General features: G+C 38.8%; 6 protein-coding genes, 1 long non-coding RNA gene and 1 pseudogene across 11 annotated transcripts; 3 read left to right on the forward strand and 5 right to left on the reverse strand.

The window, feature by feature from the left end:
• Nucleotides 1–143: 143 nt before the first annotated feature.
• Nucleotides 144–1,657, reverse strand: LOC133722530 (probable mannitol dehydrogenase). The gene is made up of 5 exons (XM_062149412.1): nt 1,557–1,657; nt 1,340–1,453; nt 679–1,208; nt 442–594; nt 144–349 (listed from the first exon to the last, which is right to left on the reverse strand). The coding sequence occupies exons 1-5, from the start codon at nt 1,646–1,648 to the stop codon at nt 144–146; spliced, it is 1,095 nt and encodes a 364-aa protein (XP_062005396.1). The 5' UTR covers nt 1,649–1,657.
• A 10,002-nt stretch (nt 1,658–11,659) lies between these two features.
• On the reverse strand, nt 11,660–11,986 carry LOC133722989 (fruit bromelain-like). Its single transcript, XM_062149826.1, has one exon. The coding sequence runs from the start codon at nt 11,984–11,986 to the stop codon at nt 11,660–11,662; it is 327 nt and encodes a 108-aa protein (XP_062005810.1).
• A 5,021-nt stretch (nt 11,987–17,007) lies between these two features.
• Nucleotides 17,008–17,805, reverse strand: LOC133722502 (cysteine protease ATG4-like). The gene has a single exon (XM_062149388.1). It carries the CDS (start codon nt 17,765–17,767, stop codon nt 17,024–17,026), a length of 744 nt encoding a protein of 247 aa, XP_062005372.1. The 5' UTR covers nt 17,768–17,805; the 3' UTR covers nt 17,008–17,023.
• Nucleotides 17,806–18,495: 690 nt separating this feature from the next.
• Nucleotides 18,496–23,797, forward strand: LOC133722990 (negative regulator of systemic acquired resistance SNI1-like; annotated as a pseudogene).
• Nucleotides 23,798–23,979: 182 nt separating this feature from the next.
• On the reverse strand, nt 23,980–25,475 carry LOC133721695 (uncharacterized). Its single transcript, XR_009852301.1, has 2 exons — nt 24,209–25,475; nt 23,980–24,117 (listed from the first exon to the last, which is right to left on the reverse strand). It is a non-coding gene; the product is annotated as an uncharacterized LOC133721695 (long non-coding RNA).
• Nucleotides 25,476–29,134: 3,659 nt separating this feature from the next.
• Nucleotides 29,135–34,421, reverse strand: LOC133722571 (uncharacterized). Of its 3 annotated transcripts, none has more exons than XM_062149452.1 (8): nt 34,212–34,421; nt 33,624–33,682; nt 31,995–32,053; nt 31,686–31,827; nt 30,965–31,461; nt 30,787–30,885; nt 29,812–29,904; nt 29,135–29,724 (listed from the first exon to the last, which is right to left on the reverse strand). In XM_062149452.1, exons 5-8 carry the CDS (start codon nt 31,136–31,138, stop codon nt 29,311–29,313), a joined length of 780 nt encoding a protein of 259 aa, XP_062005436.1. In that variant the 5' UTR covers nt 31,139–31,461; nt 31,686–31,827; nt 31,995–32,053; nt 33,624–33,682; nt 34,212–34,421; the 3' UTR covers nt 29,135–29,310. The 3 variants fall into 3 exon arrangements, with proteins under 3 accessions (XP_062005436.1, XP_062005435.1, XP_062005438.1); XM_062149451.1 differs by having other exon boundaries at nt 30,965–31,474; XM_062149454.1 differs by lacking the exon at nt 34,212–34,421 and adding an exon at nt 34,085–34,125 and having other exon boundaries at nt 30,965–31,827.
• Nucleotides 34,422–40,754: 6,333 nt separating this feature from the next.
• On the forward strand, nt 40,755–54,202 carry LOC133723707 (protein NRT1/ PTR FAMILY 5.13-like). Of its 3 annotated transcripts, XR_009853204.1 has the most exons (5): nt 40,755–40,800; nt 40,924–41,064; nt 41,219–41,439; nt 44,262–44,386; nt 44,495–45,050. XR_009853204.1 is itself a non-coding variant. In XM_062150586.1 (4 exons), the coding sequence occupies exons 2-4, from the start codon at nt 40,974–40,976 to the stop codon at nt 53,985–53,987; spliced, it is 1,599 nt and encodes a 532-aa protein (XP_062006570.1). In that variant the 5' UTR covers nt 40,755–40,800; nt 40,924–40,973; the 3' UTR covers nt 53,988–54,202. The 3 variants fall into 3 exon arrangements, 2 of the variants coding, with proteins under 2 accessions (XP_062006570.1, XP_062006571.1); XM_062150586.1 differs by lacking the exons at nt 44,262–44,386; nt 44,495–45,050 and adding an exon at nt 52,701–54,202; XM_062150587.1 differs by lacking the exons at nt 44,262–44,386; nt 44,495–45,050 and adding an exon at nt 52,701–54,202 and having other exon boundaries at nt 40,765–40,800; nt 40,921–41,064.
• A 48-nt stretch (nt 54,203–54,250) lies between these two features.
• On the forward strand, nt 54,251–57,705 carry LOC133722991 (uncharacterized). Its single transcript, XM_062149827.1, has 5 exons — nt 54,251–54,272; nt 54,429–54,830; nt 55,081–55,278; nt 57,490–57,607; nt 57,696–57,705. Exons 1-5 carry the CDS (start codon nt 54,251–54,253, stop codon nt 57,703–57,705), a joined length of 750 nt encoding a protein of 249 aa, XP_062005811.1.
• The last annotated feature ends 5,407 nt before the right edge of the window (nt 57,706–63,112 follow it).

Below are 63,112 nucleotides of genomic sequence, written 5' to 3' on the forward strand. Positions count from 1 at the left end.
TTCGAATCATCACATTACATTCTGCTTATAATGTGATGAAGATAAGAGAGTTTAAAAGAAGAAAAAGAATGAATGTAGCAAACAACAAATCAGTCTCTACTTCTGTTCTTGTTTCTTCAACGACACAGTCTGGGTTGTAGAATTTAAGAGCTAGCCTTTAGTGTGTTTCCAATGTCAATGACAAAACGGTATCTGACGTCTGCTTTGGCAAGGCGCTCCATGGCAGTGTTCAAGTAGTCAATTGGGATAACCTCGATGTCTGCTGTTATGTTGTGCTTAGCTGCAAAATCGATCATCTCTTGTGTCTCCTTCATACCTCCAATGCCGCTACCAGCTACCATCTTCCTTCCTGTTAATTCGAACATTACATTAAGCTCTGTTAATAATCCTACAATGCAAAATATAACAGGTAAAGCCAACTACTCGTCGTTACATGCTTACCCATGAGTAAAGGAAAAACCAGAAGCTCAAGAGGCTTTTCTGGTGCACCAACCATAACAAGCTTTCCATGAGACTTCAACAAACCAATCAAAGGCAAGAGAGGATGTTGTGCAGAAACTGTGTCAATGATCCCATCCATGGTACCATGGCAGCCTACAAATTAATCAATGAAACAAACATTAAGTAACAGTAACTTGTTCATTGAATAATCCACTTAAAAGTCGTAAAAGATGTAACTTGTTCGAATAATTACCTGCATTTGATCTTGGTCACGACTAACCAAAAACGAATCAGCACCTAGGTGTTTAACAGCTTCCTCCTTCTTATTAGGGGACGTACTGATCACTGTAACCTTCACTCCCATTGCCTTGGCAAACTTCACCGCAACGTGGCCTAAACCGCCTAGGCCAACCACACCCACATGCATGCCGGGCTTGTCAAGTCCAAAATATCTCAACGGGTTGTAGGTTGTGATTCCGGCACATAGGAGGGGAGCAGCACAATCAAGGGGTAGGTTGTTCGGGATACGGACTACGAAGTCCTCATCGGCCACCGTAATGTCAGAGTAACCGCCATAGGTGGTGGTTCCATCGTAGTACTTCATACCATACGTGAGTATTTGTTTGGGGCAGTAGTTCTCAAGGTGGTCGGTACAACTATCACAAGATCGGCAAGCTCCCACCATGCATCCAACACCGACTTTGTCTCCAACTTTGAATTTTTGTACATTGCTCCCTACTTCCGTCACTTCACTGACAATCTCATGCCTGCATTGCCGAATTGTGTTCATATTAGATTACTGAAGAGGTTCATAATTCAAGCATTAAGAAAATGGTAAACACCTTTACTAGTTATACTAGTAAGTAGTAAAGAGTGTGCAGGAAAAGGTCGAACGTACCCGGGAACCAGAGGATAGGTAGAGAAGCCCCATTCATTTTTGATCATGTGAAGGTCCGAATGGAAAATCCCACAGTACAACACTTTGAATGTCACGTCTTTCTCTCCGGTTTCCCTGCAATCAAATCTGTTGAACTTTAGAAATATAAAACAAACATGTACTATGGTTTAATCTGAAGAGGAAGAACAAAGAAGTGTTGAACTAGTTGACAATCTACCTTCTGGAGAAACTGAAGGGAGAGAGAACACCATATGAATCTCTTGCAGCCCATCCAAATGCCTTCTTGGGGTGTTCTTGCGCGTTAGACATCACTATCTTCTTTGTTGCAGATTCTTAACTGATGGTTTTGGTGTTGAAGCTTAATGCAGTTCGAGTAGTAAAATGTGAGCGACAGATTGATGTGAAGTATGAGGTTTGGGCTGGGGGTGACGTACTGGGTGAGGAAAATAGAATGTCGAGGAGATGATGACGTATTGGGTGAGCAAATAGAAAATCCAAGAGATTAGCAGTCACCAGAATGGTATGACCGTATGAGTTTGTTGAAATAAAATTTTGTTGTTGAATGCAACTGCTTTCATAAGAAGTATAATCTGGGTGTAGATGGGTCCTTCCTTGTCTTTTATGATCTTTGTTGGGCTATTTGTTGGATAGTACCATTTTGGGCTAGAGTGATATATGGAGGTTTTTTTTTTTCTTTCTTTTTTTGGGAGAATGATAATGAATGCTTATATTCATACCTCTCATTTTTTTTTTAATCAAGCCCACGAGGCGAAATAGTATATTCATCACAAGCCAGAATAGGCCATTACATACCCTGCCGTTGTCATTTAAGGACATAGACAGACAAGGAGGTAGTGGTAGTACCCACAATGGTACGTAGAAATAGACCCACTCATTATACATTTCAGACCGTAGAGGTAGCGGAGATCCTCCTTTGGTACTACGCCGGAGGCGCTAGAGATCTAGATTCCTAATACAAGAAAATTATTGTAAATAGACTAAAAAGCCATAAACATAGAGTTGGGCCAAGGGCCAAAGCCCTAGCCCAATTAAAGGCTCAGTAGGGTAGCCCAAAAAGAGAAGCCCAACAACACAAGGCCCAGCAGGATTTGGAACCGGCCCAAACTTCACCTTCTTCGCGTCCGTGCAGCGCCGGCTGCTTCCACCACGTGTCCGCCGTACCTTGCCGCTCCGACCACGGTCAACCAAGCCTCGTCGGCCCGACCCAGCATACCACTGTCACCACTCGACCTCGTCGCACACTCCACCAGCATCACAAGCCACCCGGATCCTCCAGATCCTCACCGCCGCTCAACCGATCAGAAACCGTGCCGCCGCAGAGCCCACGCCGGAGTCGATCCTATCACTGCACAACGCGACGCGAACACCCCGAAAGACTTCGTCTGGAAACCATCCTTCCCCGTCCAACACCTTGAGCCCGACTCCTCTTTCTGAACTTCCCGAGCAAATAGGATTCAACACCCGTCCGGCAGCGACCCAATAGTGGCGAGGCGAACCTGCACCGACCTCGAGCGCCGCCGGACGAGTAGAATTTCTCAAAACCCCGAAACTAGGGCACTCCGGGTTTCTTGGAGCTCTTCAGAGAGAAAAGTTTGCAAAATGGTTGCTTCCAGTTTTCTTGATTAATACGAGATATATTCATCCCTCTCATATGGTTATTTGGATCTCCTTTTATATTTCAACATTTTAAATTCCTATTTTGCCCTTCTAACAAATTGAAAAGAAAATTATGAATCTCTCTGTTGTCACCAAGGATTAAAATATATTTATCTACATATCTATCAGAACTTTGAAAAAGGGAGATATCGAAAATATTGCGGATATCCGGGAAAATATATTTTGTTTGAAAGAGTTAATTTATTTGAATTACCTATAAATACATATGAATGTCAACTTCATCTATATTCAAAAAGAGACTCTAGGTGGTTGAAAAGTCGCTCGCTGGTCTACAAAAGTGTAATAATCAGACCAAGATATATGACCAAGTGGCTCAAAACCACGGAGCGCGTTTTCAATAAGATTAAAACGCTCACTATATGGATTAAAACAATCCGAGCGGATGTGGTATAACCGTCTAAGTGACTACTTGATTGGGAAGGGATATATTAATAATGAAATATGCCCATGCGTGTTCATTAAAAGAACAAGTTCCGGATTTGCAATCGTAGCAGTTTTTGTCGATGACGTGAACCTAATTGGAACTCTAGATGAGTTCAATGAAACTACTAAATATTTGAAATCCAAATTTGAGATGAAAGATCTTGGGAAAACACGGTTTTGTCTCGGTTTAGAACTCGAGCACCGTAGTGATGGGATTTTGATCCATCAGTCTGCATATACTCAGAAAATTTTAAGGCGCTTTAATGAAGATAAAGCAAAGCCTGTGAGTACTCCCATGATTGGCCGAAGTCTTGAGCCCGGAAAAGATCCGTTTCGTCCAAAGGATAAGGACGAAGAGTTATTAGAGGCCGCGGTGCCTTATTTAAGTGCAATAGGTACATTATTGTACTTAGCTCAATGCATAAGACCGGACATCTCATTCGCAGTGAACTTGTTAGCTAGACATAGTTCTGCGCCAACACGCCGCCATTGGATTGGTGTAAAGACAATCTTTCGATACTTGAAAGGTACGATTGATATGAGCCTATTTTATCCCTACAGAGAGAAGAGGAATGATGGAAAATTGGGATCAGACCCCATGAGGCAAGTTGCTGCCGTCCATAGAGAAACCGCCGGCCATGTTGCCGCCACCGTCCATGGTGGCCGGCGCCCTCCTCCTTCCCTCCATCAAAACGACAAAGATGTTTTGATGGGTTTTGCTGATGCAGGGGTACCTCTTTGACCCTCACAAAGGTCACTCCCAAACGGGTTATGTCTTTACCATGCAAAGCACTGCGATATCTTGGAGGTCTACAAAACAAACCCTTATTGCTACTTCCTCAAATCATGCAGAGATTATTGTTCTACATGAAGCCGTGCGTGAATGTATATGGCTAAGATTTGTAATTAGACATATTCGAGGAAGTTGTGGTTTGAAGTCTACCACGGATGAACCTACATGCATTTATGAGGATAATGCAGCTTGTATTGAGCAAATGAAGTTAGGTTTCATCAAGGGCGACAACACCAAGCATATATCGCCAAAGTTCTTTTATAATCAGCACCAACAATCACTTCTAAAGATTGAAGTAAATCAAATCCTATCAGAGGATAATGTAGTGGACTTATTCACTAAGTCGTTACCTAAATCCACCTTCGAGAAACATGTGAAGAGTATCGGATTGAAAAAGTTATCCGAACTCCCATGATCGTAGCAATCAGGGGGAGATATCGACATCAGGGGGAGGTATGATGTCTACATGTTCGATCTCGAAGAGTGAAGGACGTGTTGTACTCTTTTTCTCCTCCTCGAGGTAGTTTTTGTCCCACAGGGTTTTTCACTCGAGCAAGGTTTTTAACGAGGCAACAGATGAAGCGTCACCACCAAGTTTGAGCGGCACAAGGGGGAGTGTTGAAGGAAATCGACATATGTGTGCCTATTCAAACTAGGATTAGTTTCATGTTTGTAATAGGAGAGAAAATTCTAGAATTCCTAGTCCTATTCGGATTAGTTTTCCTTGTATCATTAGAACATGTACTTTGTAATCCTTATATAATAGGAGCCCTATCTCAATAATAAAATACACAATTCTCTCATCAATCTCTCTCAAATCTCTCATTCTAAAACAATTAACTTAATATTGGTGCAAATTGGGCTTAGACTTCTATGTGATTGAGCTATAACTAAGCCCAATCTTTTTCTTTTTCTTTTTGATGAACTAAACAGCTCATCTTTTTTTTTTTTTTTTTTTTTGATTATTTAAACAGCTCATCTTTAGTAAGGTAGGTTACGTATACAATTGGTTCTAATGCACCGTCAGAACAAAATATCTATATACTTATATCAGCCCTAGCCGACCACCTAGCCCCAACTCGATCTCTTTCCTTACATCCACCACCTTCTCTATTCCAAAGCCAAACTTGAACGAAGAAAATCAACGTCACCATAATGATGGGTCACTGCCTTCTCCTCCTCCTCCTCTCCCATTTCATCGCTGCTGACCAACTCTGGCTCTCCGGTGGCTGGGGTCCCATCCGAAATCTCAACAAACCCTATCTGAAAGAGATCGCGGAGTTTGCAGTTTCTGAAATCAGCAAACAATCCCACAAGAAGTTGGTATTCCAGAGCGTTCTCAAGGGTGAGAGTCAAGTGGTACGAGGATTCAATTATCTTCTTGACATTGAGGTCAAGGATGAGTCGTCGCCCCATTCCCCTAGTACTGTCATATATAAATGTTCTGTCTTCAGTGGTATCTTAGACGAGGGGATGAAATTCAAGGGTTGTGAGGTCCTTTCTGGTTGGGTGGATGTCAATTTCTAGAATACTTCTGATATTTTTCGTTGTAATAATAAAGGGAATGTTCAAAGTTGAATATTTGATAGTCGACAACTCTCTATTTCTTAATTACTTCGTGTGATTCTATAATCCATTTGGTAGATATGTGCTTCATCTTTATTTATTTTTTATTTTTCTGCAAAATTCAATAATCAATATCCAGTTTTTTTTTTTTTTTTTAATCTTCTCTTGATTATTATTAGAATTTTTCCTTTCAATTGAAAAAATAAAATGAATAATAATTAAGAGCAAAGACCAATATAACCGTGCACATAACATGTATGTGGCCAAAGAAAATAACTTAGACTAATATTGATTAATTTTGTGAACTACAAGTGTGAGCTTGTGACATTAAACATTTTAAAACTACGAGAGTGATATTGAGTAAAACTTCAAATTAGACACCATTTATAATGTTTACCTTTATTTTCATACATATATAAAGTCAAAATATGAAATGGAAAGGAAGAAATATTTGTGAGTGATGAATTTTCTGATGTTGATTCAATGGTGTAAATGGGGGTATATATACAAGCCCTACACTACTACATTACACATCTTGTTCTCCAAGTGTACTTGTCCTCCAAGTTTCCTTCTTCTACAAGATCCTTCTCCTACAAGTTTACTTTATATGCAAGCAAACTTGTTCTACACAACATGACTCACAAGTCAACACTCCCCCTCAAGTTGGGGCATAAACGTCCCGAAGACCCAACTTGCCTAGTGAGTCATGGAACAACTTGCTAGATACAGCTTTGGTAAGTATATCCGCTAATTGCTCCTCGTTTGGAACAAAAGGAAAGGAGATTAATTAACTTTGCATCCAGCTTTTCCTTAATGAAGCGTCGATCAACTTCCACATGTTTCGTTCGGTCATGTTGTATAGGATTATGTGATGTCAATAGCTGCTTTGTTATCACAGTACAATTGCATTGCTGACTTAGGCTTAAAACCCAAATCTCGAAGTAAATTTTGTAGCCACAGAAGTTCACACACTCCATGTGCCATACCTATATATTCAGCTTCAGCACTTGACCTTGCAACAACCTTTTGCTTCTTACTTCTCCAAGTAACAAGGTTTCCTCCCACAAAGGTGAAGTACCCTGATGTAGATTTCCTGTCTGTGATAGAACCGGCCTAATCTGCATCTGTATATCCACTAACATCGAGGTGCTGATATTTAGAAAACATTAAACCTTTTCCTGGTGCTGACTTTAAGTACCTCAAGATTCTTACCACTGCCTCCATATGCCGTTCACTTGGATTATGCATAAACTGACTCACAACACTAATTGCATAAGCAACATCAGGTCTAGTGTGTGACCAATATATCAAGCGTCCCACTAACCTCTGGTATCTTGGTTTGTCAGTTGGAACCTGATCAGGATATTCTGCTAGTTTGCGATTTTGTTCGATTGGAGTGTCAATCGGAGAACAATCCAACATGCATGTCTCTGCCAAGAGATCCAACACATACTTTCGCTGACATAAGAAGATGCCATCTCTCCCCCTGGCTACCTCAATCCCCAAGAAGTACTTCAAATCTCCCAAATTCTTCATCTCAAACTCAGAAGCCAACTTCTTCTGAAGACTTCCAATTTCTACCAAGTCATCTCCTGTTATTACCATATCATCCACATATATAATAAGCACAGTTACCTTCCCCTTTTGGTGCTTTAAGAATAAGGTGTGGTTTGAATTGCTCTGCTTGTATCCAAAGCGTCTCATGGACTGAGTGAATCTGCCAAACCATGCCCGGGGTGACTGTTTAAGTCCATAAAGGGATTTCTTCAATCTGCAAACAACATCACCATGTGTATCTGATGCATACCCAGGAGGAAGACCCATGTATACTTCTTCAGTTAACTCCCCATGAAGGAAAGCATTTCTTACATCAAATTGATGAAGTGGCCAATTCAGATTAGCTGCAAGTGACAACAACACCCGAACAATATTCATCTTGGCTACCGGAGCAAAAGTCTCATCATAGTCAATCCCATATGTCTGAGTGAACCCCTTAGCCACCAACCTTGCCTTATACCTACTTACTGTGCCAGACATTATGCTTAACAGTAAAAATCGATCTACACCCAACAATCTTTTTACCACGAGGAAGTGGTACAAGTTCCCAGGTGTGATTCTTTTCTAACACCTCCATTTCTTCCTCCATTGCCTTGGCCCACTTTGGGTCTCCCAAAGCCTCCTGCACTTTGTTAGGAACAGATACAGAGGATATTTGATTCACAAATGATGCATAAGGTTTAGATAACCTATGGTGTGACACAAAGTTAGCTACTGGATATTTGGCTTTAGCAGTTATGGAAGGTTCATACTTTTTTGCTGGTTGACCACGGGTAGTTCTACTAGGTAACACATATGTATAAGATACAGATTCTACAGGGTTACTAGGTGAAGATACTGGACATACCTGAGATGGAGCTTCTTGACCAGAAAGTTCACCATCAGGAGGTGAAGTATCAGATGAGGGGGAAGCTGGAATAGATTCCTCTTCAGCTTCAGAATCGACTGGTCAAAAATTTCCTTTGACTGGTCGAGTACACTTCTGCCCATTTCGCCAGTTTCCTCGTTCGACTGGTCGATTTGACTAGTTGATTTCGGGATGTCAATACTCTCTTCTTCTGCGTCTTTATTCTTCTTTAACTCTCCACCAACAAACATCTCTTCAAAAAACTCATTCTCCCCCTGAAGAGAGGTGTTGTTGGGGAAGAAATAACACATATCTTCATAAGATGACACATCCATGGTGACATAGAACTTTCGTATAGGTGGGTGATAGCACTTATAGCCTTTCTGATGAGAACCATAACCTACAAAGACGCATTTGAGAGCTCGGGCATCCAACTTTGACCTCTGATTTTTGGGTATATGGACAAAGGCAACACAACCAAAGACACGAGCAGGAAGATTATGGAAGGAAGGAATAGAGACACGGGTTGATAGGACTTCAAAGGGAATGCGCCCCTGAAGAACACTGGAAGGAAGACAATTAATAAGATGTGAGGCAGTTTGAACCGCTTCACCCCAAAGAGACTTGGGCATATGAGCACCAAATAGCAATGCTCGTGTTATGTCTAGGAGATGACGATTTTTACGCTCAGACACACCATTTTTTTCAGGTGTTTGAGGACAAGTGGTTTGATGGATTATACCTTTTTCTTGGAAATATTCCTGAAAATCATGATTAACAAACTCCCCCCCATTATCAGAACGAAAAACTTTGATATGACCATTGAACTATGTTTGAATCAATTTTTGAAAGGCTTGAAAAGCATAAAACACAGCATCCTTAGACTTAAGCAATGCTACCCATGATAATCGAGTGCAATCATCAATAAACAAGACAAAATAACGCATTCCAGAAACAGTGGGTTCTCTGGAAGGTCCCCACACATCAGAGTGAATAATCTCAAAAGGCATAGAACTTTTATTAGAAAGACTCAATGGATAGTTGACTCTATGGCTTTACGTCAAAACACAAGTTTCACAATATAAGGACGACTCATCAATGCCAACAAATAAAGAGGGCATAGCTTTACGCATTACGCTGAATGACGGATGCCCTAAGCATCTATGCCATAACCAGACTTCATTAAGCTCTCTAGAAGTCAAAGTCAAAGCAACTGGGACATTCTTCCTTGGTCTTTCCTCAGCATAAGCTTGATCCAGATGAAACAGTCTCCCCCTCATATACCCCTTGCCAATGATTTCCCTGGTCAGAAGATCCTGAAACACCACATACATGGGAAAAAATGTCACAGAGCACAAGGAGTGAGTATTCAGTTGGGGAACTGAGATTAAGTGGTGAGACAAGTCTGGCACATACAATACATCATGCAATACTAAGGTAGGTGTGACTCTTATGGACCCAATACCTAGGACAGGAAAGGATTCACCATTGGCATTTGTAACATATGACACATTAGGGGTGGATAAGGTGATGAAATACTTCCTATCATAGGTCATATGATCTAAAGCACCAGAATCAATAATCCAAGTATCTGAACCTACAAAGTTAGAAATTTTTAAAGCCATACCAATCTTACCAGTACCTCTAACAACCATTGAGACTGAGGGAGGGCCATCACTGCCTGTGGTATGATCTTGCCCAGCGACTCCAAAGTACTCTGAACTCTGAACAAGATGAACAACTGCCTTTCCTCAACCTCGAGGTTCAGTTGGTTTGGGTTTGCTGAAGTATCCAGCAGGGTACCCAACCAACTTATAACAAGTCTCCTTGGTGTGTCCAGTCAGTTTGCAATGTTGACATACAGACCTGCTTGGAGAACAACCCTGAGTCATGGGATGTAATCTTGATTGTGGTGTACTGAAGCCAGGAGGTGGACCTTGAGCCCGTGGGGGCTTAGCTTGGATTGTCAGGCTGGAGATTTCAGAATGAACTGCCTTTGTGCTACCTTGCTGAGACTCATCCTTGCGGATGTAGGTAAAAGCCTTAGTGAGGGAAGGAGGCTCTTGCCGACGCAACAACTCTCCCTTGGCACTGTCATGTCTAGCATCTAATCCACTCAGAAACTGGTGCACACGCTTCAACTCCTTCTCCTTCCGGTACCAAGTAATATCCTCAGCATTCTTCAATTTGTTTGGTCGCCGTTGATCAATCTCGGCCCAAATGTTTTTCAGTTGGGTGTAGAACATTGAAACTGCTTGCCCATCCTGCTTCATCCTTGTTGCATTGCACAACAACTCATAGATCTGAGAAAAATCAGATTCATTCAGATAGAGATCATTGAGTGTCTTCCAAACTTCTGCAGCAGTATCACACCTAATGATCAATTGGATCACCTCATCAGTCATGGCCTTGTACAGAATTGACAGTACAAGTCCATCAGCATCTTCCCACTTGACATACTCTTCACTTTCCTCATTCGCCGGTGCTTTAATGGTACCGGTGACATGACCCATCTTATGGATTCCACGAAGGTGAGCGGAAATCATCTTCTTCCATGTCCTGTAATTCCCAGGTCCATTCAGTTTTGCTCCTCCGAATGAACCTGATGAAGAATCTGGGTTTTGAACGGAGACTTCAACTTTTTGAATACCGGAATTGCTAGTATTCCCTCCTTCTAGAAGTGGAGCATCAAGGCCAGCCATTGGAATACCGACGAAAAAACAATATGCAGCGGAATTGAGACAGAAGGTATGTTTGACAAGTCGAGAGGGATTAATCGACTAGTCAAGAAGCAGCAGTACTTCCTAAGTAAAGAGAAAAGAAATCTGATCCTTGAGTGTTGCCTATCGCGCAACCTTTCGGTAACTCCTTTTAATGCGACCAGATAAGGAGGGTTAAGATTTTGGTGGAGCAATGCTCACTTTTCAACCTTTCGGTTACCTTTCTCTTATTCGATCATTGGCCTAGACATCGCATTAATTGGATGGACCTAGTGGTGTTGGGCGAGTAAGCTCGACGTTACAAGGATAAAATTCACCTTCTAAAAGACAGAGAACAATCCTAACCTCCGAATTAGAGGAAGGAACAATCTTACCCCAGAGTGTGAGGAAAGAAGAATGAAGGAAAAACAAAGAGACAAAGTCCTCTCGGATCTTTGCTCTGATACCAAGTCAAAATATGAAATGGAAAGGAAGAAATATTTGTGAGTGATGAATTTTCTGATGTTGATTCAATGGTGTAAATGGGGGTATATATACAAGCCCTACACTACTACATTACACATCTTGTTCTCCAAGTTTCCTTCTTCTACAAGTTTACTTTATATGCAAGCAAACTTGTTCTACACAACATGACTCACAAGTCAACATATAATAGTAGGAAAAGGAAAAGTTCCCATTGGGTATTAATTGATCTAAATTAAGGAAGAAATTCCCAATTATTGGAAAATGTGTCCCATATTCTCATCGTCAATCAATTCTGGGATAAGAAGCTCTCGCATTGATGAAGTCATGAAACAATGACCTTCTGGCTTGCCAGTTCCTCTGATCTTTCTCATGTACCCTCCTTCGCCCCAATCCTGACCCCATGAGTTCTTCAGTTTCCAGTACTTTACGCTGTCATCAGTCTCCCCCATTCCAACAATGGTCATAGAGTGGTTTATCACCCCATTTCCACAGTTTTTACTGAATACTCCACCAGTGTAAAACTGAAAATCATCTGTCGTCTTAATATCGGCCGCTACCGGCTGCTGGCATATTGCCATCATCACTCATCAGCTCATACTCGTCATTCGGCGACACGCGAGCAAACCCAGTAATACTTGCTTTAAATTGTTTTGCCTTATCGAGATTGCATATTCCATCCTTAGCATCATGTGGGTAATTGTCGGCACTGGTGAGGCCTCCGTTCCGTTTTACGTAGTCAAATGCATCCGTTACGAGACCGCCTCTGCAGCCTAGGTTAGACCACTTATCACAATCAACGATTTGCTGCACGGATAGTTGAACTGAGCTATTTCTCTTTATGTATGCAATCCCTTCCACTGTTGCTGCGGTCGTAAATGCCCAGCATGCACCTTCGTGCATTCATGATAAAAATTAAAGGGAAGGAAAGTAAGAAGTCAATTTACAAACTGAAAATACTAGATGGAACAAATATTAGAAGGAACTTTACGTATATGAATTTATCCAAAGAAAATACGATTCATAGCACGGAGATTTGCTAACGCAGTGTAAACCTCTCCACTGAGGAAACTTCACTGCGTGGCTTTTAACGTAGCCAACACGAAAAGGCAATCCAATATGAAACACTAGAGTTTACAGAATACAAGTAGTGTTGTTCATAACAAACACTTTCACTTAGCAACACATGCTAACTTGTTTTACAACTGTTCTAACTCCTAATACAACATTCTAGATAATCTATCTTCAACCTTCCTTGCTCTCAAATGAATCACTGATCTTGAGAGTAAATATGAACGATTATGCAATGGAATACATGAAACAAGTAAAGAGGGTTTTTCAGAAACTGATTTGAACAAAACAAGTAGTTCAAAAGAGAACAATTTTATGCATAAAAAAAACCCACACCCTAACTTCAGTTTCGAAACCTTTTATAAGGGAGAAACACTCCCCCTCAATCGAATCTTGTCTTAATTATCAATTACGATAAATATAGGAAGGTTTAAAACTGTTTTTGAATATGCAATCGAATCTTTCCTAACCAAGATCAATCAATATCTCAAATTGATATGCATGTTAGAAAAACTCTTTAATGCAAATGAGAATATTGAATCAATCTAACCAATATGCATATCAATTTAAAATCATGCAAAATGATATGGAATGAATACCATATTAAACTCAAGATCAGTGAATCAATTCTGCTTGATCTTTTTGATCCGATTCTGTGATCTTCTTCTTTGTTTCCTTGAACCACCGGGAAGATAGGAGAATCATTCTCCAAGCCTATCTGCATCATTTGTTTTCCTTGTGACAATGGAAAATCATGTATTGAATGGTAATAGCAAAATATGCTTACACAAACCCTAAGAACTAGCTAGGCTGAAGCATAATGCATTAAAAATTCTAGATTTCTTCCCCATTTGGCCATTTGTTAACTTCTTTGATTTTCTTCAATTAAAAAGTCCATAGGACCTTAACCGTTGTGGGCTCATTGCCATATATAGAAGGATTCAATATCAACTGTCGTGCACACTACTTTTGATCCGAAAACATAAATTCTAAGAGTTCAAAGCCTTATTACTTGCTAGGTCCTAAATGCAATCGAATCCCACACCGCCTTATCGGGTTGTGAAGAGAGAGTTTAGCTTGGAACTTAAGTGCAAGAAAGAGATTTATGAATTGTCATTGATGACTGAAAATGAATAAAACCACACTACCTATATTAGTTGTTACTTGTTAGACCCCCAAATTAACCTCTATATATATATGTAGATAAAACTTACTACCCATACTTCTCTTCCTCTGCTTGAATTCCATTTTGAGGCTGTGGTATTATCATTTCAAATACTCATGCCATGCAATGATGAAATGATGGTTTGCTTGCAAGTGATAATATAATGGTCTAGATGAAATCTTGACGACTAAATTAGGAAGGATATATAAAGTTCAAAGCCAGTAAAGTTGAAAATTTCCAGTCAAAAACCTAGTTAATTTGAGCGAAAGAAACAGCATGAGATATTAAATAAACTAGTTTGATTCCCAGGGGGGCTCGGGTTTCGGTAATCACCACAGTACGGAGTTTGATTCCGGGGGGGCTCACATATCCATCCTCCGTCCAGTCCCTTGATTCATAGCATGCCTCATAGTCAAGATAATCCATGCCGACATGAGGATATGTGGAGGTCGAGTTTGAGTGGGTACTGGCATGGTGGGAGTGGGATCTGTGCCGCAGCTATAAATTTCCAGGAATTCTTCCGGGCTTAAGTCTGAGAACTTATTCAGACCTAAGGTATAGGTCTTGTTGCCGATCTTCTTGAAGTTCTCGACATATTCCCAGTTGGCTTTGAATATCTCAAAACGGTTTTGTTTGTGAACCTCGGTTGAGTACACCCTCTGATGTTGGACACTTGATGATCCATTGGTTGAAGATCTCGGCAACGTCGACGTCGTTTGCATGGGCCAATGACGATAAGAAGAGAATTATAATGATTGTTGTGGCAAGCTGGTTTCTGCTATCGACATAACCTGCCATCTCTTAAGGTGGTAAGCTGGTTTCTGATAAGTATGTCAGTTTAGTTGATGCGCGCAAAATGTACAAAGTGATGGTCATTTATAGGACAATGAGCATATGACGTAAAAAGATAACTTTTTCTTAAATATTTTGTTTCATGGGTGTCTGATTATCTCTTTAAAATCAACTCTATCTGTTAGGTTACGTATTTCTTGACAAATTGTTTCAAGGTACGCTGGCTATACTAACCCCAGCTATTAGTTTGGGTCTTAAATTGGGATATGGTTTGAAACAGATGACCCTATGTTTCCTAAAAATGATTGACGTGGAAGAGAAGAATTGTTTCTTACGTCTTTGGTTTTTATTTTCCTTCATGGGTTCTCATCATCGATTCAAAATCAACCCAAAATAAATTTTGAATCTGTTTTTGATCTCCTAAAAAGATGTGGATGACAAAACTCTTTATTAACCCTATCTATTTCTTGACAAATTGTTTCAAGACACGCTACGCTAGCTATACTAACTCCAACTATTAGTTTTTTGGGGTCTCAAATTGGGGTATGGTTTGAAAAAGATGACCTTATGTTTCCTAAAAATGATTGACGTAGAAGAGAAAAACTGTTTCTTATGTCTTTGATTTCTATTTTGCTTCATGGCCGGGTTTTCATTTTTTATTGAAAAGAACTTCATTAACTCATTAAAGGAGTACATTATCAAATCCAAAATCAACCCAAAAGAAGTTTTCAACGCGAGTAATAGAGCAATAAGGAAATCAACGACCATTAACACAATTCCAGATCCAGATCCAATAAGGAAAGTGTGAAAAACAATAGGAGGTATTGTTTAAAGAAATCAACGATCATTAACGCAAGTAATAGATCGAGCAGAGAGATTAGTGGAATTCAACCAAAAATTTGAAAAACTATCTTTTGTGCCACGATAGCATTTCCAAAGGTTACCATTGTTTTATTTTTATTTTTTTTACCAAAGGCTACCATGTCTTTCATCCCTAAACCCAAATGACGCCTTGAGGCTCTCTACTCCAAGATTGAAATTCCCTAAATTTAATGCAGAATTATATGTACGTAGTGTACCGAAATGACCATATTCTAATAATTGACATGTACGAGGGATCATCAAATTGTTATTTCTTAATTATTTTAGTCGAACACAATGCATCCAACATTGTTACACACACTGTACATCTTGAAAATCCTGAATGAATTGCTTGAAAATGAATTAAAGGTCGACGTTGATGCATAGAATTTACGAGTCAAGTGAATCAATACATTAAGCACTTGGCTAACCCAACCAAATCCCTCGACAGAGTTTTCCATCTGTACGTACTAGCTAGAAGGATAAGTGAGTGAGATCATCGTCAAAATAGTTTCATTAAGATGTTGAGCTAGAACTTGATTGAGATCTGTATTTAACTAGTACTTCTGTTATTGATGCAAAATAATAAGGGTTGCCATCGCTTTCTCTCTTTCTTTTGTGTCCGACCTAATTAGAGCATTACTCCAAATCACAAGAACTATATGTACCTTTTATCCAAAGTTTAATTAGTCCCAAAGTTTCTATGCCATCAAGAGTTTGCAAAGCTTTCTCAGCAACGATTTCGTATGAACAGCATCCCAGAATACATGCTTTGCTGGATCAGTGCATGTTTTTAATCCTCTGTATGATTCTCCAAACTCTATAGTTCCAGTCCCACAAAACCCTTTGAAGTTTCAGTTAGACATGCCAAAAAAAAATTTCAAGTTTTTCTCATATGCATGATTAATTATTAATCGACAGAAGTAACAAAGAAATTCACCAACCATACAATTGTGGGTTGTTCGTGGCACTTTCAACAATACCATGAGCATCAACAAACGCAATATTCATTCCAGATGTTTTGGTAATTTTCTATAATTTCTTTTGAATCTTGGAATTAAAAGTGAATGACACTTTATTATAAATTTCCACACATTTGGTCTCGCCCATTAGTGTTCTGACAAGTGGCATGCACCCCAATGGTGGAACTCCAACAACAGCCAATCTTTTGCCTCCTAGCCTATGCATTGCCTGCAAGAAAGTTGGGACAGAACATGATTGTTGTGCTACATTTATGTGACAAATTACAAGCAAATGTTTCAAACCAAAGCAACCTGAATTAATGAACCATGCAAGAGACCAAGTAATTTTGACACTGTTCCACAGTGAACTGCTTCGAGCGAGTTGGTTCCAAGTAGTAGTTTTGGATAATGTCATTTGTTCCCATACTCATGGCCGGCTGGGTGACCGTTGAATGAACAGGTTCACCTCCTAGGTAAACTGAGGAACCTAAGAATTATCTTTTGAGGATGAACAACATTACCTAGGTTTTATAAAGAAACAGAAATATCCAAGTTTGGCTGTTGGATGAATCTAGGAATTATTCAAAACAATACCTAATTTATTTTAGGATTAAATACTTGTTACTCCTCGTACTTTTCCCTGAAAAACAGTTTGGTCCATCGCCTTTTAAATTAAACTGAATAGTCCTTATTCTATCAAATTCTCATATAACAAGTCCAAAATGATCCGAAATGACTATTATGCCCCTCATTTCCTATTTTTATTATTATTTTAATTTTTTCTCTATTTTTTTAATTTTTCTCCCCTTTTTTTTATATTTTCTCTCTCCCTCCTTCTCTCTCTCCCCTGACCTCTCTCTCCCTCGACCACTCTTCTTCTTCTCTTCCTCTGCAACCACCGGAGAACACGAGCGGCACATAGCATAAGGGCCAACCCAGGAACCGGCAGCAAGGTTATAAGCCTTGCCAGCCTCAATCAGATTGTGGATGGAGAAAGCCGCAGCTTCGGAATCACCAAATTGACGCAAGATCTCAACATACTCTTGATCCAAGCCGCAAGACTTGTCGATAGGCAGCCTCCAAGACCTTCCCAACCTGTGGAAAAGCAATGCCTGAGCCACAAGCATCTGACTGCTCCGAATCATACACCCCCAATTCACATCGCTGCTAAAACACTTGGAATCCCCACCCTCAATCGAATCGAATCCTCTTCGATACGTCATCAAGATTCTCGACGAGAAATCGTGTTCGAATGCAAGTGGAGCGGACTCGGACTCATCGAACTTATAGCAAACGCCGAGAAGCCACACATGACTGGTGGAGGAGATAGCAGCAGTACGGCTGGATCCAACTACGCGCTCGTGAATTCGCCGCATCACAGCTGCAGTCCACGATCCATCCATCATGAATCGGCTTCGATCGGCTCGGCTGAGTTTGAGTTTGACCCGAGCGAAGGCCTTGAAATCCCATGAAATCCTCCCTGCAACCAAGAAATGGTCTCTCCCCCACATCGCCTTCCATTCGGGCCTCTTCGAAAGCCAACCATTGAGATCTCTAGTGACTCCGCCGCTGAAGATGCCGACGTAATCGTTGAATCCGCCGGAGCCGACCGTGTTTTGGAGAGCTGGAGAGTGAGGGCGGTGATGGAGCGGAGGGGGTCGGAGAGCTCAGATCGGGTGTGGACGGAGGCGTTCTGGAGCTTCTCGGCGGTGGAGGCGGGGGAGCCCGAGGAGAGGGCGGCGCTGGTGTTCTCCGGTGGTTGCAGAGGAAGAGAAGAAGAAGAGAGGTCGAGGGAGAGAGAGGTCAGGGGAGAGAGAAAATATAAAAAAAAAGGGGAGAAAAATTAAAAAAATAGAGAAAAAAATTAAAATAATAAAAAAAATAGGAAATGAGGGGCATAATAGTCATTTCGGATCATTTTGGACTTGTTATATGAGAATTTGATAGAATAAGGACTATTCAGTTTAATTTAAAAGGCGAGGGACCAAACTGTTTTTCAGGGAAAAGTACGAGGAGTAACAAGTATTTAATCCTTATTTTTATAAAGAAACAAAAGAATATAAATAGGGACAATCATGCGAAGTTAATGATAAATCCATTGTAGTCTAGTTGGTTCGGATATTCGGCTTTCACCCAAAATAAAACCCTTTTTCTCAATTACTTCTCTAAGCAGAACGACGTCGTACACTGCTTGGCTTATTGGCGGGAACAACACCCCCCCCCCCTCAATTCTTAGCTCTCAGTCCCAAATCAAATTTAGGGCTTCCAATTCCTTTTTTTTGGGATCCAAAAGATGGAGAAGCCTAGCAGTAAGAGAACCACCGCCGGAGCCCTAGAAGAGAACATCTTGGCCAAAGCCGACGACACTCACTACGCCAACGACTACCGTAAAGCCCTATTCCCCTTTTTTCGATTTCGTTGGCTTATTTTTACTGAATCTGATCTCCGAGGGTAAATTAAAATTACTAATTGAAATACTAGTGATTTCGTTGATGAAAGATGAAATTTTCAACTCAATTGTGTCTGGTACTCGGATTTCACTGTTGTTCTTTCTCATGGATCAAATGGTGTTTTATAAAGGCTGTGTATTTATTTGGTGATTGATGAAATTGGTGAACAGGAACTGCTTTCCTCGATGCCGTTCGTGTTTGTGCCGCTTCGCTTGTACCCGAAAATGGAACTCCACCTACCTAGTAGGCATTACCTTTTGTTAAATATTATTAGTAACTTTTTGGCTATATAGGAAATTGATAGTGTTTATGTCTTGATGGATTAATGTTTGGCAAGTTTTAAGCTTTTGAATGAGTTAGATAAGGTAATGAGTTTCTCCTCTGAAGCATTGATTTCCGATTCGTTGTAATTTGATGGTGTAGAGGTTTCTCGCAAAGGAATGGCTCTCTCTCTCTTTAGTGTTTCCCTCGGGTGCATTTGTCTGTTGTTGATGAAATGAAATCGTCCAGTAAAGGCATGTTAATCGTGGAGAATGAGGATACTAGAGGTTTTTCTGGTTCATTTCTGCCATATGTGTTTAACTGACTCATGTGCTGTCCTAATTGGTTCCAATCTTTGTTCTTGTTAGGCTTGGTTGCCATTTGTTTTCAGCTCTGAAAGTTCTAGTAGCGAGAGGGAAGCTGCTAATAATCCTGGGGGATCAGTTGACTCCTCTGTAAGTTAGATTCGATTTGGACCTGTAGTTTATCTTATTTTGAAGTTCATGGACCTGTAGTTTGCTCTCATTAACATTCTCTATTTCTCTGCAAATCTTTGTACTCACGGGTACTCATATGTATGTGCAGAATTTGCTTGGCTTGTTTACTTTGATGACAACTCTTCCATCTGTACTTTGTTAAAGTACTTTGTTGAGTAGTTTGAAACTGTCTTTTTCAAAAACCTTTTTGCATATGGAATAATTCATATTCAGTTATGGTTGCAAATGTATACCACATTTTTGCATTAGTGAGCATCTGGCATTAGTAACAATGTAATCCAAAAAGTGATTAATTTTTATCGGTTTAAAATTAACTTTTGGCATTAGATTTATCGGTTTGCTTAATATTTTTTTTTTCCTATCTATTTTCATTGGGAGCTCTAATTTCTTATAATTGATTCTGATAGCTTACCTATTGCCCTTCCACCTTCATGGGAGTGTCTCTGGGTAACTGCAGGGTTTCCAATGTTTGATAGAAGACCGTACTGATGCAACTGCTGAACCAAACTTCCAACCCTCAGAAACAAAGGTTAGTTCAATTGCACTGGGCTTGATCTTTTAGTTAGGAGAAGAGATAGAATAGGTATAGGGGAAGAGAAGAGAAGACAAGAGAGGAGAAGATAAGGGCAGGGAATATTCTGAAGTTAACTATCTCTTCTTTGGATTGTTAAATTGAAAGAGCAGGTATTTAATTGCAGACACTTTTGGAATAATAAACAGTCAAACACCGAGATATCAATATCTTGTTCTGTCCACATATTTCTATTCTGGAAGAAAATAAAAGTGGGCAAAAAGAGAAAATAAGGCTCTCACTTCTCTTTTCTCTATTTCTCCTTACATATAGTAATCCAAACAAGACAATTTTAATATTTTCTCCTGTTTTCCATGTTTCTCAACCCAAACTGCTGTTAGTGTCTATATACTTTGTTTATCACAAACTATTTTGAAACTAGTCTATGGATTGCCATGACATTATTATTTTGGTTGTACCGGCATTTTTGCATAAAGCTGCAAATGGATCTGCTTCCAATGATAGGATAATTGTAGAATATCCTTGTAGGCAGAAGTAGCAATAGAAATGATCTACTACAGAAGGCAGGGATTTCAGTTCTATTTTCCAAAAGTAGGACAATGTTGTAGGCAGAAATAAACCCTGTTGTAGCGAAACTAATTACAGTGATACAATTAAATGTACTTTTACCAATAAATGAATCCTGTCTCTGCATAATGTTGTAGACAAAAATATCAGTCAATGATTTAATCAGGTTCAATTCATGCCAGCACTTTAAATGTAGTTATGGTCTGAACATTTCTTTCATAACTCAGATTTTTCTATATGTTATTGTCCTTTCAAAGAAGCCTGTGCGACAGTTGAAGGTTTGTTAGGTTATTCACTGCAAAAGCATTATGTGTTCACTAGATTTCCATTCACTATCTAACAAAAGTTTCCTCCTCCTTTTGGTCTTTCTTAACCTTGTTTCATTACAGTCCTTAGGGAACATGTTGCTGTTTCAATACCTTGTTAACGCTCTTGAAGGAGATTTTCAACCTTGCAACTGTATCTATGCAGGTAAATTCATTTTTAATTTTATTTTTTAATTATGTCTAGATTTGTTGAAGGGTTAAGTTGCTCATTATTGGATGCAGAAACTGCAAACTGGGTCCTTCTGAGAGTCTTTGCTCAACATGCTTTTGGTATGTATTTCTCTCTTGACCCATGAATCCCGATGAATAGTGAAGAATCTTGTATTCTATCATCGATACAGTAGTTGTTAATAGAATATTTATATCATGATGCTTACTCAAACTTAAATTATCTTTTGAAGGTATCAAGAAAGATAAACTACAAAAACTTGATGAAGGATTGGTTGGCCATTATGTGTAAGCTGTATCAAACCAATGCTGGATTCACTGATGATCTGATAAGTTCAGAGAAGTTTATGGCACAACCAGCTGAAAATTTTGATACTGCTGCTACAATTGCTTTGCTTCAGATAGGAAAGAATACCTGTATAGCCATGCAGAAGTTTCTGATAATGGTAAGCCCCTCAGCAATGTCTTAATGGATAGTTCATAGTTGCGAATCAGTTTCACTGTCTACACTAATTTGGGATGTTCAGATTATGGAGCTTGACTTGTCGAAGAAGACAGCAGAAATGCAAGGGTCTACTACAAGAGCAGATGGTGTCAGGTACTTGTTTCTTTTTCTTGATATAATTAATTTTTCTGTTGCTTTTCTATGATCGTCATTCATTTGTTGAAAACCAATGTGCTATTGGGTTTGGTGCAGAACTCCTCTGCTGGAGATAGTTCTGGATGAGCTAACTTTCGATAAGGATATTCTTGACTCATTTCTTCAGGTTCATATATCTTTCCATTTTCCATTTATGGTTCGTTCTGTTTCTGTATTTGTGTATGCTCTGAAGCATATGGTCCAGTCAGTATGTTTGACTACAAACGGAACATGTTTGAAATCTCCCTTAAACTTTAATGGTGAGAGTTACAGATTTTATCACCTTAAATTTTGACTATTTATGATAAGTTGGACACTTTTTTTGCTGCCACTTTTTCATGAGGATGCACTGTAGGTTTTCAATGAACCTAAATGGAAGCTTGAGATAGTTGTGCAGTATTTGTGGAAATATGTTGGTAAGATGAGCTTTCAAAGTTATAGAAAACCAGTTATGTGTCCAAATCACCCAACGAAGGTCCTTCTGCTTGTATTGTCATGACATCCTTTATCTATGGTGTTACTTTCTTTGTTTTTGTATTCCTGAAGGACTTGTTATGTCATTATGGTTATTGAAATTGTTGAATTGCACTCTGTCCTGATTGAGTCCTGATTGATCATCATTTAACTAATCACACTCTGCATGTTGTAGCCTTCTGTTCGAACTCGTAGATCAAATGACCTACAGATGATGCATCATTCAATGGAGCATTGAAGTGCTTTTCAAATGTCACCAGCACAAAAACCACCATAAAAAAGATTAGGCCAGAACTAGCTCAGTTGCTTTTAGCACACGGCCTTCAGGTGAATGTTCTTGCTATCAACAGAATACTTTCTCAGAAATATCTATAAATTTGGCTTTCTAGGGTGTGATGTGTCATTTTTTTCATAACATTCTTGATTGTGTATTTATGTGTATGGTTATTGCAATCAACGGCTTTAAGAGGGTACCGTACAAATAAACTGCGTGTATTTGCAAATTTCTTAAGAAATTGCATGAGTCGTCTTTCTTGTTCAGTTGGATACTCACCATGACAATGATTTGAGTAGCATCTCACCTACTGTGCCTCTAGCCTCCTAGCTATGCATATACTCTGTTATGGTAACGAAGCATTTAAATAGACGTCTATCTAGTGCCTGTGTAGGTGCTTGTGTGTATTCTATGATAGAATATCCAAATGGATTTTACAATGAGGCTTGCAATGTTAAGTCGTTCAGTAGCATGTGTTGTACTTCAACCCTCATCAGATATTGATCAAATTTTTTCTGTTTTTTAATTAGGCTCATTTATCCTTACCGTGTACCTTTTATTATAATGTTAATGGTTCAGGAAAATGGAGATTTTGCCACTTGGAAAAGAAGCATTGTTTATGGCAGCTGCTATCATATCAGTTCAGTCATAGTATGCCAAAGGTAATTTGAGGGTGATTGATTTAGTATGAAATCCTACAGGTATGTATAGTGATAGTTAGGATGAACGGTATATGTTAATGTATACAAAATAAATGTGTTAATGTTCGCTTCTATTTTGCACTTAGAACTGTTGTTTTATAGCCTCTATACTGAATTGCATTAGAATGACTCAAAAGGATGGGTGAAGTAACTGCATATTGATAAATGAATATTAGGAAGGTCTGCTAATATGATGGATCTGATTATTGATAAGTCAATTTTTTTTTTTTTCAATGAATCTTACTCGAGTTGTGATGAAGTTGTATGCAAGGGCTCAATTCTTATTGTAGCTACAACAGCCATAATTACATCTGATAAACTTGTTTGAGCTGATGGCTGATCTTTGCTCTTGTCTGTTTTTTCCAGGTTGGGTGCATATAGCATCTTGTGATTCTGTGCATGCTTGAGAAGCTTAAGGGGTAGGCCACATGCGCAAGTCAAGCTTAGTGACTTTTGTTTTAGGATGTATATACGAGGGTTGTAGTGATATTCTTGCGTTTTAGGAAAGAATACGAGCGTTCAATGGCAGGAATTAAGATTATACCATAGATTGGCAGATGACTAATAGTCATTGTATTTTGTAAATTTGTAGTGATACCCTATCGCTTTAGCTTTCCTCAGGCAGCAGTTGCCTGAGAGTATTATAAGACAGGATGCTCATTCCAAATCCAAGATTTCTCTCTTTTCTTATTCTATTTTATGTTGTTAGAAGACTGAGATTTTATTTTCAACTAATTACTGCTGCCTTTAGCTAACACAAGAAAACATGATACTGAAAATTTCAGCATCTCCCATCTCAGGAAACATCATGATCCATATGATACACTTTCAAATGTCATCAATCATTGCTATTAATCTCGAATATCATAAATTACATTCCACACATTTGAACTCCGCTCTATTGCCAAGTTTCCGTTGAATCAAAGCAAAGCCAACCAAATCAGGGTTCTTCTACAACACCATTTGAGTTCCTGCCATAAGTGTTCACAAAATGAGCTTTCAAAGACTGGTGAAATGGATTCAATAGACAGAATAGAGAGAGCCAGGGGGTAAAGTACTCACTTTGGGATGGTGAGTCGATTTGCATTGCAACTGGTCCATCATACACCAACTGGTGAGTCTATGCCGTTCAATAACAGCTTATACAGTGATATCAAGTCCAATGTCCTTCTGTACCATTTCCTTGTAAAATTCCATTGCCACGTCGGCTTTTCCAGCAGCACAAAGTGCACGTCAGCACGTGTCATCATTCTGAAAACTACTGTGTGTGGTTCAAAACTGCATTTCTTCATCTTCTCATAGACTAACAAGGCTCTTCCAACTAACTTGGCCTTCCCATACATCTGGATAAGAATGGTCCAGGTCTTAACATCTTTCTCGCACCAGTTCCTTTCCATCCTCCACCAACTTCTCCACCAGCCCAAACTCTCTTGCAGAACCCTTCTTTCAGCTTCACCCAATCAAAGAACCTTAAAGCCAAATGTGGCACTTTAAAGCACCTCTTCAAAACTTTGTCAACAATCTCTGAATCTAACTGAAAACCCAACTCGTCTAACCGTTTCCTAGCCTCCATCGAAACCAAACCATTTTCCGCCCTGACAATCTTCGTAACCTCACGAACTACTGGGCTAACATCAGTTTCAGCTACGCTTTCGAATCTGGTTTCCTCCACAACAGCTATATCTTCCTTTTCTCCCAGTGCATTCACCTTAGCATTCTCTTCCCCAACCTCACCAACCCCAAGATGGGTTTCCTTGGAAATAAAAAAAACCCAGATGGGGTTTTATCCAGAGTGACATGTTCAGCCCCTAAAATCTCAGTTATTTCACTGAACAGCGATCCAAACGAGCTGGGTTCTTGTTGTTGTTGTTTCAAGTGGGGTTTGTTGGGCTTAGATGGCTTAGCGAGCGTGGCAAAGTTATCAATCTTATGAAATTTTGAGAATCGGAAATGAAGGGTTTTAGAGGTTGAGCTCCAACACAAGGACCGTAATTTGGTGGATAAGCCTCGCATGCCTATTGCTTTACAATTCTCTAATAAGAAATGAAATACCCAACACAAATCAACTTACATAAGGAAGGGAGTGATCGGGGAATATCAGCCGACATTGAAAGGGCCGATATCTCCGGTTCTGAGGGAGGTGGCGAGCTCGTCAGCAACAGTCAAGCAAGAGGGGATCCAGCCGGTGAGAGCCAACCAGACCATCTCGGCCATCCAAAGAGTGATGTTCCATGGCATTGCTATCTCTCTCTCTTCTCTTTGGTCTCTTTCCTTTCCTCTCAAAAGTCCAATTTGCGAGGGTTTTTGTTGGGTTGCGCATCAATAATTTAATAGTAAACCTCAAGTTTGGTTCTTTTTTGGCTCTACAAGCAACGAAGCTCGTGGCCTAATTAATGAGGCGTCTTACTTCTAATCAGACGATTGTGGGTTCGAATCGTGCCGAGCGTGTTTTATTCTTGTTTGGTTTTTAATATTATGAGTCAGAAATTTGGATTTGCTTCAAGAAGTTTGATTGTTCTTGAAGGAAATTAAGTACCCCTTGGATCACAAGACTTTATTTTGTACATGCCACTTTCTTGATCCAGCTTAGGCTTCTTAGCTGCATGCATATCAGCGTTGTCTATAGAAACTACTCCATGGTGCTTTGATGTCCATATATACTTTTTTGGCTTATAACCTCCCAATGCTTCAACCAGCATATTCAATTCCTCAAGAGTGTGGCGGAGAAGAACATATCTATGAGTCATTTCACATGAACAAAGACGCTTTGCATGTTTGAGACATGAAAATAGGTCAGGAGAGCACTTGCAGCTGGCAGCTGCTAAGTGTAAGTCATAGAAGCAAGAAATTCTCTCTCAGTGTTCGAATCAAAGTCTCTTTCCATCTTTTGCGACTTCAAACAAATTGGAAGAAGATCTAGTCTTTCCTCCACCATCCGGACTCGTGTTTGTGAAACTCATAGTCATACAAAACATGATTCAAAATCTTCTTTTTTCAATGAAAAAGAAAAGGGAAACCAAACCAGAGAAAAAAAAAAATTATATTTTCTATTTCAAAATTTAAATCAGAATTGCACAGATAGTTTAGGGTTTTTTCTAAACCAAAAGAAAAAACATACAGGTCTTGAGGTGGCAGCACTCCCCTAACAATATAATCCTACTTACCTTCTACTATATTGAATGAGACCTGCACGTACCTAATTATACTTAGGAGATTGTCCTGCAAATTTGATGGCCCAAATGCCATGTATGGTCAGGATCCTTGGTAGTTAAGGACATAGGATTTTGCTTTCTTTGTATAAAGAAGGTTGAAAAAGAACAAGTACGTTTTGCTAGTTAGCTAGCTAATGCATGCATTTATATAATAACCTGACTGTGTAATTCAATCCTGAATCGCATGGTCAACCTATCTCTTCCAATTAGGTGAGCATTGTCTTCGGCGTGGAAGCTTTCCATCTCAACTACTCAACTCATGCTGACGGTGCCATTCATGCTTCCTCACACACTCATGTAAAATCTCTTGAATTTGGCATATACCAAGCATTGGTTCACTGTTTATTTTAAATTATTTTACAACTCTGCCAACCCTAAACCCTAAACCCTAGTTGTAACTTTGTGATTTTTGTGCTGGCACAATTGAGGGGAACAAACACAATATAAAAACAAGAAAATAAAGGAGTTATATCTCTATCTTTGTATCAAAAGAAGGTTGAAAAAGAACAAGTACGTTTTGCTGGTTAGCTAGCTAATGTATGCATTTATATAATAACCTTGACTGTGTAGTTCAATGCTGATGCATGATCAACCTATCTCTTCCAATTCGGTGAGCATTGTCTTCGGCGTGGAAGCAACTACTCAACTCATGCTGACGGTGCTAGGGCTGGGCACCTAAAACCGAAAGCCCGATACCGTACCGAAACCGGCCCGAAAAGTGCCGGGACGGGCCGGGATTAAAATCAAAATTTTACTGTTTGGGCCCGTCCCGTACCGTCCCGAGAGAAACGGGCCCGGGATCGGGACTAGCCCAATAAATCCCGTTAGATCCCGTCCCGTACCGAATTATTAAATAAATAAAATCTTCCATTATTTATTCAATGTGGCTTAGTGTAATTGGTCCATGTAGTCAAGTCTAAGGTTTAACATGTACTCCACCACACTTGATCACAATTTGTTTCAGCCCATTCTACACACCTAAACCCGATCTCCCCATTCTCTCTCATTCAGCCATTTTCTAGTTCTCTCCATAGAAACCATAATCCCCAGTTCTCTATTTCTCCATAGAAAGTTAGAAACCATAACCCCTTCTCCAATATTTCCACTCACACAAATTACACAGACCCTTGTAACCAAAAAAAATTACACAGACCCTCAAAAAAATCCAAAATATCAAAACAAAAACTAAGCCAAATCTAATCCCCCATTGAAGAAGAAGAAGAAGAAGAAGAAGAAGAAGCTGCTCAAGCTCTCATCTCGCCATGGCCAACATGATAATGGCCTCCTCGCCGCGTCCAAATCTCCATCCCCAAGCTCACCAAAACCCACCTCCTCCAATCCCTCAAATCCCTCTCCTTAATCTCTACCACCTCCCTCTCCGTTGCCCGGTTGTCCCTTGCCGCTGAGACCGAGAAGGCGGCGCTCTACGGCTTCGACCTGACCCTGCCGATCCAGGCCATCCAGTTCCTGCTCCTCATGGTGGCCCTCGACAAGATCTACTACTCGCCGCTCGGCAAGTTCATGGGCGTTTGGTCTTTTTTCTTCTTCAGTTTTAGGCTTTTAGATTTTAATGTTGTTCATACTTCATAATGTGCTTGATTTATTGAATAAGATCAGTTGGGGGATTGGACTATTGCTTGTTCTCTTTGAAATGGTCATTTGATTGCAGAGTTGAAGTAATGGAAAAGAAGAAATGCAAACTAGGAAATTTCAGGAACCTATCTTCTTCTTCTCCTTTTTTTTTTTTCCTCTCTCTTTCGGGTTTGTCCCGGATTGGGCCCGGTCCCGACCCGGTACCGATCGGGTTCGGGCCTGTCGGGATCACTTCTCAAAATAGCCTTAACCGTCCCGGCCCGTCCCGACTAATAATTCCGGGCCTGGAATCGGGATTAGCTAGATTTCGGCCCATCCCGCCCGTGCCCAGCCCTAGACGGTGCCATTCATGCTTTCCTCACACACTCATGTAAAATCTCTTGAATTTGGCATATACTAAGCATTAGTTCATTGTCTTTTCAAAAAAAAAAAAGAAAAAAAAAAAAAGCATTAGTTCATTGTTTATTTTAAATTATTTTACAACTCTGCCATTCACTCTCTCTCTCTTCCTCTCCTTGGAGCGAAACAGCGGCAGCAGCCTCTGTTTTGTTTCGTTTCTTCTCTTCCACCGAGTCACCGACTACCACCGCTTCTGAAGAATAAATCAAATGGTGCTTTCCTCGATGCCGTTCGTGCCGCTTCGCTTGATAGTGTTTATGCCTTGATGGATTAATGTTTGGTGTCGACTTTGTTGGACAGGATCTTCGCCACACTACAGGAGAAAACCCCTTTAGTGACAAACCTATTTTGTCTCTCATTCAAACAAATTTGTCACCCATTGGTATGGGTGACAAAATCATTTTGTCTCTAATTTTGTCTCTAATAGTGGGTGACAGATTCTTATTAGTGACAAAAGCTAAATTTTGTCACCCAAAAATAAAGGAGACAAAATATTTTTCGTCTCCTATACGCCTATATTTTGTCACCTAAAACATTTCACAATTGGGCAGAAATTCAATAAATGGCGGGTAATTTGAATAAGATGGCGGGATTGTTGGGAATGGGTGACAAACTGTTCGGAATGAGTGACAAACTTACCCATACTTTGAATATTTTGAAATTAATTAAATTTTTATTTTCATATTTAATTGATTATATATTATTGGTGACAATATGTCACCTTGACACCCATTCTTGGCGACATAATATCTAATTCTCAATTTTATATAACAAATTCCAGCACTGAATAAAACTAAATAAAAATATATTTAATTGCATTGAATAAATGAAAGATAGTATAACTGAGAAAGTGAAGTTTTGCGTTTCTACACTTCTACATAGACAATAGCTAGCAAAATCAAGTTTTCTAGTTTAATAATATAAAACTAAAGTTCCATCGGAAAACATTAAGGTCCTAAGCTAGTCTGCACCCTCATCTTCATCCCCACAGATATTCACCTCATCATCATCCCCATTATCATAATCATCATCATCATCACTGGAATGATGAATAGTATACCCTTCAACAATAGCAAGTTGCTCTTCTATGTGATTGATATGCCTCAAAAGCTTTTCCACCGTGGCTGTCAGCTCAATCACATTTTGTTCTGTCACGGAAGCATTTGCAGATTTATCACTCTCAGAATAATGGACAGGTTCCTTCCGTGGACCATAGCCCAGACCGCGAATGCCTCTACCCTTTGCAACCCCAACGCCATTTGCCAAGATATCCAACTGCATAGAGACGGGAACTTCTATTTCATCAAGTGAGGCAGTCTCAAGGACTTCAGCTAACTTCTCCTTTGTTTGATTCAATTCTGCTAACATTTTCTTCTACATAATTGAAGAAGAAAAAATTAACTAATTAAAAAGTGATAAAAATAAGATTACCAATTGAAAATATCTATAACAAAAGCTAACCCCAGTTTGTTCAGCTGCTTTGTTGATCCATTGACCGTCATGATGTTGATGCATAGTGCTCCAATTCTCAACAAATGACACATTTTTACCTTTCTGTTTGTGCTCAAAATAAAAAGTTATATGATCAGTATGCATATAGCACATGTTATAAATATTCAATTATAATTCAATACCTCAAACCTGCAGATTTATGCCAATAAAGACCATAAACACATGAGCAGATTAATAATTAAACACACTGCAGGAGCAAGGGCACATTCCAACCAAAACATCAAAATAAGGACCAAGGACATGCCCCTTCTTTTTACTGATAGTTCATGTTACAATATATTTTCAATAGGCAGTAGTAACCTCCTTAACTCTAACCATTTGGTTCAGTTGAAGTGCACCTCGCTGGATGCAATATCTAAAACTAGCCTTTCGTAATTCTAGAGAAGTGACAACTTCAATGTTCAGGTTGAACCTTTAAGCTGTCTCATTTGAAACATATAGAAGAATCAATGACTCTGAAACCTATAGAAAAAGCAATACTAATTATTTGATCAAACAATATATAATACTTATGAACACATAGCAGGTTCACAGCCCAGTTTAAAACTCATAATTCTGCTTCTCAATATACGAGCAGTGATAAATGTACAGAGATACCCCATTTATTTAACACACTAAATTAAACTATAAGAATCGAGTCTGACATGAGGTGAAAGAAAAGTCAAATAAACAAAGAAGAACAGGGGAAGAAATTACTTAATTACCAATAAATTTGAAAGAAAAACTGCACAATCTGCAATCAATCAGTTCAGAATTCAGAGTTGCCTACATGTATGTGTTTATCCTAGTTTCTATTATTCTCAAAGAATAAATCAACATCCACACATAAAGTTAAACCAAGAGCTGAACCATCAACAAGCAAGACACCACCAAGTCTAGTTACCAACAGATTTATTCTAATAAAGACTATAAATAATTCATTACCTTAAGTGCAGCTTCCATATGTTTTTGGTAAGGCCGTGAACCTCCACAATGATTATACTCTTTCTGATTTCGATTTGCAGCATTAACTTGACTTCGTTTCTGCAATAACAGGACATTAATATGCAGTTAATATAATAAAAGAACTTTAAACAATATCAATAAAGATGAATTCATATACCACATAGGTTTCATCTATGAACAGCTCGTCACAAAGCCACTCCCATTCATCTATTGATCTTTCACCAAAGAGTTTTTCTCCGGGTGGGTGTGCTCGAGCATATTCTAAATCATGAGCATACTTTTTAAAATGTCCATGCAACTTGGATCTCCAAGATCCAAATGCCTTGGCCATCTTCTTCTCCACAAATATCCTCAGCTCCAAGTCAGTCCAATCAAACTCGAAATTAGTCTACAATAAAGTGAAAAAGAAGTTACTAAATTAGACAAGAACTAAACAGAAAAGATATATTATATAACTCACTGTCAGAACCTCTTTGATTTCATTCTTGGCATCCTTAGGTACTTTTCTCCACCATTTGAATTTGAGTGGAGTTAATTTGCGTGTGAATGACCCAATCTCGTTAACAAACATAGCATTGGCTATGTCCAGACTGCACTGGTCAATTCTTTGGTTAAAAGCCATGCAAAATTCATCTGTTTTTGTTCATTTAAAATCTGAAATATGCAGCTGTCAAAAATAGGGGGGAAAACAGTAATTAAGGTTCCCAACCAAAAAAAGAAAGCTAGCTACTTTATCTGATGAGGATGCTGATTGCTTAATCACACAATAACCAGCATATAATAAAGGTTGAGGGTCGAACTGGAATTTTAACACAAGCCTATATCCACGAAATGTTCCACCCTTATTAGATTTCAAATATCCTAAAGTTAACACTTACCTGCAGACCGGCTCTCCCTAGTTTGAGTGAGCAATGACTGTTGTATGGTTGGTTGAGGTTGAGGGCATGATAGAGGACGCGTTGGTGGCTGGTATGCACGCTTATTGTTTTCCTTGGTATTGTTTAGAGTTGCTTTAAACATCTTGAGCATAAACATTTAAGAAGAGAACATGTCAAATATTAACACACACACTGACAGAGTATCATAAGAATTTAAATAAAAGCATAATGCATAGTTTAATGACAAAATAAAAAATAAAAAAGGAGAGAGGAAGATATTAATAGACTACGTGGAACTTTAGAGCATACCTCGACACCTTTTGTGTAATACTAAAGCAATTTTTGGATTGAAGTGAGCTCAACAAAACCTAAAAACAAATCAAGACAAACGCAAAATAAAATTTCAGCTTATCAAGGCCAAAAGATATGGTCCGTAGAAAATTAGTAAAGATATAAGTGAGCTGTGATTAAAGGTTGTTAACGCTTTCTCACACAACAAAAATAGATCAGATGCCAAAAGAAATGTGAACATAGTACGTTCACTTGGGGCTAAGCAGCAGCAAACCAATCATACACTTAAAATAAGTTAGAGGTATAAAAGAACTAACTTTGAACAATAAGATCAAAACACAACAACCCAAAAAAAAATGATTAAGAGAACAACTCATAATCTCAAAATCTTTGGCTACAAGTAAGTGACTATAAGTTTAGTCAAACGGAATGAAGCATAAATATGAAATGAAGCACTATAGATAGTTAAAGAGGCAAAAGCAATTACCTCCGTATCAATGTTAAATAGGAAAGGCAGTGATCAACATGACTTAATATAAAAGTCCAAAGATTTGAACGAATATCGGTTGGAGGAATTGAGAAACCGAGTATTTTGGAGCAATATCATACAGGAAGAAATATATGAAATTGAAATAGATGGAGACAGCGACGATGGGAAATAAAGAGAGTAATAAGAACTGATCTTGAAAGAAAGAGAACTATGTCGGTGTGGAAGTTCATGAGCAGTAGTTTAAATGAGTCTAATTGGTGCACTAATTGGATAGGAACAAAGAACAGCCCAAAGACTAGCTAGGTGACAGAAGGTAAATGAGATATGTTTGGTTATGAGAGAGAAACAAAGCTAGAGCTAAATGGGTTTCGATCATGATGACATTTACCTTGACAAAAGAATATAAAATGACCATTTACTAATGTACATATATTAATATAGTCCCAAAAGAAAAATTAAGGAAACTGGGCAATGAAACTAATTTAAGAAATAGAAATATAATCAAGTAATATAATACATTTTCAAAATTCGAGTCTTCACAATCTACCCTCCATAAATAAGTTCAAATGACAAAACAACAATCATTGAAAATGCCAATAAATGAAATAATCTTTTCATTTTCTTTTGACAGCAACCGAACAGAGTAGAATCTAGTTATAAGCAAGATGGTAGATACTGAAAATATTTTAGGAGGTGTGTAACAGAACATGGCATTAAAGGGGTTGAAGCTTGGCACACAAAAACAGATACATGGATAGGAGAAATGAAGAATGTGTCTAAGAAGAGATAGGGTAATGGGCCAAGTGCATAAAGATTGTGACTTTTAGATATAGATAAATCAATTATGTGGAAAAAATCAAGAGGAAGATGTTTTTGAGACAAAGATCGGGAAAAGGAGAAATGCTCATTTCCTTTACTAGTGAAAATTTGAAGAGATGAGATAGCAAATAGGATAGAGATCGAAAGGTCAGCATTACAAGTTCTTCTCAAGAAAAAGGACATTACAGGACTCTTCCTGATCATAGAGTAGCTTCTTTATAAACTACTAAGGACAATAACATTAATGAGCCTAAATGTAACATATTATAAACAGAAGCAAAGACAAAGGCCATGTCAAAATGTATATGACATAAATACATGTAAATTAGAAAACTTACTTGTTCTTCTCAATATTGATCAGTTGCATCACGATCTTTTCAGCACTTTCAACAATCACCTACAGAAGACAATGAATTTCAAAACAAAACTAAAGAGAAACAGAGAGTAAAAATGTTAACAAAATGTTAACTAATTGTTCCAGCAAATTACAGTCACTTCCCTATATTAACAATTAGTTCTTGAAGCCATCACTATCCACCACATCAAATCAAATATATTTAAACATGGGCTCATCTCTCTACATAAAACTCAACCACCCCCAACAATTCCATCAAGACGTGCATATGTTAAATAAACAAGACTGTCGATTCTAAATGGGTGAAAACAAAAACAAAAACCCAACTAATATAAAACCAAAATCGGAGAGATGATATCATCAAAAAATAACAACACTGAAAAATTGAAAAGTCTACAGCAATCAAGAATTCATATCTCAAACAATTATCCATTGTTTTCTTACCAGTATAAGAACCCATCGTCTCAACTGGTATATTGTAATCAAAACAAAATTACAATTGAAAATTGAGAATACCCATTGAAACAAATCAAATTATAAAAAGAAAAGAAGAGAAAAATTAAAACTTTACCTGATCGATCAAAAACCCAAGATGAAGGGGTTTGGTGCTGGTGATTTAGGATGATTTTGAGACTGGGCTGCTGGGGTAGAGAAATGAAAAGAAGAGATTAGAGAGAAGATGTTGTAGTAGTTTGAGGTTTGAGGAGATGAAGTAGTTGTTGATCGAAGGTGGAGTTCATGTTGCTAGCAGTTTGAGGTTCGAAGTCGTGCACATTTGGGAAACTAAGAATTTCGCGGTGGATAGGATGAAAAAAGGGGGAAAAAAAAGGTATTTATACATCATCCTCTTTTTCTTAATACTACGCCGTTTTGGAGATTTGAAGCCTCAATGTTTTTTCCTCTCAATTAAAATTTTGATTTCCCGCTGGCGGAATGAAGGCCAACTGCCTAAATTATAAAAAGAATAGGAGGCAAAATTATATTTTGTCTCTAATAAAAAGTTGAGACAAAAAGATTTTGTCTCCTCTCTCTATTATTTTGTCACGCAAACATTAATGCAAATTTAATTTAAGATGACAACTTATAGGTGACAAACTAAAAAATTGTATCACCCATAATAGTTATTAGTGACGCAAATGACTTGTGTCGCCTATACTTTTGTCTCTAAAGGGGTTTTCCCTTGTAGTGCCATCTGGAGTTTACTATGGCAATTGCCTTTGAATGAGTTAGATAAGGTAATGAGTTTCTCCTCTGAAGCGTTGATTTCCGATTCATTGTAATTTGATGGTGTAGAGGTTTCTCACAAAGGAATGGCTTTCTCTTTTAGTGTTTCCCTCGGGTGCATTTGTCTGTTGTTGATGAAATGAAATCGTCCAATAAAGGCATGTTAATCGTGGAAAATGAGGTACTAGAGGTTTTTCTGGTTCATTTCTGCCATATGTGTTTAGCTGACTCATGTGCTGTCCTAATTGGTTCCAATCTTTGTTCTTGTTAGGCTTGGTCGCCATTTGTTTTCAGCTTTGAAAGTACTAGTAGCGAGAGGGAAGCTGCTAATAACCCTGGGGGATTAGTTGACTCCTCTGTAAGTTAGATTCGATTTGGACCCGTAGTTTATCTTATTTTGAAGTTCATGGACCTGTAGTTTGCTCTCTATAACATTCTCTATTTCTCTGCAAATCTTTTTTTTTTTTTGAAGCAAAGGGACGACAAACTTTATTGATGAATTAACGTGTACAAATAGTAGAAAAAAGTCCATCAAGTCCTGGAGGGATCTCTGCAAATCTTTGTACTCACGGGTTCTCATATGGAATAATTCATATTCAGTTATGGTTGCAAATGTATGCCCACGTTTTCGCATTAGTGAGCATCTGGCATTAGTATCAATGTAATCCAAAAAGTGATTAATTTTTATTGGTTTAAAATTAATTTTTGGCTAATTGGTTTGCTTAATTTTTTATTTTTTCCTATCTATTTTCATTGGGAGCACTAATTTCTTATAATTGATTCTGATCGCTTACCTATTGCCATTCCACCTTCATTGAAGTGTCTCTTGTCAACTGCAGGGTTTCCAACGTTTGATACAAGACCTTGCTGATGCAACTGCTGAACCAAACTTCCAAGCCTCAGAAACAAAGGTTAGTTCAATTGCACTGGGCTTGATCTTTTAGTTAGTAGAAGAGATAGAATAGGTATAGGGGAGGGGAAGAGAAGAGAAGAGAAGAGAAGAGAAGATAAGATAAGATAAGGGCAGTTAACTATCTCTTGTTTGGATTGTTAAATTGAAAGAGCAGGTATTTAATTGCCGACACTTTTGGAGTAATAAACAGTCAAACACCGAGATATCAATATCTTGTTCTGTCTATTTTGGAAGAAAATAAGGGGGGTGTATTCAATTGAGAGTTTATAGGATTTTTTTAGACTTTCAAAAGTCTGTAGGTATTCGGATTTTAAAATGTCATTCTAAATCTGGATGTATTCAATTAAGATTTTAAAATATCCACTAAAATATAGTGGTATTCAAAACTTTAAAGATTCTTAAGGATTTCATTAAATGTTAGATTGTGAGGGATTTTAGGGGGCTAGGTATAAATATAAAATCCATTCAGAAATCTCCTCACCCAGCTGTAGATTTTGACGTTCGGTCTCGCTGGCTCAGTAGAAGACGTCTAGAGCCTCACCGGGTTTTCTCCTCGGTAGATAAGTTCTTCTTCAAATCGAAAAGCCGGGGAGTAAACATGGACCGAGAGTGGGGGCTCAAAGCCCGGTAGCAGCGGCGCAGCCTCCGCTCAAAAAGAAGCAATCGGCTGCCAAAAGCGATTCCGACGACTCGTCCTTGAGACCATCGATCTTGCCAAAGATCCATACTTCATGCGCAATCACCTTGAAAGGTATCAACCCCTTTCTCTTTCTCTTCTCTCTTCGTATTCGTATCTTAATCGTGCAATCTCATAGTTCTTGCTGGGGTTTTGTAGCTATGAGTGTAAACTTTGCTTGAGGTTGCACAACAATGAGGGTACCTACTTGGCCCATACATTAAATGGGGTCAGAGTAAACTCATAGGCTGATAATTATATCTTTGTTTTGATTACTTGCAGTGAAAATTTGTAGGCTGGGGTATAGAGTAACCAAGCAGTTCGATGGAGAGACAACGCAGAGTCTCTTCTCTTCCAGGTGTGTGTTCGTTGTGTTATTTTGGTTGTGTAGAGTGTATCTGAAAAAAAAACTTATTTGCTTCCACAAGTGAGTAAAACTATTGGTGCTCAATGTAGTGTCATTGCAACTGAATTGATGAATTTGGATTCATTTCAATATGAACTGAACAAAAATTCAATAGATTCAATTGACTAGAATATGAAGTCTGGAACAATGGAATATATTGCATTAGTAATAGATTAAATAAAAGAATTTTTATTTTGATATACCTACTTAAAGCCTACTAGTTGAATCAAGCTAGAATTTGCAATCTTTTAGGCCTCTAGTTTAATGGTTTATGCTATTGGTTGAGCTATCCTCTAATTTTGCTATTTGTTGTATATCAATATATGTGCAGTTGCAGCTATATCTCAAAGTTGAGCCACCAGAGACGAACAAACCTCAACCACCCCCAACAGCTAATGGCACAGGTGCTCCTGGAGTTCCTTCAAGGCCTCAACCCCCAGCAGCCAACAGAGAGCATTGCAACAAATGACAATTTGAGATGATATGACCTGTGTCAGCTAGCTATACCTTGAACTTTTTTTTTTTTTGAGAAGAGCTATACCTTGAACTTTAATTACTCCTTTCGGTGTAGAAGTTCAGAGTCCCATTTTTCATTTGTAAATGCCTGTGTTAAGATTTAAATTGAAAAGATATTGAAAAGTTGTAACATGTAACAATATTTGATATTTGTATGATTGCAATTTCATGTGAACATATTGCATTTGCATTATGCATGTATTGGTCTTGTTAACCCGTATCTTGATTTGATATGAACACAAATTTTCTCCCTTTTTATGGACTCTAATATTTCGTTGGTGGCTTGTCAATGATTAATGGTTGAACATGATGTGATATTTGGGAAAAAGGATTCAAGTACATATACTAGGCAGCAGTAACAAAACCAGAGGCAAAGAAACATTTGCATGTTCAATCTTCCTGCCCATGTAGTCTTGCAATATTTCAATGATCCCAAGATATATATATATATATATATATATATATATATATATATATATATATATATATATCCAATCCAGAGCGGAGCTCTGCTTTGAAATTAACGTGTGAAGTTCGAGTTTTCGGTCACTTTTAGGTTGCATATCCACATCTCGACCGTTCAGTTTTTAGGTACTACTGTATAGATCATCTCTGCAAATTTTCAGCCAAATTGATGATCATTAAGGTATTTAACTCGCTTAAACCAATGGACGGACTGAATCTGTCAATCTGAACCGTACTAGCTTTAAGGCAATTATCAATGCCTTAACGATCATCATTTTGGCTGAAAATTTGCAGAGACGATCTATACACTAGTACCTAAAAACTGAACGGTCGAGATGTGGATATGCGACCGAAAAGTGACCCAAAACTCGAACTTCACACGTAAATTTTCAAAGCGGAGCTCCGCTCTGGATAGGATCTGTATACATATATATATATATATATATATATATAGATAGCACTACATCATACATTCCATGAAACATTTGCTGGGCTCCTTGATTGTCCATTACCTGCTCTGCTCTTGATGGCATGTGTACACCCAGTTCAACTAATGCATTTGTCATCTTATGATTAGTGTTTTGAGATTAGTCACATCTAGACACTAAGAGCATGAAAGCACCCCATCTGTGTATGTGAGGGTAGTGAGTTAAAATCACCTAAACATAGGATTGGTTTACTTGCTTGGTTATCTAAACTCTGATCTTTATGCATCTAGGAACAATGAATTGAAACTTACCCGATAATAGGATTTGGTTTTTGCTCATTAATTCTAGACTTACCCGGTTGGAATTGATAAAATCAAAGGAGATTAGGCCTTAGTACTCTTACCCGGATGCTAAGACAGTAATTGGGTATTTGGGATTGCATCACTTGTAATTTGAGCATCAATGCATGTAAGGGAGGCTATGGTGGACAACCCAAGCGTTAACTCCCATCCATTTGATAACAACTTGTTTAGCTTAGCTTAGTTTATTTTACTTTCTCTAGTTGTTTCAATTTGATTCGAAACTATTCCCAACATCACATCAAATCAATATACACCATCTTGCACATACGCCCCATGAACATAGGTTCACTTGTGAGCATTTGTTTGTGATTGTATATAATTTGCATTTTCTTTCGAGTTTTCCTCTAGGTTTTCCCTAGCTAGAATGGGATTTACCAATACATTGGATACGATATCCCTTACTCTAAAATTTCACTACACTATAATTTGGCCTTTATACTTAAGGGTGACTTTAATGCTAACACCAATACAAGCTAAACTTATATACCCAAAGCTCATTGCAGTAAATCAGTCATACAATCAACCAACTGAAATGCACAAACAAGTCGAAGATTTTGACGGTAACGGAGGAGCTAGCGGTTTGAGATCTATCGGTCCTTTGACTGAAGGAGAGATGGAGAGATAAGGCTGAGGGAGGTTTAGACTCGGAAGTCAAAACCAACAAAAAATTCAGAAGTCTCCTTTCACATCACTTTCAGAAACAAAAACAAAACTTAAGTCGATTTTGTAAAACTTAACAATTAATTGGCGTCACTTTCAAAAACAGAATTTATATTACTTAAACAATTAATTAATTGGCGTCAGTTTCATAAAAAAAACTTCTTCTTTTTTGTATTATTTTTTTTTTTTTTGGGTCTGAGCCTTTGTAAAACAATTAATTAACGTCATCTTCAAAAACAAAACTTATGTCACCTTTTTATCATTTTTTTTTTTGGGTCTGAGTCTTTGTGTTACTTAACAGTTAATTGGCGTCACTTTTAAAAAACAAAACTTACGTCGTCTTTATATTACTTTTTTTTCGCGTCTGAGTCTTTGTATTACTTAACAATTAATTGGCGTCATTTAAAAAAAAAATACAAAATTTATGTCATCTTTGTATTACTTTTTTTTTATCTGAGTTTTTTTTTAATTAAATTAACAACTTATATATAGCAACTAACCTATTGTTAATCGAACTTACGGCCTCTCACTTATAAAATTGAGACTTATGATACTTGGCTTTTGGGTTTGAGTCTTTGTATTACTTTTTTTTTTAATATTGAGACTATGTATTATTTAACAGTTAGTGATAATTTCTGTTTATAAGTTCAGAGTTCAAATCGAACAAAAAAAAAAGAATTATATATAGGGTTTTTTCACCAACAGTGTTCGAATAGTTAGGTGATTTTCAAGATAATACCTGAACTTAAAGTTACCAATGTGATACATGGACTCATTTTTCTTATCAACATTGTAGCTCTATCCATTTGCTGTCACGGAGGCGTTAAAATGAACGTGCTACGCATATGATTTGATTTTCAAGGATAAAATTATCTTCTTACCAATTTAAAAAAAAAATTAAAAGAAAAACTGCTTTTGTTAATAAAATATAATTATTATTTAATAAATTTCTCTTTTTTTCATTTTCTGGAAGCCTCACTCGCCGGAGATCTGAAATCGGCGATGGAGTGTGCCGCCGATCCTTTCGTTGACATCAACTTCGTCAGTCACCAAAATCAAGGAGGACTGAGGTGTTGTTCTGAGACAAATCGGCGAGCGAAGTCCAAGTTGGTTACGAGTCGTTCGCTCTCACTCTCTCGGCCAACAACGACTTCGTTTTCGGAAATGGCTTGATGGGGTGGATTCGTTGAAGAATAATGTAAAGAGTTTAGGGAGAGTGAGGTGTTTTGATGGGGTTGAAGAATAAGGTAAAAAGTTTAGGAGGCCAATGTCAAAGGCGGCAAGAAAAAAAAATGATTTAAAAAATAAAATAGATATTGAATGAAAATCACCTAAATGTCTAGATACGTACTGTTGATGGAAAAAAAGAAAAAAAAACCTTAAATATATGTATATCATATTTTTATAAGCCTATATAAAGACCATTGCATCAGGCTCATGGTTCTCATCTTCTCCTTGCACTGTCTGCCATATACTTTTGCAAGATTTTAACGTTTGTTTTTGGTGGGAGGTAGGCATGCAATCTGTTTGAAATTTTGTACTTGGTGCTTTTGTTACTACTATAAAATACATAATTATGGCTACTGTCGGTACGTAGCTGATGATTGTATGTTTTGTTTGGAGAATAAAGCAGGCCGGCGTGCTTCACTTCTTCCATCGATCCATTTGAAGATATATCACACGATGCCCGCAATAGTGAGGGCGGTCTTACGTTCAGTGAGAGACTGGTTCAGAAAGTACCTCTACTTTTCCTGGCCTACAGTATGCATCCGGGGTACGTATTTACTAATCGTCTAATCTGATTTGATATTCATGCCTTGATAAATTCTGGAAGCAATAGTTCTGAATTATGTTTGGTGTTTCAAAATCTCCAATATATAGCTTCTGTAATTTCTTCTGTGTTCCTTGTGATACCATAAAATGCACAGGTTTGGTTTTCAGCCATAGCTTCGCAAACCATGCCATAGTCTCTATATTGATAACGTACCTCTCGTATATGTGGGAGCATCCACATTCTCAAATAGCTACTGTAATTTTGAATATCCAAGATGGGGTATCAGACATTATGGTGATTGTCCTTGCGCATATTCCACGCACGTACATGGGTTCTTTTAAAGTAATCGTCACCACCAATGCTACATATATTATAGTAAGTATCTCTTGGCTTTTACTTGGCTCATATCCGACGCTTCATTAAGCAATTTTACCTACTTATACTTGTGATAGCACTAAAACAAACTTGCAAAATTTAATTAACTCATAAGTTGTGGCTTGTTCATAATTGCACTGAGACCGTTTTGAATCCAAAACTCTACACGAAGTGACAAAATTTCAATAATAGTTCATCAAAAGATTTTGAAAAAAATACTAATTAAAATTGGTGATTACAAGCCCAATTTTATTGAATTTAGAAGGGCAAAAGCACAAGATTAGGGTGTTTACATGGAGGCAAAATGAGATAATTTAGAGTGTTAAATTCATAAAGGTAAAATGACATTTTTTTTTTTCATTTCAAATGAAAGATTAAGCGATATTAACCTCTTCAATGCAGAAATATTGTCTCATCCTCAACCCCTAAGAAGAAGGGTTTGACCGACTCTAAAAACCCACCCCCAATCTCCATATTTTATTTAATAATAAAAATAATAAATACATAAAAAATTGGGGGACCAAACCAAAACCCAGCCGTGATAAATGAGGAAGCTAGAGACAAACCCTCTCCTCATACGTCATAAAAAAAAGGACTAAATTCAGTTTAGTCCCTCGAACTTTAGGGCTAAAATCACTTTGGTCCCTGACTTTTTTTTTGAATCACGATGGTCCCTGCAGTTCCAATTTCCATTACCCGAGTCCAAAATTTGACTTTGACTTGAAACATGACGTCATACGCTGACTTGGCCCCGACATCAGGGCCCACTTTGCAGAAATTGGTCCTCAATTTGGACAAAATGTCCAAACTACCCTCATCTCCTCTCTCCTCTCTCCTCTCCTAAATCCCACAACCCTCTCTCTAACCCCAAAAACCCGGACCTCTTTGCAGCTCTGCTCAACCGCCACCAGGAGCGCAACCCATTCCTCCTCTCAATCCTCTTCACCATCAAAACCAGTCTCCGACTACACTCTCTCTCTCTCTCTGTTCTCCCTCATCTTCCAATCTCCCTAAACCCACCATCTCTGTACTCTCCAGAGGCATTCCCACCACCAGCAAAACCAGATTTCACTACATCTTCGCCACCCAAAATCAAAATCGTAAAAAGCATCCAATCCAACCCGACCTTGTGATAAAACCCAGATGAGCCATCTTCAAATCACTGCAAAATCCAGCAGCAGAAACCAGAAATCCACACCAGAAAAAAAAAAAAAAAAAAACCCAGAAATTCACATCAAATCCGACGACCCTGTGATTGAAATTTCTGCAATTCTTCGAAACGTAATCAGATCGACGACCGATTGCTCCTCACGATATCCTTCCCACCATCGCCGCTGTGCACAGTAACTACACGGTGGTCAGCCACTGCTCAAAACCTAACTTTCTTCAAATCTCATCCAAACTCAAATTCAAGTATACAGAGAGGTAAAGCTCGAAGAATTGACCAACTTTCATACCTGAGTTGAAATCAAAGGTAGCCGGAAAAGGAAGAAAACCCACCGTGAAACCCCTACACCATCTCCTTCGATTCTCATTCATGCTTCGTTTTTGGGACAATCCGATACGATAGGGACGTCCACGATATCGAGAGGAAGCTTCGGCTATCGGTGAGTCGTCACGAACTGGCCGAAATCGAAAAATTTGCCGGCGAACCTGAGAAGCTTTCGGGCTTCGATTCTCTTTCAGCGGAGCTCTTCTGTGAAAACCAAAGTGGAATGAGAGCAGTGTCGAGAGGAAGTTGTGGCCACCGGTGTGTCGTCGGCGGGGATGGTGGTGACGGCGGCGGTGATTACCTCGGAGATGACGGGGTTGGAGAGGGAAACGTCATCGTTTCGGGAGATGGGGGTTTGGTGGCGGTAGTTGAAGTGGTGGGAATGGGAGTGGGAGAGGCGGGTGTAGAGGAAAGGAGGAGAAGGAGGAGGGCGGAGATCATGGCTCAGATCAGATTTTGGGTTATGCGAATCGGGAGACAGAGAGAGAGCGCAAGAGAGAGAGAAGAAAAGAGAGAAAATGAAGAGAAAAAATAGGAAAAAAAAAATTAGAAATTAGATTAAATTGAAATGACCATTTTGCCCTTCTTTGGGTGTTTAAAATCAGAAAAGTGGGCCCCTATGTTGGCTCCAACTCAGCACATGACTTCATCTTTCGAGTCAAAGTCAAATTTTGGACTAGGTTGATGGAAATTGGAACTGCAGGGACCATCGTGATTAAAAAAAAAAGTCAGGGACCAAAGTGATTTTAGCCCTAAAGTTCAAGGGACTAAACTGAATTTAGTCCTAAAAAAAATTAAAAAAAAAAAAAAACTCTTTCCATACACTAATAAGAATGAAAAAAATATATAAAAAAAATGGCCGGATTACAAGGTAAATCAAACTAAAGAGATGGAACACAAATAACATTTAACAAAAACTCTAAGATACCGCATAAGACAAATTATGCTCATATGGGCCATCAACGAAGGCAGGCAAAAACTCCCACAAGCTAGAACCACAATTAAGTGCAACATGATTTGCAAGCGATTGCTACAGCATTGTCTTCTCCATAAGTACTAGTGACTCTAAATTGAATCATACTGTGAAGTATAAACAATTATTCCACACCATCCATCCGTAATCTCCACTGAACCAGTTTCTAATTCTTAAAATACTGAACTACTAGAGAGGAATCAGTTTCAAGTCATATGTCAGTCTATCTTTTTGCCCAAGTAATCCACAAAGCTTCAATAACTGTCAATACCACCACATCAATTGCATTCAAAACTTCTCTCATGGTCTCTAAATATATCCCCCAAACCTGTTTTTTTTTTTTTTTTGATACGTAAGGAAGAACCTTAAATACTTAGGCCACGCGGGCCTCCACAGTTTACAGAGTCAAACAAAATAGCTCTAGAGACCGCAGGTGGAAAGCGATTAACCCACCAAATACGATCGGAATGAGAGTGGCCAAGGTTAGTAACAGAATCAGCAGCAAAATTTGTCTCTCTAAACACATGTTTAAATGTGATGGTAGAAAACGAAGCAGCTAGAATTCTGACATCCCGAATGATTTTCCGCAGCCGCCAAGGTGGGTGAGAGACTCCATTGACAGCATCAATGACAAGTTTTGAGTCTCCCTCAACCTCAAGGGACTGAAATCCCCTATCCTTCGCAGTAGCAAGACTATCACGTAAAGCGATTGCCTCCACCATCGGTACAGTCGCATGACCCGAGTTTGTCGCACTTGCCAGAATTGGGTTTCCAAAATGATCTCTGAAGATAAAGCCCGATGCAGCAGCACCTGATTTGACAGATCCATCAAAATTAACCTTGATTGTATTTTGCGGAGGTGGATACCAACGAATGTGGGCTGGTGTTTGGTTGGAAGAGATCGGTGTTGAAGCTTGCAGATCATTTTCCGACGTCTGAAGAACAGCCTGTGAGGCTGACACAACAGTGCAACCTGTTGTGTCCGGATCACAAAAAGAACTATCAGTATCAACCTTCAACAAATTAATATATTGTAAGGAAATTCCGTTCCACTTGAATAACTTTCGAGCTTTTAAACTCAAGGAACAGAGCCCAAGTATATTAAACATGTTATGCATTCTCATTGTAGTATTGCATGGAACAAACTGAAACTCAAGGACTAGTTGAGGATTTTTTTTTTTTTGAGTCCCACTTTTCGATCATATTTTCACAAATCAATCGTTAGATGTTTAGATATTCATGTGTAGATCATTTATGCAATTTTTAAACCAAATTGAAAATCGTTAAAGAATTCATATCGTGATTTATCAAGTATGAACATAAACAGTTCATATTTGACAGATTTGGTTCGTCCATTGATTTAATCTAATTTGATATCTTAACGATTAACAATTTGAAAAAAAAAATCTCAAAAGTGATCTACTCATGTATGTATAAACATTTAAATATTTATTTGCCGTAATATAATCAAAAATTAAGTCTACCAAACCGTTGATTAGAAAGTCTTGAAATAGTCCTCATTAAAATAGCTTCATGCATGTATGAATGTATGGTTAACAATTCATTATGATTTGAGTCAATTCAATACGATACATTTTCTCTATCAAATTACTTCTCCAGCTCTAGATCTATTAGTCTATCTCTTTAATTACATCTCTTTCATCATCTTATCCTATTTACAGGTGCCCCAAAATAATGACAATTCCGTAATAACTGCAACTTGTTTTTATTCTTGCAAACAAGTCTTTCGTCTTTTATTTCTTCTTGTTTTGGACCCCCATTTATAGAACGTACCCATTTCATACTTAGCAAGTTGATATGTGACAATATAATTAACTTATGAATAGTTTTTTTTTTAAGGGTTACCTAGCCGTCTGCTAGGGTTTGAGAACGGAAGCATCTGCCTCCTGATTCTCACGTAGGATTAGGGTTTTCCTCATTTCTTTTGTTCCTCTACCAACTATGGCGGAGGAGATGGCGACACGTTTGTCAGCAACGCTGGCTTTAACGTAGGCAGTAGTGGTGGATTTTGGATCGCTGGGTTCGGCAGCGGTGGCAGAGGATGGATACTATCTGGTGGGTCATATGTTATCCAAGAAACCTAATGATGAGACGAGCCTACCGGGTTTGATAGCGATCTTCTGGGGGATGCAGAACAGGCTGGTAATCATGGCTCACGAAGGAGACAAGTTTGTTCTCCGTTTCAAAATCCGTGAGGAATGCAATCGTATTCTTCACGGGGGTCGTGGCATTTTGGGGGTAGGATGCTTGTGCTTTGGGAGTATGATGGTCTGAGTGCCATGGAGGCGGTGCCATTGCATATGGTGGAGACTTGGGTGGGAATCAAAGGGCTACCTCCACGTCTGAGAACGGAGGAAACCCTAATTCTCATAGGATCTTCAATGGGAAGGTTTCTGAAGGTGGACACACTACCACTGCAGCGTGGGGCGGCATAACAGAAATTCCGGGGCCAGATTAATGTCAGGCGCGTCTATGGACTACTCGAGGATTCACTTTTAAGGCTGGGATCTCGGCAGAGGTGCAGATCCGTTATGAGAAGTTTAAAGGCTTATGTAGGGACTACGGGCTGTTTTCTCATGACGTGGAAGGCTGTGATAAGTTTCTGATGATCCAGCGAGAGAAGCAGGTTCTGGCGGTGGCCCTGGCAATGGCGGCACCGTTCTTGGGGGCGTCGTCCTCTGGTTTGATTGGTAATGAATCGCCGGCGTCTCGGGGTAAGGAGAAACAGGTCTTGGAAGCGGCTGCAGCAAAGGTTACGAACCCTAGCGGAGACAAGGTGAAAGGGCAGAGTAGCCCAGTGGTGGGTGGCCTAGCTTTGAGTCGTTTGTTTAAGACTGCTGATTTGGAAGCTATCCCAAGTTGGAATTCTGTTGTTGCCTCCAGGGGAACAGTGGAACCTCCATCGGCGGTGGAACTGGCTTCACCGGTTTCACCTCCTAATTTATCGGGGAGTTGCCGTGAAGCCCAGTCTGAATTGGTTAGGGTTGGCAAGAAGGCTAAGCTGGGGGAGGGAGTTGTCTCGGAGCCATTGACCTTTGAACCGGGCTTCGATCTTCCAAATACTAATGGGATGATCTACCTATCCCCAAAGAAGCAGGGACGGCCCAAAGGTAGCAGAAATTTAGCAAAGGCTGGGCTAGGGATGCCAAAGCCTAAAAAGAAGAGGTTTCCCAAGAAGACTGGGGAATCCAAGGAGATGGAGGTGGGGGTGAGTTCATCTTCCTCAAAGCCATTGGAAGGCCATTGGGTCCGAGGTCGGAGAAACAGTGGATGGGGCCAATCCTCCGGAATTGGCATCAGGAGCAAATAAAGTTTGAGAAAAGTCGCCCCTTGTAGTATCTTTGCTTTTGATATTCTCTTAGATAGTGCAGGGTGTTGTATGGATATGTGTTAAGCTTCTTAGCCATAAAAGGTTGAATTACTTAGGTAATGACTCTATCTGATAGCTCTACTGAGAGGGTCATTATGTGTAATTTTGCTGAACTTCAATATTAGTTGACTATTTCTCTAAAAAAAAAAATATAATTAACTTATGAATTAATATACAATTTAATTAATCTGAAGTACTACTAAGTAGTACTAGCTAGCTAAGTATGAAATGGGTACGTTATTCAAAAAACAAAAAAAAAAAGTAGTACTAGCTTGCTAATTGTTTCTTATCAATTAGTAAGCTAATGGGTTCACTAATTAACTTATGAATTAATTTACAATTTAATTAATCTGAAGTAGTACTAGCTAAGTATGAAATGGGTACGTTGTTCAAAAAAAAAAAATCCAGTACTAGCTTGCTAATTGTTTCTTATCAATTAGTAAGCTAATGGGTTCACTAATTAATTACATTAATTGGTACCTTATCAATTTCATTAGTCACTATACACAAGTATCAAGATATTAAGGCGTGCTCTTGCTAGATATCAATTTCACCTTATTGCCGTATTGGTGTCCATTGAATACTTGTATTGTGTGTGACCCTTTAAGTTTTTTTTTGGCAAACAACTAGAAACTGTTACACAAGGACAGCTAGGCCTTCCAGAAGCCAACAAAAGTAGACAACAGAGCCCAAAGGGCCCAAACAAAAAAAGAAAAACAACAAACATAGTGGGCCTAAACCAGGCAAGCCAACACAGTTGCCGACAACGAAGAAGAACCAGCAGCGCCGCCGCACGGTAGAGCACAGCCACCAGCAGCAACATCCAACTGGAACGAGAGATTGTTGAGGGGATCGATGGCGGTTCTGAAGTACCCATCCGCCAAATTTCCAGATACAAAAGTCAAAAGCACATAACTCAAACCATCTCCAACAAGAAGATCTTCATCTGCCAAGAAATCAACCAGATAGCCTAGTTGAAAAGAGAGAGAGGTGAGATCCAGAAAAGGATCTAAGGGACAGGCACCCAAAGGGTACTCAGTTCCTTGTAGCATCACCGGGTGCACTAACGGGCAACTCCCGTTTTGAGATGAGCTCCGAGGAGCATATTTACAGGTCATGGCAGTAGGCTTAGGATAAGCATCACCGGAGATAGCGATGCACATGTAAAGGGACGGGTTTGAGGGGAAACAAAGTAGATCTGGAAAATATTTGGTCAGGAACATGAGAAACAAACCAAGAAATCCATAAGGAAAGAAACAACAAGGGAGACCCAACTGAAAGGAAAAAACAGAGGAAGGCAAAGAGAGGCACATGGCCACAGATCGGAGAGAAACTCCGGGCAAAAGCGCCCCTGGTGGGCGGGGCTGTGTGCCACCGACTGTCAAGGTGGGAAGAAGCCTCATGGAGAGGGAAAAAGTATCTCCCCCAACTTTCAAGCCAAAGATCCAGATCGGAGTGATCTAGATCTGGCAAGAAAGGGGGGGAGAAGGGGGAAAGCTGGAAAGCTGGGTTTGTTAGAGAGAAGGCAGAGTCTCTCTCTCTAAAAGCTGGGGTTGTGACCCTTTAAGTTTGAATACTTGTATTGTATGTGACCCTTTAAGTTTGAATACTTGTATTGTATGTGACCCTTTAAGTGTGAGCTATCGTCATCGTGCTTTTTTACCTTTTTAGTTCTGTTTACAAAACTCTGTTGTTTATGATTCTTGTACTTTTTCATTGAATAATAGAAGAAAGTAGGAGCTCATATCACTAGAATCATAGTAATTCTATAAACCAGTCCATGTATTTTAAGCTGAAAGACATTGTTGGCATGCATGGATCATTAGATAGTGATCCTAATAGATTCTCAGAAATTGGACTATATGGACAATCCTCTGACTAGGCTTACTGATCAAACAGTTCCATTTCTACAGATATATGTTAAGAAGGAAAGTATTCCCCATTGTTTTACTAATTTTGGATGATTTGGATGTCAAAATTTACCGTAGGCTGTAAGATCGAGGCTATAAGACATTACACATTATTTGTTTTGAAAGTCTGCTGCAAGTTAGTAACTAATGATAATGTATAATTAGTTATTGTTGTGTTATGTCTGAAATATACATATATAATTGCACGTATAATTAGCCTAAACACGTTTTGAATTCTTTTGAATTTAGATGTGGATTCATGATACGTGACCACCAATCACTTATTGTCAGATATAACTATTTCTTAGCTATTAGAACACACGCTAATAAAACAGGAATCCACAGACCATGGTTGACACCTAGCAGTATGCCGTGGATCTAAAATCCATAATCATCAATGAACCTAATTATTTCTGCAAGTGCAATCCAATAGAATACTTTTATCTTTCTCTGTCTTGATCTCACTATTAGGGTATGGATAGTTAGAAGTGAAACCCTTAATGTGATCATGCAATCATACTTTATCTGATTGTGAATCGATTAGATATAATTAGAAAACATCATCTATAATTGCTTTGTCCATAGACTTCGATTCAGGGGTGGATTCACATAGAGCCCAGATTAGACACTTGCCTAGACTGGGTTTTTGAGTTTACATTGATTTGGTGTAGGCAAGGTATGTGAAAATGGCAGAAATTAGGCAAAATCAAGGCAAAACAAGGTGAATTGGGGAAGAAAATGACAGAAATTGGGCAGAAACATGGCAAACCTAGGGCAAAATCTTCATAATTGCCTCCAGAATTAATCTATAGCTTCCCTCTAATTTTCTTCTCTTCCCCTCCTGCCATTGTCTTGCCTTACCTGAAAAAAATTTCTAGCTCCGCCCCTGCTTCAATTCACATCAAGTATTCATATAGGACGTCATTCTTCATGAGAAGATGATAGATTCCTTGTTGTACACGCAGTCATTCAACTCTAAAGTAAAGTAATAATCCTGAATGATATTTGTAATGCTTAGCAAGGCCATAGCATGTACGTGATGCTATCGAAGAATACCAACGCACCGATAAGCCACATGTGGTGCCTGAGGTCTAAGACCATCTCCAATGGAGTAGTCATTTGCCACATGGAATGTCTAACAGTAAGAAATGAAAGAGGAATTCACTCCAACAGATATGTCAAATCCTAAGTGAATTTGACATTTCAATTCCCAACCTCTTTTGTCTGTTCTTTTTTTATTCCTTCTATCTCCTTCTCTCTCGTCTCTCTCCCTTTCTTCTTATCCAAAACCAAATTAGAGAAAAGAGTGATAGCAGCCTTCAAATACGTACAATGACCACTTGCAATCCCAGTACTTTACAGTGACAAATTATAACAAACACAATAAGCTCCTTGTTCTTAGAAAACCCATGCCAAATCAAATTTCTCCAATCTCAATAAGCTTCTTAACCTGTACGACACATTTGAGTTTCGAAAACTCATTTCTCCAATTGCAACAAATCCAGTTTATTGCAATGACCAGTTTGCAAGAAACCCAGTTTTCAATCTCACATATATCCCCGATATGTCAAATCTGTCGTTGTTGGTGTCTGCGTTGGAGGTGGTGGCGGTGTCCTGATCAGAATGAGAGAAGAAATTATGGAATTCATAAGGAGAAGTGGTGAAGGAGATGAAGAATCATAAGGAGAAGAAGTCAAGGAGGAGGAGAGAAGAAAGAGATAAAAGAAAGTTAATTATTGGTAGGATTACTTTCAGTTTACCCCCTTAAGGTTTGGGAGTGTCATCATTTCACCCCCTCTACTTTCAATTTTGATTTTTTACCCCCCAAACTTTCCAATTTCAATCAGCCGTGTCCAATTTCTCCTATTCCGTCCAAATTGGACGTTAACTCTGACCTTTGAGGGCTAAAATGGTCATTTCAAGATAAAATAAATAAATAAAATTCCTTTTTTTTTTCTTTTCTGTTTTTTCATTCTTCTTCTTTTTTTTTTCTTTTTTTTTTTCTGTTTCTTCATTTTTTTTTTAATTTTGTCTTCAACCTATACACCACAAGTTATAATAGGTTTATAAAAACAAAAAAAAATACTCTAGGTGGTTGAAAGCCGCTCGCTGGTCTACGATATTTGTGATATATCTCCAATAAAGTGAAGAATTTTAGGATATATCCCTAATAAAGTGAAGAAATATCTGTAAAAAATAATTTTACACTTTATTTGTAAATAAATATCTGTAAAAAATGATTTTACACAGATATTTCTTCACTTTATTGGGGATATACAGATATTTACAAATAAAGTGTAAAATCATTTTTTACAGATATTTCTTTACTTTATTGGGGATATATCCTAAAATTCTTCACTTTATTGGAGATATATCACAAATATCGTAGACCAAAAATGATTTTACACAGATAGTTCTTCATTTTGTTGGGGATATACAGATATTTATTTACAGATAAAGTGTAAAATTATTTTTTACAGATATTTCTTCACTTTATTGGGGATATATCCTAAAATTCTTCACTTTATCGGAGATATATCACAAATATCGTAGACCAGCGAGCGGCTTTCAACCACCTAGAGTATTTTTTTTTTTTTTTATAAACCTATTATAACTTGTGGTGTATAGGTTGAAGACAAAATTATAAAAAATAAAAAAATAAAAAAAAAACAGAAAAAAAAAATTTATTTATTTATTATTTATTATTTTATTTTATTATTTAGTTTTTTTTGTCTTGAAATGACCATTTCAGACCTCAAAGGTCAGAGTTAACGTCCAATTTGAACGAAATAGGAGAAATTGGACACGGCTGATTGAAATTGGAAAGTTTGGAGGGTAAAAAATCAAAATTGAAAGTAGAGGGGGTGAAATGATGACACGCCCAAACCTCAGGGGGGTAAACTGAAATTAATCCTAAAATAATTTTAAAAAGTAATAAAGTATTGATATTGTTTGACACATCTATTGGAGAAGAAATTGAACAAAAATAACATTGCTACACCATCCTTCAAATTCAATTTTGACACACTTCAATTGACTATACTATTGGAGATGCTCTAAGGATTAGTTTGGATATGTTGCGACTTAAGAGATCTTGTTTGACGTGCATAAGCTTCATCCAAGATCTCTTGTTGTCAGGTCAGTTCAGTGACCTTCTACGCTTATAAGCACCCATACACTTGCCTTGGTGTCCCACAAACGCATGATCCGAGATCGACCGGCCATCTCCTCTATCAAGCAGACATAGTGGCATAGTGCTAGCTATGATAGTTTATTTTGGATCCCCATTGTCCGGTTAGTGATTCATCCGACTAGGAACCGTTTAAGGACATACAAACGACGAAGTAGGGCATGAGATGAGGTAGAGTTTACACGAAATGATTAGGGTTAGTGGAGGATGATAGGACTGATGTTTTATCTACAAATCTAAACTAGTGCATATATAGTATATATGTTTTCTTACTTTTTTTTTTATATCGATTATTCTTTTTGTAGGGTTTGATCCTGTTATGGCTTTCTGCTAAGTATATGAGCGTGGGCACTGCATCTAGAGTATTCTATGGAGCTATGGTACTAATAACATTGGGCGAATCTGGGCGGTGGGCTGTTTTGCAAGAATTTCTTGATGAACAATACTTAAGCGAACATAATCATGCAGAACTCCCATATGATGTAAACCAGGACAAGAAAGATGCTTTGTGGATGCTCCCTTGGTTTTTAGGTGCAGTGGTTCCTCCTTTCCTTTTAAAAACAACTTGGGCACAAATATTCTTAATTTCAACAATTGCAATGGGAGTTTCTTATTTAGTGTTCTTGTTGGGCTTCCCCTGTTACTTTATACACAATGTCAACAACAGTGAACAAAGCCAAGATGCTCGAACAGACGAAGTCAATCACTTGGATCAGGCACCAAGAGTCCTAGAACAAACAAGGTCAGGGAATGTACGGAGACTCATCAATATATTAAAGAAAAATGAACGTTTTCTGACAGAAACATTATCTATATGGTTAGCCTTCTTCCTTGCATACAGTGTTATAAGGGCAGCAGGAAGTACATTCTTTTTTCAACAAATGGATAACTTAAAAAACCCATTCAATAACTATGATCCTGCAGTCTATTTCAATCTGTTTTCCTCACTTGCAAAGTACGTGATCTCATTTCTCTGGAATCTAATTCCAAAGACATGGAAACCATCACGGCTGAGGATTTGGTGCGGAATGGCTTGTATTGTGCTTTGTTGTCTGGTTGCTTGGCAAGTAGAGATCCACAGGTTAGAAACCAGTTCAAATGCAAGCATCTTTTGGTTAGCCCCTCAGTTCTTCTTATTGGGAGTCATGGAAGGCCTAGCGGTGTATGGAATGATCGATTTTCTTGTTGATCGAGTGTCTGAAGGTGATAAAGTAATGGTTGGGTATTATGGATCCCACACCACTGGCTTGATCATAGGTATTGGAAAAATACTTGTTGGTCTCAGTGTTTTGGCGTTCAGAGGAAGGTGGTTTGATGATAACAACTTGGATGCGAGTCATCTTGATAAATATTACAAAGCATTAACAATCTTAACTTCTGTTGTCTTCTTCTTCTACTGTTGTATTGCCCTTTACTACTATTATACGAGGGAAGAATTACATGACCAGACTCCTTCACCAGTGACAACTGAGATGGTAAATCAGCCAAAGCCAAACCCGTCGCGACATTATCCTAGTGATGAAGTTACGGAGAAGGCTGATGAGAAGGCTGAAGACTTTGGGCAGCTTGTGAGTCAAATTTTTCAGTGTTAAGAGAATTATATAGATATCGCATGTGGTGTGGTAATTTGCTTATAGTTCAGCTGTGAGAATTAATAGTTGAGTGTTAAGTATATTTTTTTTACGTGTTTGAGAATGAAAAATAATTTCAATGTGTTTTCTAAACTACATGGAAAAAATATCTTGGTTGTGTGTAGTCCCAAAACAAAATAAATACTTGTAGCTAGTGCTTGGAAATGCTGTAGTGCTTGTGTTTTCTCTCATATAACCAACTCAGATTAGTTTTTAATTTGGCCATGTATAGAGTTGTTGCATCTAGTAGGTTTATAAAAATGAACTAGGATTTTTTTTGGGGAGTGAAATTTGCACCCCCAATATTACAATCTGCACCCCCTTCTTAATTTTTTAATATTTTCTGATGCCCTCTTATATTTGTTTCCCATATTACCCTTCTTCTTCAACCATTTTCTTCAGTCTCTCTCTCTCTCTCGTTGTCATCGAATCCCAAATCCCCAACTGCTGCATTCAGTGCCCGGAAGCCTCCTCCACGACTGACCCATCATCAAGGATGGCAAGCTCTACCTCATCTCAGCTCACGAACAGCTCTTGAAAAGCCGACCGGGGCTTTAGCTCTCTCTGTCTCCCAAAACCACAGAACTCGCCGAGTCGACTCGGACCCCAAAACCGGCCTCCGACTCGGTCCTCCCGAAGCCATGCAAGTGCTCTCCAACACTCGCAGGCTCTCCAGAGTCCTCAAATCTCCAATCTTCATCTTCTCCGAACGACTCCTCGCTCCCGACGCGCCCCTCGCCGAAGCTCCACGCGCTCGTCTCCAATGGCGGAAGCTCCTCACCACTCTCTCTCCCCAACCCTCTGGTAATCTCACCATTGCTGCTCAGATTCTTAGGTTTTCTTCTGGTGTCTCTATTTTGCAAGTGTAATTTATCAAAGTTGCAATCTCAGAAATTGTTTTACAGTGCAAATTACACACTAGGCTAAGAAATTGAGGCTTTGTTTGATGTTCTGAGGTTTCTGGAAATTGAGAATTGAATAGTTGTTATGAACTTACTGATTCTATACGATTCGAATGAGCCATTTCGTAACAATAGGATGCTGAATTTTGTAGGCATTACTCGAGGTTGTTGTCTTTCGCCGACGGAGCAACACTCGATGATGATTTCGCTTACAGAACGAAAAGAAAACCACTCGATTGACTCCACCCGGGTCCGTCGATTACAGTCCGGCCGTTCCTCTCTCGGCGAGTTCGTCGCCGTCGCTTCTTACGGCTCTCGTCCCTGGGACGGCGAGTTTCACCGTTTTGATGGTATTGAAAATGATTTGGGATTCGATGACAACGAGAGAGAGAGAGAGACTGAAGAAAAATGGTTGGAGAAGAAGGGTAATATGGGAAACAAATATAAGAGAGCATCAGAAAATATTAAAAAATTAAGAAGGGGGTGCAGATTGTAATATTGGGGGTGCAAATTTCACTCCCCTTTTTTTTTTTTTTTTGTAGAGAAATAAAATTTCATTTCAATAATTTCCAAGCCAGAACGGTGTATACATAAAAAATTCTAGATATGTGGCCAAAATCAGTGATCAAGTACTACGTGCTAGGAATAAATGCCACTCATTGCATCAATTTGATCGACTTATTCATCAAGCCCACATATTATAGAAGTCCCAGTGGTGTTTACTCGATCAATTGCTTATCATATAATTGTGCTCAATGACCGTTGGATGTAAATCCAATGGTGGAAAACAAAATGATTGAAAAAGTTACGATCAACTAAAGTTTTACTATTTTTAGAAATTTTCCTATAAATAGAAAAAATTTCAAAAAATTAAGAAATTCCAAACCTTCCATTTTCCTCAAGATATTTTCTCTCCAGAAAACCCTAACCCGACACAAATTGTACCGACTCGACCCTGCCATAAATCCTTCGTCCGGTAACGCACGACAATGCCACCGACCCAGACTGGCTCAGCTCGTGCTCCTCTCTTTCCTCGTGCCACTCAAGGCCAACGAAGATCACCATACGCCTCCAATCGGAGAGCGCCAATTTCTGTTATTTACAACTTGGATAGATTTCTCTCTTTCGGTCACGGCAGCGCTTGAAACCCATTGGATAAGATCTTCTTCTCCTCTTTGCAACCATGCTAGACTTGTAGATCGATTCGACGTATGGAGGTCGAATTTTGGATTTGAAGTTTCGGCCAGTGAGATCTTTCGAGGGAAACATATCTCGATCCTATCCGACTTAGACTTAGTGGTAGGTATAAGAATTGCTCTCATGTTATGATCTACAAGTTGAATGGTTCCGATCATGCTAGTTTTGAAGTTCACCGACAGTACGTGGGGCTCAACTCAGTTGTTTGTGGCGGCGCGTCCCACCTCTTTTGGAGTAGTTGGTTGCTCCATTAGCCTTCGTTCGTCAATATAAAATTTGGATGTGTTTAGTTTTACATGAACTCTATATTTTTTGGATTAATTAAGTTAATTTCATGAGGCGGCCTCGCTTGCCAATCAGTCGGTGGGTCTTAACAGATAGACCAGTAGGCCACCACCTTCCCTCTCCATGGTGCTCTAGAACGACGGTCTCCCATGCCCGCATGGAAATGACTCTTGAGTTGATTTTGTTTAGGATTTCCCTTTCTGGGTTTTTCCCCGTCTCTATGTCCTTCAGGGTATAGTGGGTGATTAAGCTTTTCTCTTTCCTTTGTGTACAATGTACACAAACGGTTCCGGTTCGACAGATTCGGTTCGTTCATGTAAATTGCAATTTTGGATGCCTTAACGATCACCAAACTGGCTGAAATTTTGCAGAGATGATTTATACATTAGGACCTAAAAACTGAACGGTTAAGATCAAAATATGTGATCGGAAAGTGGGTGAAAACCGGAAATCCGTACCCAAATTTCGGTACGGACGTCCGCAACTGAGAAAAATCCTATATATATATATATATTTCTAACTTTAAACACCTTTGTATTTGTTTTGTAATGAGTTGAGACCTTGTTAATTAGGAGCTTGACAAAAATATTTTGAGCAGAGTTTTGTGGTTTTGTATCTTAATGATTGGAGTTTATTTTATTGTTTATCATAAAATAATTGTTAGATGTGGAATCATATTTATTGAAATAAATATTGTTTTGAAATATATGAACTTAATCGTCAACGGTTCATACGTAGGTGAAAACTAAATTTTTGAGTTGAAATGATTTTTCGGTTCATACGTCGATCGAGTTTTGACAGATTGTGTTTTGGGTGTTTACGAGTACCATCGGAACCACCGTCTGCGGGGGCTTTTCTGGGCTTCTTGGTTTCATTGCGAAGTCGATTCCCAATGTAGAGCAGGAGTTGATAATCGGTGATGCTCAACCCCAAAGTTTCTGAAGTTGAATGCGAAATGGGTAAGCTATGCCGCCGTTGTGCCTCTACCACTGGCGGCGGTCAAAACTTCGTTTAGTCTGTTTCGGATTTAAATGTGCATTTGTTATGGATTAGTGATGCTTAGTGTACTAAAATTACAGAACTGATAGGGGGTTGTGGACACGATGATCAATCAGAGAATTTTCTCTCATTGGCTACATTCTGTCACTTCTGTGTCGTAGAAGTGAAGGTTGCTATTCGAAGACTATCCATGACTTGGTTAGTACGAGTTGAGCTAGATTCCTGCTAGTTGGTGAACTGAGGTTGTTGTTGCTATTGTAATTGATTTCTGTGAATTTGGCAATAGGTTGGAATGAAACCCAGAAAATTAATGTTTTGGGTGCCCTTAGTAGTTTTGGGTGCACCTAATATGAAATGGAATTAGTCCGATATTCGAATTATTCCAATATGGTCATGATTGGTCGGAATTCCGTATGTGGACGATAAAAATATGTTTAGTGAAATTGTTGGTCGCAAAGTAAAGGTTGGTCAAACTTTAGTCAAATCCTGATCAAACTAGGAAAGTTGGTAATCGTCGAGACTTTAAATGTTGTTCGACGGATTATTAACGATTATCATGTAGGACTTTGGACTTCAGTTATCTGAGGAACGGAAGATTCATGACTCTCGAATTTCATGAAAGATAAACATCGGAATTCAAGTAGGGATTCGGGACTCACTTGGTTAGTTGTTTTTTATATTTAATTAAATAGTGATGCATGATAACCTTTGTGGCTCGGTTATGTTAAAATGCAATGCATGCTAACCAAAACGTGAGAGATGTTGATGGCTTGAGAGCGAAGGGTGGCACTGACTTCCTTGGGTTCGATCCCCTTAACCTCCAAAGGGTTTGCTATACCGGTCGGACGGTGCGCAATCGCAATGATGACCCGGTTCCATGTGTGTAGCTAGGTAGTGGACGCTCTCACTACACTTACCTGGTTATTAATTAATTTGAGGTAAGGTCATGTAGTGGGTCTACGAGACCGGCCATCAGGTATTACTTGGTGCCGTACGTATTTGAATTTCAAGCATCGGTAATTGAGTTTCATGCATCGGTTTTCGAGTTTGAAAAAAATTTAAGTTTGTTGTTCTTTAAAAGAAAATGGTTCAAGTACATTTTCATACTGGATACCCAAAATTATTATTTATGTGTCGGTTTTCAAACCTAACTGGGGTTATTTATGTGTCGGTTTTCAAACCTAACTGGGGTGAAGCCCCTACTGAGCAGCGAGGACGAAAACTCACTCCTACAATAGTGTGGTTGCAGGTACTGTGCACTGGTAACATGAATAATTAATTAATTAATTTGAGGTAAGGTAATGTAGTGGGTCTACGAGACCGGCCATCAGGTATTACTTGGTGCCGTACGTATTTGAATTTCAAGCATCGGTAATTGAGTTTCATGCATCGGTTTTCGAGTTTGAAAAAAATTTAAGTTTGTTGTTCTTTAAAAGAAAATGGTTCAAGTACATTTTCATACTGGATACCCAAAATTATTATTTATGTGTCGGTTTTCAAACCTAACTGGGGTTATTTATGTGTCGGTTTTCAAACCTAACTGGGGTGAAGCCCCTACTGAGCAGCGAGGACGAAAACTCACACCTACAATAGTGTGGTTGCAGGTACTGTGCACTGGTAACATGATTGGATCGGACGGAGCTGGGTGTGCGGAAACTAATTTGTTTAACTGTCGTAACAGAAACCAAGTTTCTGGTTTATCTCGACTGTTACTTCTTGAAAATTTGTTTACCGAAACTTGTTGAAAGTTAGTCTTGTATAGAAAATTCGCTAAATTCTTATTTCTTGAGGTTCATTACTTTCCGAGAAATCTTTCATATCAAGTTCTGGACAAATAAGTTTAATTTAACAATTTAAAGTATCTCACCTAAAAAATATTTAGAAGTTCTGCTGTGCATTTTACAAAAATTATTCTAAACAACATGCCTTGCGGGCTTCTAGGACGTAAATTGAACCTTCAGTTTATCTTTTAGAGACACGCGGCACTGTGACGTTCTCAAGCTGGTGAGGTGCAGTTTGGGACGTTACACAACCCTTAGGCAAGGCGGTGATCGTGGAGCGGTGAGGTACTGCAACGACGCAGGGAGGGTTCTCAGCATCGATCGTGGTTGCGGCGAGAGGTTCCTGGTCTGGAGGCTTCTCTAACCATGTTTGCTAAGTTCAATCCAGCCTTTGAGCATCGACAACGCCGTGGGTGTGGTGTTGCTCGGCGGCGGCGGATTGATTCCAAGCTTTTTGCTTCAATTTGGGCTTGGTTGTGGATGGGAGCGGCAGTGACTTTAAGGAGAGGGTTTTGAACTTTTGATTTCCAGGTTGGGGCTCAAGGTTTCTCTCTAGTTTCAAAGATGGTGGAGGACAGAGGCCGGCCACTAGACCGGTGAGGGGTAGGTGCAGTTTCGGCAGTTCATTTCATGTAGATCCAAAGAGAGAGGGAAGGTTGTTGAGTCTGCTACGATCCAAAACGGTATCCAAGGCAGCCTAGGTCAGTGACGGTGACGGAATCTACCCGGGCTTGACAAAGGTGCCGCCGGATTCGATCGGGTTTGCCCTTCAGGTTTCTCGCCTGGAAACTCTAGGGTTTTGGGTTGGTCTAAGGTAGTGGGTTAATGGGTTGTTTTGGGCCTATTCGCTGACTTTCATCCTTTCTTATTCTCTTTTGGATTGGGCCTAGTATGGACTGCTGGGTGGTAGTTGAGCCTTTTTCCTGCTTTCAATAAGTACCCTAACCTTGATCTTCCCTCGGTTATAGTTGTTTGCTGGTTGATGAGTAGCGATGTAATGACCTCAATTTTCAATTTAGTTTTGTGAATGTTTCGGAAATTTAGTAAAAGTTCCAACTGGTACATTTGACGAGAAATTGAAATTATTCGGACAATTTTAAATGCTCGAAAACGTTCGATTTAAAAATTGACTTTTTACATTAGGATTTTGCAAAAACTTCCTTCACAAAAATTATAGAGCGCGCCGATACGAGCTCGTGCATATGCGGAACACAAAAATCAGAGTTTGTATGAAGAAGTTATTGGTTTCGGAAGAAAATTGCCAAATTAGTATAAAGGACAAAAAAATGCTGATTTTGCAAAGAAGGACATAATTTTTAAAAATAAAAAATGAAACCCTCTCTTCTCTCTCCTCGACTGAAATCTTCCGATTTCCTTCCACCGGCGATATCTCCCTCCTCCGGCCACCGTTGGACGTGAAACCAAGTACGTTGGCTTCGTCTCTTCCTTGGGCAGCTATCTATGGTGGCCTTGCGGCCTATCGGCCTATCTCTGCCGCTACACGGTGCAGCAAAGCCAAAACCGATCGTGCTTGCTTTTTAAGTGAACGCCGATATCTTCCATCTCCGGCCACCATAGCTCGAGCCACTTGACCTTTTGGAATCCTCTGAAGATGGTGATCATGCTCCTCAAAGGATTCAAGCTGAAGTGAAGAGTGGACGGAGAAATCGAGCTCGCTGGAAAATTGGGCAAATTCCGATTTTAGTGGCTTACGAGGTACTTTTCGACCCTTTACGCTTTGATTTAGGCTTGATGCTAGTTAAGAAAGTTGTTAGGCTTGTTGAGACAAAGATTTACAGGTAGGTTTCACCACCTAACTTAGTGGTTGACGGCGGTGTCGCTGCCATCTGTGGCGGCCTTTTCCGGATGTTTCTGTTCCTCTTTTCAATCTACACATCGATACGAACATGTCGATGTACAATACATAATTTTTGGGGATCGCATGAAATTGTTAGGGATTTTACAGTTTCGATCGTTTCGGTTTTCTATTCGTGAGGATCAGTTTTCTATTCGTGAGGATCAGACCGTCCGATCGACTTGTAATTCTGATATAATGATCGTAGAAGTGTTCCGATGACTTTGTGTGGTCTCGGATAAGGATCCGACTGTTGGATCTTCATATAATTGTGAAAAGACGATTCAAAAGGTGATCCGTGAGGATCCGACCATTGGATCGTTGTATAATTTTGTGAGGATGATTATAAAGACGATCCATGAGGATCTGACCGTTGGATCATTGTATAATTGTGTTTTGTGAATTGTATGTTAAGTTGAGACCGTATCTGATTAGATGCTTGACGGATTTGAGTTGATGAACGTTTTGTGATTTTGGGCTGTTGAGAAGACGCAGCTAGATTTAGAGGTGAGTAAACCTCACATGGTTCATTTATGAACCAAATTACTTTATTTTACGTTTATTCACTAAATGAGAAAATTATTTTATGAAAATAAATATTTGTTTTAAATAATATGGATTTGATCGTCTACAGTCCATAGGTAAGTAAAAACAAGATTTTAATTATAAAAATGAATTTCTCAGTTTTTGATGCTTGTGAACTATAGTTGGTATTACTAGACATTCCTGAGTGAATGACTACTTGTGTGTGTGTGTATATATATAAATATACACGTAGAATATATATTTAAATGGTGTGGCATTAGGTGAAATAATGATTGAGAATTGATTGAATTGTTATTTCGAGCATTTACTTTTACGAGAATACAATTTACCATGATGTTGTTTATTTTATTGAGCTGAAGTGTAGTTTTGAGATAAGTAGAATATTTGAGTCACTTGGACTTATAGATGTTCGGTCTAAGGACCTTTTGTCACATTGGTGATGAGGCAATTATATCAGATGCTTGAACCTTGGCCAAGGTGACAGGCTACGATTCAGTTAGAACTTTAGTTTGTCTGCCATTGTACCGCTGGGGGATAACTTTGAGTTATCGTGTGTCTTTGAGTACAATATACTGCTTGGGGGATAACTTTGAGTTATCATGTGCCCATGAGTATATACTTTTAAAAGAAAGTGTCGGTGTCCTTTCTTTAGTTGTCCATGTGGGACTTGAATTGGAATGAATTGTGGAGTTGACGTGGTTGTTTTAATTTGATTTTGGTTTGAAATGGTTAAACAGTGATTATTGATTTATCTTGTTTTGAGTTTACTCATACAAGCTTCAAAAGCTTACCGGGTGTATTGTTTGCAATCCCGGTGCACTATTCCATGGTGTACGGTTAATCCTGCAGGTCAGGACGTTCAGGGTGGAGATCAAGTTGGGTAGAGCAGTTGTATTAGGTTCGCACCTATTGTTTTATATTACGGATTGTGTATGCTCTTAATGAGCCTTACATTTTATTTCGTTATGTGGTGATGTAATAAATGACTCAAAGGATTGAGTTAAATTGAGAGTTGTATTTCAAAATTGTTGTTGATGTTAAAGTAAAATGACAATTGGAATTGGTCTACTCATTTCATTTCATAACCCCTTTATATAGGGAGAGAATTACAATGGAAAGAACAATTACAATGATGACATTAACTACTGATTGGTCTGTAATCCATGCTGATTGATGGTAATTGCTAATTGCTTGATTCCCTCTCCGTCAATCACTTTGACGAAGGCACATAATGTGTTTTTTCTTTAACACTCCCCCTTGTGCCAAGTCAAAGATGAAATGGTGCATGAGTTGTTGCCTCACTAAAAACCTTGCCAAGTAACAATAAAAACCCTGTGGGACAAAAAATACACCTTGGTCGAAGGAAAAGAGCACAACGCACCTTTTACATTTGAGTATGACATGTGTGTGTTAGACTCCCCCTAACGTCTACACCTCCCCCTGATACTTATATTAATCAATGGAGCTTGGAAAGTCTTCGCATTCCTATGCTTTTCACATGTTTCTCAAATGTGTCCTTAG

Source organism: Rosa rugosa, chromosome 7 (genome assembly GCF_958449725.1).
Source record: "Rosa rugosa chromosome 7, drRosRugo1.1, whole genome shotgun sequence".
NCBI lineage: Eukaryota > Viridiplantae > Streptophyta > Magnoliopsida > Rosales > Rosaceae > Rosa > Rosa rugosa.

Excerpts from the sequence above, each read along its gene's own strand:
- LOC133722502 (XM_062149388.1), bottom strand. The coding sequence starts at position 17,767 with ATGTGGGGGAGAGACCATTTCTTGGTTGCAGGGAGGATTTCATGGGAT.
- LOC133723707 (XM_062150586.1), top strand. The coding sequence starts at position 40,974 with ATGCCCGCAATAGTGAGGGCGGTCTTACGTTCAGTGAGAGACTGGTTC. Across the intron at positions 41,065-41,218 it reads GCCTACAGTATGCATCCGGG|GTTTGGTTTTCAGCCATAGC; the intron begins GTACGTATTTAC and ends TAAAATGCACAG. Across the intron at positions 41,440-52,700 it reads CCAATGCTACATATATTATA|GGTTTGATCCTGTTATGGCT; the intron begins GTAAGTATCTCT and ends TTCTTTTTGTAG.
- LOC133722989 (XM_062149826.1), bottom strand. The coding sequence starts at position 11,986 with ATGGCAATATGCCAGCAGCCGGTAGCGGCCGATATTAAGACGACAGAT.
- LOC133722991 (XM_062149827.1), top strand. The coding sequence starts at position 54,251 with ATGTATAGAGTTGTTGCATCTA. Across the intron at positions 54,273-54,428 it reads GTATAGAGTTGTTGCATCTA|TCTCTCTCTCTCTCTCGTTG; the intron begins GTAGGTTTATAA and ends CATTTTCTTCAG. Across the intron at positions 55,279-57,489 it reads CGAGTTTCACCGTTTTGATG|AACTGATAGGGGGTTGTGGA; the intron begins GTATTGAAAATG and ends CTAAAATTACAG.
- LOC133722571 (XM_062149452.1), bottom strand. The coding sequence starts at position 31,138 with ATGGCCAAGGCATTTGGATCTTGGAGATCCAAGTTGCATGGACATTTT. Across the intron at positions 30,886-30,964 it reads TCATAGATGAAACCTATGTG|AAACGAAGTCAAGTTAATGC; the intron begins GTATATGAATTC and ends CTGTTATTGCAG. Across the intron at positions 29,725-29,811 it reads AAGCAGCTGAACAAACTGGG|AAGAAAATGTTAGCAGAATT; the intron begins GTTAGCTTTTGT and ends TCAATTATGTAG.
- LOC133722530 (XM_062149412.1), bottom strand. The coding sequence starts at position 1,648 with ATGTCTAACGCGCAAGAACACCCCAAGAAGGCATTTGGATGGGCTGCA. Across the intron at positions 1,454-1,556 it reads CCCTTCAGTTTCTCCAGAAG|GGAAACCGGAGAGAAAGACG; the intron begins GTAGATTGTCAA and ends ATTTGATTGCAG. Across the intron at positions 350-441 it reads GGTTTTTCCTTTACTCATGG|GAAGGAAGATGGTAGCTGGT; the intron begins GTAAGCATGTAA and ends TCGAATTAACAG.